This window comes from Paramisgurnus dabryanus, chromosome 6, assembly GCF_030506205.2.
Source record: "Paramisgurnus dabryanus chromosome 6, PD_genome_1.1, whole genome shotgun sequence".
NCBI classification, from domain to species: domain Eukaryota; kingdom Metazoa; phylum Chordata; class Actinopteri; order Cypriniformes; family Cobitidae; genus Paramisgurnus; species Paramisgurnus dabryanus.
In genome coordinates, this window is record NC_133342.1 from 43,744,226 (window position 1) to 43,816,314 (window position 72,089).

At 38.9% G+C, this 72,089-nt stretch overlaps 1 protein-coding gene and 1 pseudogene across 1 annotated transcript; one reads left to right on the forward strand and one right to left on the reverse strand.

Annotated features, from left to right (window-relative positions):
* The first annotated feature begins 3,551 nt into the window (after nt 1-3,551).
* LOC141282366 (secretory phospholipase A2 receptor-like) lies at nt 3,552-44,841 on the forward strand (annotated as a pseudogene).
* Nucleotides 44,842-61,087: 16,246 nt separating this feature from the next.
* On the reverse strand, nt 61,088-62,548 carry LOC141282367 (uncharacterized). The gene is made up of 2 exons (XM_073815122.1): nt 62,457-62,548; nt 61,088-62,033 (listed from the first exon to the last, which is right to left on the reverse strand). The coding sequence occupies exons 1-2, from the start codon at nt 62,546-62,548 to the stop codon at nt 61,460-61,462; spliced, it is 666 nt and encodes a 221-aa protein (XP_073671223.1). The 3' UTR covers nt 61,088-61,459.
* Nucleotides 62,549-72,089: the final 9,541 nt, after the last annotated feature.

Below are 72,089 nucleotides of genomic sequence, written 5' to 3' on the forward strand. Positions count from 1 at the left end.
CGCGGAGCAAATACGTCACGTGTTACATCTTGGGAAGGTTGTAGGTAACGGAGGGAAAGGAATAACCGAGAGCTCATCAGATGTTTCCTAACAATAAACATTGTTCACCAGTCCCGCGGCTCGAGTCCGAGTCGAGTCTGAAGTCTTTGAGGACGAATCTCAAGTCGAGTCTGAAGTCACTGTGTGTGCGACTTAAGTCCCCATCTCTGCTTTCTGCCTCCACCTAAAGTCTGCCTAAAAAAAGTCAACATTTTTACTTACAGTAAAAGGGTCTATAGCATTGCTATAGAACCATAAGTGGTGCTAAAACATAACTATACAACCACTTATAGTTCAACATAGCATATTATGGTCCTACATAGTTCTAGTTCTACATAGGTGATGTTTAGTACTAAAAATGGTTTTCCTATTATTACGCGCAGTGAACCACTTTTACTGCTATTTAGCACCATTTTTTTAGACTTGGTTTTATATCTATATTCTCACACACATACCACCATTACTTATTATTCGTGCCCCTTCTCTAATCTATTTAGTCCCCCAAATTCAAAACGGGAAGTTAATGTGTGGGGCCATATCAAAACCAAAGGCTGCATTCAGCCCCGACAAACAGAAATAGTGGTCCGTTAAACACCCTGTTCTGATGATACAAGAGTTGCAAATATGGCAGATAAGAGGGCAATTTTTGTGTTGTTTTTGGAGCTTGATGAAATCGGATAAATACATTAGGGATGGGACGGTAAGAAAATTTAATATCATGATTATAGTGACCAAAGTTATCATGGTTATCAATATTATCATGGTTTTGTTAAAATGAGATGGAAATGTTCAAAAAGAAAACATAAAAAAGTTCTATTTTTGAAAATAGAAAACAATTTAATATTTTATGTCCCTGAAATCATTTCTGTGGTAAAAAATAAATAAATGTGTCTAATAAGTTTACCGCCAATTAATAGAAATACATTATCCCTTAAATGCTGTCTTATGCAAAAAACTATGTCGCATGTGCGCGCCTGCGTCAAACTGATTCTGGCTGGACAGGATTTACTGCAAGTTTTCAAAATCGCAGTTATCAAACATTGTTGGAATGATCATTACATTTTAAGCGACAATACAAATCGCCAGGACTTTTTTTTATCGTGAAATCGGTAATCGTCCCATCCCTAAAATACATATAATACTGCCAAATATGTTGCCTGATGTTTCATGTTCCTGTTTGGTCCCCTGTCCTATGTATCCTGTTTTGATGGTTCTTTTGTTGCATGTGTTACTTTCTGACTGGTTTATTGTCTTCCTATGTATCCTGTTTTGATGGTTCTTTTGTTGCATGTGTTACTTTCTGACTGGTTTATTGTCTGATCTCTCTCTCTCTCTCTCTCTCTCTCTCTCTCTCTCTCTCTCTCTCTCTCTCTCTCTCTCTCTCTCTATATATATATATATATATATATATATATATACACAGTCTTGTTCAAAATAATGGCAGTACAATGTGACTAACCAGAATAATCAAGGTTTTTAGTATATTTTTTTATTGCTACGTGGCAAACAAGTTACCAGTAGGTACAGTAGATTCTCAGAAAACAAATGAGACCCAGCATTCATGATATGCACGCTCTTAAGGCTGTGCAATTGGGCAAGTAGTTGAATTAGTTGAAAGGGGTGTGTTCAAAAAATAGCAGTGTGGCATTCAATAACTGAGGTCATCAATTTTGTGAAGAAACAGGTGTGAATCAGGTGGCCCCTATTTAAGGATGAAGCCAACACTTGTTGAACATGCATTTGAAAGCTGAGGAAAATGGGTCGTTCAAGACATTGTTCAGAAGAACAGCGTACTTTGATTAAAAAGTTGATTGGAGAGGGGAAAACCTATAAAGAGGTGCAAAAAAGATAGGCTGTTCAGCTAAAATGATCTCCAATGCCTTAAAATGGAGAGCAAAACCAGAGAGACGTGGAAGAAAACGGAAGACAACCATCAAAATGGATAGAAGAATAACCAGAATGGCAAAGGCTCAGCCAATGATCACCTCCAGGATGATTAAAGACAGTCTGGAGTTACCTGTAAGTACTGTGACAGTTAGAAGACGTCTGTGTGAAGCTAATCTATTTTCAAGAATCCCCGCAAAGTCCCTCTGTTAAAAAAAAGGCATGTGCAGAAGAGGTTACAATTTGCCAAAGAACACATCAACTGGCCTAAAGAGAAATGGAGGAACATTTTGTGGACTGATGAGAGTAAAATTGTTCTTTTTGGGTCCAAGGGCCACAGGCAGTTTGTGAGACGACCCCCAAACTCTGAATTCAAGCCACAGTACACAGTGAAGACAGTGAAGCATGGAGCATGATATGAGCATGTTTCTCCTACTATGGTGTTGGGCCTATTTATCGCATACCAGGGATCATGGATCAGTTTGCATATGTTAAAATACTTGAAGAGGTCATGTTGCCCTATGCTGAAGAGGACATGCCCTTGAAATGGTTGTTTCAACAAGACAATGACCCAAAACACACTAGTAAACGGGCAGAGTCTTGGTTCCAAACCAACAAAATTAATGTTATGGAGTGGCCAGCCCAATATCCAGACCTTAATCCAATTGAGAACTTGTGGGGTGATATCAAAAATGCTGTTTCTGAAGCAAAACCAAGAAATGTGAATGAATTGTGGAATGTTGTTAAAGAATCATGGAGTGGAATAACATCTGAGAGGTGCCACAAGTTGGTTGACTCCATGCCACACAGATGTCAAGCAGTTTTAAAAAACTGTGGTCATACAACTAAATATTAGTTTAGTGATTCACAGGATTGCTAAATCCCAGAAAAAAAAATGTTTGTACAAAATAGTTTTGAGTTTGTACAGTCAAAGGTAGACACTGCTATTTTTTTGAACACACCCCTTTCGACTAATACCCCAATTGCACAGCCTTAAGAGGGTGCATATCATGAATGCTGGGTCTTGTTTGTTTTCTGAGAATCTACTGAACCTACTGGTAACTTGTTTGCCACGTAGCAATAAAAAATATACTAAAAACCTTGATTATTCTGGTTAGTCACATTGTTCTGCTATTATTTTGAACAATACTTTATATATATATATATATATATATATATACACCACAGTGTATTTTCATTGTCTCTTGTCGGTTATTAAATGTTGATGTGTTGTATGGTATGTTTCATGTCATGCCATACCTTGTATTTTAGTTTATGTTTTTGATGTATTTTAAAGTTTTAGTCTGCCCACAGATCCTGTCCACTTATCTTGTTTGGACAACATTGTTACAATTACTTCTTAAAACTGTACTACAGTAAATGGGTGATTTCTTTGTTGATCTTCAGATCAGTGTGCAGTGATGGTGAAACATCATAGTGGAGCTGTGACAGCAGTTATGAACATGAGTTTGTTTGTGCTTCTTCTGCTGTCAGGTTGGTGTCATCATTTCAATCTGTTTTCACAAGTATATGTGTGCACAAGCGTTTATTTAAACATGTTTATTTTAACAGGACTTCTGTGCAGTGCTTCTGGTCTTTGTCGAAGTTATGAGTACGTAAACATAAGTATGACATGGACAGATGCTCAGAGTTACTGTAGAGAGAGATACACTGATCTGGTTACTGTAGACTCGATAGAAGATGTGAACATTATTGTAAATACAGTGAATGATGGGTACAGTGGATCAGTGTGGATTGGACTGCAGAGGGCGACACAGAGTCACTGGGGTTGGTCTTTGGGAAATGATACTGTTACACAGGACAGTGGCTGGAGTCCAGGACAGTCGGATGATTTTGCATGTGCCTATTTTGCTCATGGATTTTTGTACACTGAATTATGCTCAACAGAATTGTACTTTGTGTGCTATGATGGTGAGTATTTAGATTACTAACTGTGTAAAATGTAGTTTTGCTGAAATGAAGAGTTAAGACATGATTCTGGTTTTGCATCTTTCAATAGAAAGTACTGGATATATCTGGATACAGACTACTAAAACCTGGAGAGATGCTCAGAGCTATTGCAGACAGCATTATACTGATCTGGCCACCATCAGCAGTGATGAGGAGCAGAGTCGACTATATACAATTGTTGGATATGGGCCATGGGTCTGGATCGGTCTGTTCTTGGACTCTTGGCAGTGGTCTGACCAGTGGAACCTCTTCTTCAGATACTGGGCAACAGGGTACACATCACAGACTACAGGATCTGGTGACTGTGTTGCCATGTCAATAACTGACTCTGGGAAATGGGTTCAGTATAGCTGTACCCAACAGCAGCATTTTATATGCTATGGAGGTACATTTATTTAACAAATAAAATGTCTTTCTACTAAACTGGTATACTGAATTCATGAATTTTTGATATAAATTAATGCATTTTGTTATTCCATCTGCCTTTAGGTGTTAAAAAACAGATTGTCAGGTTAAACTTGTCCTGTGATGGAAAATGCAGTTTGACTGATACTTCACTACAGACGGCCATTCTGAATGAGGTTTGTCTCTTTCTTAAGTAATATGATCAGGTTCTCTTAGATATCACAAATGCAAACCAATCAGTTCAAAACAGACAATATCCATAAAGAGTATTAGAACTTATATTCAGGCTGCTTTTCATGAATATGATTTTAATATATTATAATATAATACAATACAATACAATTTAATATTAATATAATCTTAATTAATATAATAAAGCAGTTAATAATTTTCCACAAAAGAACATGTAAACACCCCTATAGTAGAGGGTTGGGACCTGTTCTTCGTACGTTGCTTATAACATATGAGATCAAATGACACATCCAAGATTATATCACCATGCTAATCATGATCTGGATAATTTGTTTTTAAGATATCTGCTGTTGATGATTGGTATGGCAGGATTGAATTATCTGATATGAAAAGAGTGACTATGTTGATCAGTAATGCTGTGATTGAGTGGTTGTTACAATAGCCAAATAACACGCCCAAGTTTTCAACCCCTGCAGAACAAGAACTGCAAGAACTTTATTCATAAAATTGCTCTACATGATGTAAAGAACATTCTGTGAAAATATAACATTTGATATATTTAATATTGACTGAGAAAGATCGTCAAAGATTTAAAATCAATGTTTGAAATCAAACTTTGATACTCCTAAAGTGCTTTAAATCTCTTTTAAAAATAATAAAATGTTTTCTGTTTATAACGGCAACAACAACAATCCTGGCAGAAGTTATGTCTCTTGGGTTTAAAATAAACTGATTGATTGTACAGAATAAGATCATCTCTGGAACAGCTGCTCTTCCTTAAAATCACAGCCAATGCAACATTTTTATTACAGATAAATGAACAGTTGAGATGGTGTTTTGCTGTTTTGTGCAGTTGTAAATAATATACCAACACTTTTAGCAGTTTCCAAGCATTTGGTAAATTAAGCACGTGAAGTGAATTTTTAATGTTAAATAAAAAAATCGCTAAAAGATTCATCACTAGGATTCTGTCATGAACGAGAGAGGGGCAAAAATAAATAAGTCATCCAGGTACACAAAGACAAAGTGGTTAAGCATGTCACCTAAAACAGCATTAACAAGGCCCCTGAAAACTGTGGGAGCATTTGTGAGTCCAAACGGCAAGACCAAATATTCAAAGTGCCTCATGGGAGTGTTAAAATATAAAATTATGTATTTTATTTGGATGAATTTGTCTGTCTTTTATCAGACTTACCAATTGTTACAATTTGTGCTGGTCAATTATAAACAATAGGTAAAATTAAACCGACTGGAGGCTACCCTAATAGATGTAATCTCGCTCCAAACTTTTGGGTATAACCTGAGAACCCTGCTTACTTATGGAAATGACCAACACAATCTCATGGCGATAATTATCAATTTTACAAGGTAGCTAATTTGTATTAATTTGTATAATCCTGTATGTTTAGTATGATCAAGGGTTGGGGACATGTTTTAGTGACTCTCTCCCTGTGATTTCTGAAACTATTTCATAATGGTAATTTAAATGTCCTTTGTTGTGATTATGCTGTTACAGAGGTGTTCAACACATTTTAAAAATATTGAAAAAAACAAATGTATCACTTAACAAAAATGATAAAAATATCTATTTAAAATAGCTTTTAATAAAGTTTTTGGTTATGGCTGACAAAAATATTTATCTGCCAATGCAAAAATTTCATTAGTTTACAGCAAATGTCAGTTTACAGATGATTGCACAGATTTAACTTCCATTATTGTTATGCATTTAAATTTTTTAAATTAACCTACCATAAATAAAAAAATAAATATCATTACTATTTTTAATCATCATTTTAAGACTATATTTAATGTGTAACTTAATTGTGTCCTAATAGTTTCCTTTGATTTGTTTTATGGCTGGTCTTCAGATGCATATAAAGCTAAAGCGCGTCGGACTGAAGAACGCACAGATAAGCTGGAAAATGGATGAAGATGGAGAGGTGTTTCATCTGAACCAACCGACAGTGAAGTCAAGTACTCCATGTGATATGAGCCAAGAATCCACTTAAATATACCATGTTTATTATCATTATTATCGTTATATTCTCAGAAATTTAGTCACCAGGAACGGTGAAATATTCCTTCCATTTTCAGGGCATTCTCAGCCATCTGTGCAATATACAGCACTCTGTTAAATTGATTATTCATTTAAAGGCAGAGTGCACAATTTTTGAAAGCCAATGTTAATATTTGAAATCACCTAAACAAACACGCCCCTACCCCAATAAAATCTAGACCTTCTTTTCATAGACCCGCCCCACACATACGCAACCCCGGCAAGGATGTCGGTTAGTAGACACGCCCTTTACTGCTAATTGGCTAAAAGTGTGTTTTGGTAGTTGGCCCGACTCCCTTTTCCATATCGTTTTTCAAACATGTGCACTCCGCCTTTAAACTAATAATGTACATATTTACATGGTAAAATCAGCATACAATTATTTATAATTAATTCTTGTAAAATAGCATGGACTAGCCATTGTAAAAAATAACATTTAGAGTAGCAATTTTACAAAAGCTGTTTGTTCATTGAAAACAAGTGACTTGCCTCTAAATCTCTCTGTATGTCTTCTGAAATAATAATGATCAGAGGTGTATAATACTTAAGTATTTTAGTTACATTTTCCAAGCATCTGTGCTTTATTAGAGTGTTTGTCTTGAGAAAAAATTTACTTTTCGTTACTAAAAAATGTTCACTACATTCTAAAGCATAGAATCATACTGTGTATTCATTATATATTGCATATAAAAATTGATTTAATGCATAATAACATAAAAATTGTGTACTTTTCCTTTCTTGAGTAAAAGTACAAAAATAATTTTTACTTAAGTAAAAGTAAAAAAAATACTAGATGTTTAATGTGCTTAAATATTAAACTTTACATTCTGAAATGTTTTGTGTTTAAAAAGTATGAAAGTATTGTGTTATTTCATATGAGCTCTGTCAAAATAATCATTATCATATATATACATATCAAAGGCAAACACAAACACCAAAGAACTCTTGAAATTCCACACATTGACTGGCAATAGAAAATAAAAGTCCTCTGTGGAAGGGAAACACAACCCTGTTAGTGTCTGGCACAAAGCCTAAGAGACTGTGTGTGTAGCATGTAATGTGAGACCGTTATTTAAAAATTAAGTTACCAAATGTACAGTCCAGTAAGTGCACCACTTAAATGCATACCTGTCAACATTTGGATTAGAAATTCTCGGAGATCTTTTTTTTGGGGGGGGGGGTGCAAAAAGTGACAGTCTGCATTTGTTTTTATAGCACTAAAATTATATTGTGTAAACATCTGTAAACTCTCGTTACGTATCACCATTCATTGCTAAATTGAGATATTGCCAGCTATTAAAAGTTTGCCTCCAGTTGCCAACTCTCTTTTAAAATAATGTTACAATGATCTAGCAAAACCAGAAACAACAGTTAAGTCTTACTTGTGAAAGGTAATTCACCAGGACTCATTTTGAGATGTGTGAAGGTTTGTACACCTCCAAACTGCACACGACGGAGCCACAGAGGCATTTACCTCTAGTTGCTAGGAAATTAATAGAAAAGTTGCCACCACTAATATGGCAGTGCCGTTAAACCACAGTCCAGCCAGCAAACACGCAGTCTAGTTATTCAACTTCCCTCGTCTACCTGTGCATATATCCACAGCGCAACCGAGTTGTAGGTTGCCAGGTTGAGGTAAAAAATGGGTTTAAATTGTATGATATGTCTATTGTGTGAGTAGGATGCGTTTCATACAATATCTGGCAACTGGACAACCTTGGAATAATATATTGATGTGATTATTCATTAAACAAGGTAAGGTAGTTTAAATTATGGGAGTTTTTGGGGAGAAATTACAAAACGGGAGGGGGGCAATAGATACAGCAGACTCCTGGGAATAATGGGAGTGTTGACAGGTATGCTTAAAGGGGGGTTTAATAGTATTTTATATGTTCAATGGCAGCCATAAAGTAATAATAAAACCCAAAGAAGACCAGCTGCATACTATAATCGTAAAGGAAGGCACTCTATAGTGTTGCAGGCGGTTGTGGATCACAACCTTTGGTAAGTAGTAGCAAGAAAAAGTTGTTATTGCTTACACTTGTGCTATGCATTAGATTTGAGTAGACTAACATAGCTATGTTTATAGTGTTATAACAGGAAGATCGGTCTGGCGTTTTTCCGTTGAGGAGCTACTATGCGAGTACCAAAACTGGCAGACGAATCAAATTGTGAGGGCGGGCTTTATACAATGATGGACAGATGATCAACACAACCACGTCACCAAAGAGTGCGTGTGTTCAATCTGTTTACAATGAAATGGCTGCCGCTGTAGCATTCAGATGTGTGGAATCTGACATTGAGTCTGTTCTAAAAGATATCGACAGAGCATTGAATTAAAAAGAGGAACAGAGAAACGCGATCAAGGCATTTGTTTATGTTGTTGCCGTCCTTCCTACGGGATTCGGCAAAAGTTGGTCGCACTTATGGAGGACAAAGTTAAAGAAGCAACTGAAATGGGTATCACCGCGATGCAACTCGGCGTGCACGACGAGATGGATATAATTAGTGGTCGTTGCCAGCTTCTTTTTGGAAGCCCGGAAGCGTGACTGCTGAATAAGTGGCGGGACATGCTAGGCTCCGATATTTTTCAAGCCAACTGTTAGGGATGACACAAGACTGGAATCCCAGCGCAGAGGTTTTTATTCAAAAGGTATGTATAAGAGAATGACACAAATGTAATCAGATGCAATATGTATAGTAGAAAACACTAGGTGGATCAGAATATGTATATTAGAGAACTCTCTGTGTCCGTGTGTGAAGAAGAGGAGGAGAGATGACACTAGCGAGGCGGGCCCCAGCGATCTCCTCTAGTAGCTCACTATGTGGGAAACACAGCCGGGCTGTCAGACATCCACAGAACTCAGTAAATACTGAGATGAAGTCCTGGCGGGCACGGAGAGAGAATCCTGGCGGGGCACAGAGAGAGAGAGAAGCGGTCAGAGTCTTCAGCAGAATTACGCGCTGGACAGCGCACTGCGGCAGTCAGAGTCTTCAGCAGAATTACGCGCTGGATAGCGCACTGCGGCTGGACAGCGCAAGGTGTTGAATAGCACTCGGAGAGTTCACTGACTGAGAGTACACAAACACTTGACTGTTGCCACACCAGTCGGGAGAGATTGACAGCGGGGCGGGGAATCTAAAGGGGCAAAGGCAGCAGAGAGCATGGTGAATAATCCAAAATATTAAACTAGACACGACAAGAACTAGACAGAGCTAGTGGCATGAACACACTAAGACGAACTTGCAAAGAACAAAGGAAACGAGGGGAATTTAAATCAAACCGGATTGGGCAATAATAAGGATCAGGTGTGGGACGCCGGTGAGAAGAGTCAGAGGTAATGAGATCACCAGGTGGAAGGCGCGCACGTGTGGAGCTGTCAAAACAAAAACACAACACAAGTGAAACAAAGACAAAGCAGCCAATAAAACCGAAATCATGACACCAACGTAATGGGTAGCTATCGTCGTGGATGAAGTTCACCTAACGTACAAATGGTAAGAGATAGTCTTACTGTATGACTTGGTAAATACTTAATGTTGTAATATAAATTAGATGTTGTAAACATAGTAGGTGTTGATGTACCTTCGCTAACTCAGACTTAGTATAATTACAATGATGTTAGTATCTTTGTAGCAAAATTACTAGCAGTTCGGTTAGGCTGCAAAAGACGACATTTCAACATACGTCACACACTCCGTTACTCGGATTGGTCATAGGTCTATCCGATTGAGTGGAGAGGCATTTTTCGGTTGAGACACGCCTCATAATTTTAGCTCAATGGAGCGGTATCAGACTCAAATTCTGACTAGAATTGAGTATGACAACGTCAGGCTAGCGTTTAGCACAAACTGGGCTAAAATATTATATGAGCTACATGTATGTACATGTTTGTATTTATGAGTGAAAAATGTTTATGCGTGTTTTAAAAAAAAGTGAAAATAATCCTGCTTACTCATTCACATAAAACAATATATTGACTTAGAAATCGTAAGACACTTTTTGTTTAGAGGGGCCGTTTGCAAGAAGGATTGATTGACAGCTAGCAAACAAAGGCTGCATAATGAGCTGCATAATGAGGCAGGAGGGAACTACAGTAAAGAATGTGAGGACAAATAAATGTATACATGTTTGTTTGAGGTTTATTAAGAAGTTAACAATATAATCAAAATAGAAATAAAGGTCATTAGGACATTTTCAGTTTATTTGGGAACACACCCTATTCAAAAACTTAACTTGTATAAGAAACTGATAAACAACAGAGCTGTAAACTTCTTGTGGCTCATGTTACCATATAACTTTATGTCCAAAAAGTGTGAATATGTTTTTCCACTTCAGAGTTTTGTACTGATGAGAGGGATGCAGACCTGTCCCTGCTGAAAAAAACAGCATACCAGCAAGACCAGCATATGTTGTGTTTTGGTGTTGGTTTGCTAGTGAACACCAGCTAAACCAGCATCAAACCAGTATCAGCACCAGCATTAGCACCAGCTAAACCAGCAACAAACCAGCATTAGCACCAGCTAAACCAGCATTAGCACCAGCATCCCATGCTGGTCATACCAGCATATGTTGTGTTTTGGTGCTGGTATGCTGTGACCACCGGCTAAACCAGCATAGACCAGCCTAATTCCCATGCTGGTCCCTGCTGGTTTGATGCTGTTTTTTTCAGCAGGGGTAAGAGAGTTATAAACAGCTGTTAGCATAAATTGTCCACAGAAATACCCTTACATACATAACTGATGGGTAAATATCACAGCACTACATTCAGATAAACTATCATGTACATAAAAATTTTTTGCAGTGATTAGTTTTATAAAAAGTTATTTTCAGATGCCCATCCCCTTATTGTCTAGCTTGTGTTTTAAATGCGTTTCTGTAAGCATGTATGAACTTTACACATCGCATATGGCGTCCATGTGCATGAGCGTGTAAACAACGTGGAGCTCATAAAAACGGTGTCACGTGTAAAGCGCAATGTATGGAATTGCCTTGCATGTAAACAATATGGAATCATGTTACAGCAGATCCCGCAGAGCAGCATTACTCAAAGTTGCCATGAAGGATACGAAAGTGAATAACTGTGTTTAACACTGTACAGCATGTAACAATGAAATCCGCCATTACGTGAGATCACGCGTCCTCGTTTGTAAACTATGCGAAAGTTTTTCAATCCGAAGCATATTACATGATAGCAAATAAAAATGGTATAAATTAACTGTTACTTACTTCAAGTATATATCCTCCTCCAGTCCTCCATTGTTGTTCTTCTTAGGTAACGTTAAAGATAAACACTTCTCTTCCTCAATGTCCAGACATAAATGAAGATCTTCGTCATGTGTGTGTATAAAGTTTTTAATCCAAACATGCGGTAACGTCTTTAACAAACCGAAGAAGTGAAGTTTGATCAGATTTAATGTTTAAGCTGCTCTTCATGACCATGTCAACAGCGTGTACCGCCTGTGGGCGTGACCGCATTAAAGAGAATGAAGTCAGGCAGGAAAAACGGTACTCTCTTTACTTCAATGCAGATTATATAAACAGGAAATATTTGTTTTCGATTATAATTAGCTTGTTTAAAAGTAGACATTTCAGGCTTTCTTTGGATATGTGTATCATGTTTGTGTGACGAGTATTCGTGTAGTTTTAACTGATTTTTGTAACGTGTTTTGAGAGACAGCTGACGGAGACAGAAATGTCTGAATGTGCACCCTGTTTATTTTCTTTATTTGACAAAAACACAAAGATCTCTTGTTATTGTGAATGTACACTAATTTAAGAGGACCCTTCAAAGTTTCAAATGATGTAAAACACGTAAGTTTATGATTATTAATGATGGAGTTTTTTAAAGTTGATTCTGCTATGATAAGGAGAAAACACGTCAAAACACGTCGCCGCATTTTTAGACCCCTGGGGGTTAATATGTAATCAATAGGGTAATGAGAAAGCATATTTTACGTGTTGAAAGTGAGGCGATGGGGTGGGGGACGGATGCTGCAAAAAACTAATGGAAAAGAACTCTTCATGCTGATTGGTTGAATTAAATGCCACATGACTATGATCCTCCCGAACTTAAATTAATAAACTTCTTTTAAAAACTAATACATTTTACTCAACTAAGTTCATGAGGAGCATTGTCATTTAATCCAACCAATCATCATGCAGCATCCCTCCTCCAAGCCATCACCTCACTCTCTGCTTGTACATTTATCCCAGTTACAAAGGGGGAGTACCATATGTTTCCTTGGACACCATTCCAAATATGCTTTATAATCATATTACCCTATTGATTACATGTAAATGTGTGAATTAGTTTGTAAAACACATGAGATTTAGAGCAAGCAGTGGAGCAGTCTTGGCATGACCATCATTTTAAAATAAACACTACATTATTTTGCAGAAATCTATAGTGGTGGATGGAGTGACAATACCTGCTCATGTTATTGGAGATGCTGCCTACACACTTAATTAAGAAGTGCTTAATGAAAGGCTTCATAAGTCTCAAAAACCTGACACATGAACAGCAGTGGTGGCTGGTGACTTCTTTTTCGAGGTAGCATGATGCAAAGCTTTGGTTTGTCATTTCAAAATATGCATTTTCGGCACGTCATGTGAACCATGTGCATCATGCGTCTTATCAAAATAAGTGCCTGCTGCACACGCATCTAAAGGGTTTATGATAAAAGTGACGCTCACGTTTGTCAGATACTCGCTTAATCTCATGTGTAATTAGAGTTTAGTGTCAAGTTAGTGTCTAGAGTATTTTGGGGACGTGAGTGTCTCTTTTATAAATATAAAAGATAAATATCTCATAAACCCTTTCGATGCGTGTGCAGCAGGCACTTATTTTGACAAGATGCATGATGCACATGGTTCACAACAAACACATATTTTGACATGATGAGCAACACGCATGACAATCCGAACACATATTTTGAATTCGCACCACTCAGAAGAGAAGTCACCAGCCGTCACTGATGAACAGTCTAGTTTAAGATAAGCTTGAATGGCGGTTCAAAATGCCTTTGGACGCCTGAAAGGCCGTTGGGGATGTTTACTAAAGTGCAATGATGTGAACATAAATTTCATGCCTGCCATTGTTGTAGCTTGTTGCATCTTATACAATATTTGTGAACTCAGGAAAACAATGTTTTTGCCTGAATGGAACACTGACCAAATAGATTTTTTGCTGAGGCAACTGACCGAGATCACAACACAGTAATTGATGATGCACAAGCAATTCATAGGGCATTGGCAAACCTTATGTTGTCAGTTTGCATAAGGTTTGCCACTGGCAATTATGTCCAAGAAACAATCCTCAAAATGTTAGAAGATTGGGATATTGCGCCAGAGCATGTAGTTATTGTCCTAAGATATGGTGGAGCAAACATGGTAAAAGGGATGACTCTAGCTGAACTACCTCATGTAAGCTGCACTGCTTACACCCTTTAGCTTATTATCAATGATGACATATCTAGTTAGAGAGCTGTCCTGGACATTATTAGTTTTTAAAAAACTGTGCAACTTACTTTGGGCACTCTGTACTGGCCAAACAGAGGCTAAAGACCATTCAGGAGGAGCTGGGCATCCCAGTGCACACCATCATCCAAGCAGTTAAAACTCAGTGGAACTCAACACTCAAATGCTGCAGAGAATGTATGAACAGAGGCGGACACTAAATATCTATGCTGGTGAACACGGCCATATCTCCTGCTTATCTGCTACACAGTGGGACATTGTGCATTGTGTAACCTGATTGACACGCTGACTCCTTTAGAAGAAATCACAATGGAAATTAGCCATCCTGACCAGTGGCAGAGGATGCTCCAAAACATTTTAGACGTGCCCATAAAATTGCAATTTAATTCCAATTGAAATCAAAAGGGGAAAAACACAACTTAAATACGCTAGCGTCTGGTATTGCTCCCTCATCACAGTATGTAACCTGTTTTCATAATAGTGAACTACATATATGCAGATGTCATCTATCAGTTAATGTACTCACCTTTCATGTTTGTTTGTTGCTTCATGCCTTGGCCACCGAAAATTCATAAAGCTGCCGTCGGCAACTCTGGAGGATTGAGTAGTTTCCAAATGTTTACAATTTCATGTCCCTCCCCCACTACCATCGAGCAACCTCCCTTCTCGAGCTTGTCCTCTTCAGCGCGTGTGCACAATTATTATTGTGAATGCATACTTAGCAAGAATACTTAGATTACTTACATAACACTCCGAAATACAATAAATGGTTGATAAAGCACAATTACCTGTAGAGAAGAAATGTGGCAAGCTCTGCATCCAGCTTGAACCCTTTAAAATCTTGTAGATTCCTCCACCTTTCAAATGCTGGTCCAATATTTATCCTAGTTTTATTACGGTCGCTTTATATCTTTGTTTCCTTCTTTTCATTGGTTGTTTTCCTAGCTCTGGTTGTTAACCGAGGAATCTGAAGTTTATTAGTGAAAGTTCTCTTCGCCATTACGCTGCGTATAATCCAACACGCTTGCAAAATTAAGAAAATAAACATGATGCGCGTTTTGTTCTCTCTCCCTCAGTGAAGTCCTTTCTCAAACACGTCAGAAAAATAAACTGTAACTTAACGAATACTTGTCATAGAAACAAAAGATAAACCTCTACATAATGCTTGGAATGTCAGCTTTTAAATGATGTAAGTGAGATCGAAAACATATATTGTCATTCGGTGTAAACTGTATGAAAAGTAGGAGAAGTACCGTCTCTCTCTTGTTACCTGATTATCTGTAATGAGATGAGATCGCCACACCCCCGTGCCATTGAAGTGAATGAGCAGAAACATCCATATGCATGACTCGTGCCTCCTGCAATCAATGGATACGCAATTCACAATCCAGTCTCTCCATTCCTTGTTGTTTCATCCGAATGCACCAAACACTACATCTAAATCCTTATTTACTTGCGTATGTGTGTCAGTATCTCCAGACGCAAGTGTTTTCTTTGTTCTTCCGTGATGGGAACACACATACACAAACACACGAGTCAGGAAACTCGACGGGCTTTTTGGTATTCTTATAAAATATGCGAATTGCAAACAATACAATCCTTATTTAGTTGCGTCTAAGCGCATATCTCTGCACAGCAAGGATCACTCGCATGTGCACACATACTGCTTTCATGATCAACACGTGAGGTAATGGCGGCAGCTGTAAACAAACATTGATACGTTTTTACACGCTTGTTGTGTTTCTACGATAATGATTAAAAAACACAAATAAGAGTCCAGACAACGATAGGCAGTTTTTATTTTGAGCTGTTTACTGCACAAAAGTAAAACTCTCGCTGGCCAACCAAACACTACCCTGTGTTCATTTTTACGATGGCCAAAACAGTACCTTTACTATGATTACTATGGTTTTTAAAGGTATACTTGTGAAATTAATAGAAAATATTTCTATATATAAACACATTATATATATAATTTTTTGTTATAAATTCCCAAGTTAACCTTATGGTTTTACTACAGAGAAAGTTACATTTCTGTTGAACATCCCCACAAGGCAAATTATGTGGCTCATTATTCAACTCTTTTGTTCTACAGCTGTCAATCACTGATTATTCAGAAGCTTTCCCGCATCATTTTGAAGAAAAAACTCTAGACTACTAGATCATATTTTGAAAAGTCTTGGGAAAACATGTTTAGAATGAGTTTTGTGGACTTGTATCAGTGACTTAAAAATGTAGCTTTTTCAAAAACCACGCATAAACATTTTTCTCTCAAAAATACAAACATGTACATACATGTTGATAAAATTGTAGCCCAGTTTGTGCTGAACGCAGTGTTATGAGAATTTTGCCATTTATATGTTTTTAAGCAACTGAAAAAGCACAAATGTCAGTGCATGTCAAAACTTCCCCAGGGCCCTAAAAACGAAGGTTATGCAGATAACCACGGTTCTATGAGTTTCGGATGACCGCCAGAGGCGGTGCTTACAGCACATGGATGTCCATCACACGAACGTGCAGGTCGAGTATTAGTAACAACAAAGTCACCTGTGACATGGTTGACGTCATCGATGTGCCCCGGCACAAAAGAGAAGTCAACCCAGGAAGTGACCTCTTGGCTATCTTCTCGTGTTCACTCCGAATGACAGCCAAGCTCTGGCGGTCATCCGAAACTCATAGAACCGTGGTTATCTGCATAACCTTCGTTCTATTTCGTTTCTTCTGACCGCCAGAGGCGGTGCTTACAGCACATGGATGACTAGTACCTACAAAGTCATGAGGAGTGCTTACCCATCTAGAGATGCTGTGACGGGCTCGGGAGTATTACTGTTGTCAGGGGGTTATGAGGGACCACATTGACCCTGTAGAACCTTGTAAAAGTGCAGCTTGATGTCCAGGAGGCTGCTCTGCATATGTCAGAAAGGGGCACGCCTCTCAGTGATGCCCATGAAGTTGCTACACTCCTTGTGGAGTGTGCTCGGACTGGCTGAGGGTTTGGGGAGCCACTCTGCCTGTAGGCATGCTGGATAGCCTCCACTATCCACCTAGACAATCTCTGCTTGGAGAGTGCCTGACCTCTCTTTGGCCCTGTGTGGCAGATAAACAGGGCGTCACACTGGCGGAATCCCTCCGTTCTCTCGATGTATATCCTGAGGGCGCGCACCGGGCATAAAAACTCTGCCCTCAGGTCTGACCCCTCTTCCTGGGCTGACTTGAAAGCTGGCAGGCTAAGTGGCTGGTTGGTAAATGTAGAAGAGAGGGTCTTTGGAAGGAAGGAGGGGTTTGGCCATAGCGTGACTCCGCCATCTCCGGAATGCCACTGCAGGCAGTCATTGCTGACTGAGAGTGCATGCAGTTCCCCGACTCGCTTAGCTGACGTTATGGCTAGGAGAAAGGCTGTCTTCAAGGCGAGCCAGTTTATGTCTGTCGTCCTTAATGGTTTAAATGGTGCTCTGCAGAGAGCCTGCAGCACCATAGGGAGATCCCACTGGGGTACCTGGCTTCGTCGGGGGGGTCTCAATCGGAGAGTGCCCCTCAGAAAACGGGTCACCAAGACATGTGATCCTACTGTGCTCCCTTCGACTCTGCTATGCTGCGCTGAGATGGCAGCTGTGTACACCTTGATTGTGGAAGATGCAAGTCCCTTGTCAAAAAGTGTCTGAAGGAACTGCAGGATGGTTGGTAAAGGGCAGCATGTTGGCTCCTGTCCCTGTGTTCGGCACCATTCAGAAAAATGTTTCCACCTGTTTGCGTAGAGGGCATTGGTGGAGGGTGCCCGAGAGCTGTTAATGGTGCTGACCACAGCTGGTTCACAGAGGCCTAGCAAAGGGTCTGGCCCTTCAGTGGCCAAACCCATAGCTGCAGTCGAGCTGGATCCGGGTGCCAGATCTGGCCACCCATTTGTGACAGCAAGTCCTTCCTCACTGGAAGGCACCAGGGTTCTCTGTGCAGTAGCCGCAGCAACATTGGAAACCAAACTCTCCCTGGCCACCGAGGAGCGATCATTAAAGTCTCGTGGTGTTCCACTATAATCCTGTGCAGGGTGGGCAGGATTAATGGTAGAGGGGGAAATGCATAAAGCCTTCGTCTCGGCCATGCATGTGCCAGTGCGTCCTGGCCTAGAGGGCTTGGTTCGGAGAGGCTGAACCAGAGGGGGCAGTGTGTTGAGTCCTGACTGGCGAAGAGGTCCACCTCTGCCCTGCCATAATGCTCCCAGATGGTCTGTACTACCGCTGGGTGGAGTCTCCATTCCCCTGGGTCGGGGTTCTGGCGGGACAGGAGATCTGCGGCTCTGTTGGAAATGCCTGGTAAATACATAGCCCGCAGACTGGCAAGGTGTTGATTGGCCCACGGCAAGAGCTGCTGGGCTATGTTCAAGCACTGCAGGGATCTGGTGCCTCCCTGGTGGTTGATGTAGTACACCACTGTTGTATTGTCTGTCCTCACCAGTACGTGTCTGCCTGCCACTTCCGGGAGAAAGTGTTGTAGGCCAAAAAATACTGCCTGTAGTTCCAACACATTTATGTGCTGTTGCTGCTGTAGCGGACTCCAGCAGCCTCTGACTGTCCTGCACTGCCAAACTGCACCCCATCCTTCTTGGGAAGCATCTGTGGTAATGACCTCCCTCCTGGAAGGGATAGAGCCTAAGGGAACCCCCTGCATCAGGTACTCCCTCATCCCCCATGGCCGGAGGAGCTGTCGGCAGCTGTGCGTGGCCCTCACTAGTCTGTGTACATGCCGTGCAGGATGAAGGTGGCGGTTGTTCAGCCACCTTTGAAATGGGCGTAGTGTTAAAAGCCCCAGTGGGACCAGAGATGAGGCAGCAGTGAGCATGCCCATTAACTGCTGGAATGTTCTTAGCGTCAGTAACCTGCCCCTTCTGAAGCGGCCAGCCAGCTGGCGGATATTGTGAACCCTTCTCTGGGAAGGGGTTGCTCTCATTGTCCGCGAATCTAACTGTATGCCCAAGAACACTGTCTCTTGGCTGGGTACCAAAGAGCTCTTCTGGTGGTTGACCTTGAGCCCCAGCTCTGAGACATGCGCAACCACTGCGGCAGCCTCCATGCGGGCCTGAGCCTCCGACTGTGAGCAGATCAGCCAATCGTCGAGGTAGGGTAGAATCCGCATGCCCCGTGCCTGTAATGGCCCCAACGCTGCTGCTATACACCTGGTGAACACACGCGGTGCTAGCGCTATGCCAAATGGTAGGACGCAAAACTGGTATGCCTGTCCTTCGAAGGAAAACCGGAGAAACTGCCTGTGATGTGGTACAATCGGAACATGGAAATAAGCATCCTTTAGATCGATGGTTGTAAACCAGTCTCCCTCCTGAATGCTCTGGAGAACATCTACAGTGCGCAACATATGAAATTTTAGGACCTTGAGGTGGGTATTGAGAGGTCTTAGGTCTAGAATCGGTCGAAGACCGCCATCTTTCTTGGGAATTACGAAGTATGTTGAATAGAACCCACCGTCCTGTGTCTGCCTGTCGATTAATGTAATGGCCCCTTTTTCTAAGAGAGCGTTGATCTCTTGTCTTAGGGCTAGGGCCTTCCCTGGGTGGCTCACGATGGTGTCTTTGACCCCTCGGAATCTTGGCGGTCGTCGTTGAAATTGGATGCTGTAGCCCCTTGACAGAGTTGCCAACACCCAGGGGTCTGGTGTTATCGCTTTCCAGCGTTCGAGCTGCTGGCTGGAAAAACGTCCGACCGCCGGCGTTATGTTGTCACCGTCTGCCCGTCCGCCCTCTCTGGTCTCTAGAGGGGCGACGAGTCTCGGCTCTGTTATCCTGTGCAGAGCCGCGAGTCCTGGAAGTGGTAGGGCGACGAAACCCATCTGTGCGTCGTGACTCCTGACGGGTAACTGGCCACGATGCGAGTGCGGGCGGTGGCCCCCTCGAGGTTGGAGCCCTGTGTCTTAGCTGGCTCCCCCGGCGGAGACTGGCAAACTGTTGTCTTGCCTGTACTACCTGTGTGCTTCTATCCAGGGCCTGTTGTGCGGCCTGACCAAACAACTCCCCTGGGAGAACAGGGAGGGAGCGAAGGACTCTTCTGTCGGGCTCTGCCAGCGGGGACTGGGCTAGCCATATCTGGCGGCGGGCTAGGGTTAAATATGACATCAGTCTACCGAGTTCTCTGGTCATATAGGCGAGGGCCTGGAGTGACGTATCACACAGTTCCTGAGACGATGTCTGGTCCGTCCCTTGCAACGTCTCGGTAAGGGCCAGCATCAGGTGTGACATTGAATTCCCAATGCGTCCCATACGCGCTGCCGTGTCATAGCTTCTTACAATTAAGTCATCCGTGACCCGGCACTGTGCACGGGGGCAACGGGCGTCAGGTCTTAAAGCTTCATTGGGTGATAGCACTAGTGCTGCTACTGGTGGTTCTATGTTCGGCATGTTCTGAAGACCATATGTGGGTGCGTCCTGCATGGCTGCCAGTACTCTGCAGTCCCTGGGGAGATGGGAAAGCCGTCTAGGGTCCGCCCAACATCTCTGCAGCTCTTCAATATACGGGGCTGAGGGTGGCATTACCCATGTGGAGGGCTGTGTGGACCCTCTAAAAAAAGCATTTGGCTTGGGTACAGCTGCTGGTGCTGTATCCAGACCCAAACGGGCTAATGCGGCCTTTAAGACTGGCTGAACTGACGCTCGACCAGCCTCTGATGCCGCCGTTGTACTCTGACTTGTGACCTGGGAGCCAGTCTGAGAGTCATGTGAATGAGATGTGTGTGGCTCAGGTTCACCAAGCTCAAAACTCTCTGAGGCTCTGATGGATAGTTCGTCCTGCGCTTTGCCTGTTGATGATGATGATAGCGATGGCAGATCAGCTTGCCTATCTGGTGGGGTTTCAGCGAGAACGCTGCTGCCCTGTACGCTCGGTGAGGGTGGCTGCAAATTAGTGAGTAGAGCCTTAATTTGCTCAAACTCCGCGGCCATCTTATCTACCTTTAGAGCTAGGCCACCTTTCTGCTTCTTCCCTTTAGGGGCTGTGTGTGTGGCCCCGCCTTGGCGCTTGGTGGGTCTCCCGGCTAGTGCAGCCTCCTGCCCCCCTTTGCCATGGGAAGTACCGTGTTGCTGGTCCACCTGGGCTAGCCTGGCTGTCCGTACGGCTACACTTAGGCAAACACAGTTCATGCAGGCCTGTTCCGTTAACCCCTGCCTCAAATGTTCAATACCCAGGCAAGAGGGACATTCTGTGTGGCCGTCCTCTGGTTCGAGGGGGGCCTTACATCCCGCACAAGACGAATACATATGCAGCATATTGATTGCTGCTACACTTAGTCAGCTAGGCGGGACAACACCAGGCTGGTTAATTATACAATACAGTAGCCACCGGCGAGTACACCCTGGCTTTAAGTAGACTGCTGTACTGCTGCTTAAGTTAAAAAATAAAATAAAAATAATAAATAAATTAAACAAGACACTTAATAACAATGTGTAAACTATGTCAATAGATTATCTGTCAGAAATTTAGCGTTGTCTTATTTCATTGCGAAGATACGCTCTGATTTTAAACGTATACATAACAACTGAAATGGCGTGTTTGCCCGTAACTGAAAAAAACAACTGTTCACGGCGAGAACACCGTTTGGCGACACACGTTGACAGCAGCCAAATGTACAACTAAATCTTAGCTAATGACTTACCTTAGATGAACCGGAGCTGACCGTGGAAAATAGTCACCCGCGAGTCCGCGGCGAGAAACGCCGCCACGCTGGCCTCAATATTCCCTCTGAGCGAGGCCACTCAGCGCCGGTTAAAAGAATTATGGCTAGACTAACGCAGTCTCTAGGAGGGTAAACAAATTGGTTACAGCTCCAACCTCTACGGGTAGCGAAACTTCAGCGTCTTAGTCCAACTTCGATCCTGCTTCAAACGCGAGAAGATGCAAGAGGTCACTTCCTGGGTTGACTTCTCTTTTGTGCCGGGGCACATCGATGACGTCAACCATGTCACAGGTGACTTTGTTGTTACTAATACTCGACCTGCACGTTCGTGTGATGGACATCCATGTGCTGTAAGCACCGCCTCTGGCGGTCAGAAGAAACGAAATAGAACCCCTTAGACCCCAGAGGGTTAAACAGTCTAATTTATGTTGTTCTATTGGAGCATAGTGTTGATTTCAGTGAATATGGTAAAAAATATGATCAAAATAGTTGCCGACCGCAGCTTTAATGAACTTGAAAAGGCGCCAAAACGCAGAGGTAAAAAAGGGGAGGAGCTGAAGCTTGCCACTTGGCTGAATGAGGGGCTTGAAAATATGGGACAGAACCGAAGCCCAAGCTTGAGACCTTGACACCGGGTCTGTATCATAGCTAGAAATTTCACTTCAATGCACTTGACCTGATCATTAATGCATCTTAAATAAAAAACCTGTTTGCATTTAAGATGTTTTTGCACATTGTATGACATCACTAGACACTGTTTTGTGTATTGAAATAGTTATAGTCAAATGATAACTAATGCTTGTTTTCTTGTTTTGTAAGCACACTCAAAAAACTGCTTATTGCCTGAACATGATTCAATCATGGACAGTGGTCCATGTGATTGGCCCACGTTTTCTCAACATGATATTAACATGTAGTCTCTACTCAATTACTTTGTTGATAGAACATGACTGAATTAAGTTTACTTAACATTAATAAAAAATACTTTATACGTTTAGACACAACATAGACTGAATCATGTAAACCCAACCAATGTTTAACTCACTCTTTGATAACTTTTATCTAAATTTTTCAAACATTGCACACTCAAATCAGAATCAGATTCTCAAAAGTCAGAATCAAAAAACATATCATAGGATTACTCAATATAATGCCTGCAGATCAAGCAACATTCAAAAATATATTTAGTCAATTTACTCAGAAACAGAGGACCTATGAAAATGTGACCTAATGATGACCCAAGGGATTAATTGTATGGGCCATTTGCGTAAACAATAATACAGATGATTACATTAGGGCACAGTTGCAATGTAACACATCAGACTTAATATACACAAAATCTTTCAATATGAAAACTAATGACTTCTAGTCATCACTTTGAACCTGACATGTTATTTGTTGTGTGTCCAGGTGACTCAGCCTCAAATAATTTACAGTACCTCAGGGGTGTCTATATGCTAGTGGTTTAGTTTTCAATTATAAGAAAATATGAAGGATTTTGTGAAGAATAAGTTAAATGGTGCAGTGGTATAGAAAAACTCCTAAAGACTGTTTAACAAACACAATGTGTAATGCACTTCTTTATATGAAGTGTGTAGCCACAGTAAATTTGTCACATGTGTCAATGAATATCATGTTTAGATAATGCCAGCCAAACCGTGGTCTTTTTCACACACTGAAAAAAAATCTAATGAAAACCCACTCACAGACTTTCCAACACTCATTGACTAGAAAAAAAATCTAATGGGGAAAAGAAACATAACCCTGGTAGTGTCTGGTACAGGCCACAGCCTGTAATGTGTAACAGTCAACACCGGTGATGAAAACTCTGTTATGAATTAAATTGTATTACATTATATAATTTGTGTAATACAAATTTCACATTAAATGCATAACGCGACATAGACATGATGCATTTAGACTCTGAAATTAAAAGAAGATATTCTGTACATAACTTAAAAAATAAAGCATACTATGTTCAGGCAAACATATGAAAGGAATGAGCGAATACAGGTGGAAAAATGATGCTGATACCTGCAAGGACTTCAGATGACGTCAGCTCTGAAATCTAAATTTATTTTTCATTGTGTTTTGTGCATATTCTACATTATGACTTCTTTAAAGCTGCTTTGGAACAGTGTAAACTATGAAAAGTGCTATACAAATTATACATACAAATGAATGCTCTTTTGACTAGACTACACAATTTCCATAAAGTCCTAAAGTGACCTGCGACGTGCTGCAATGTGCAAATAAATTTCAATAGAAATGAGCCATGACCAACAAAACACAGATTTACACCCAAATCATAATAATGGTGAAAAATAATGCCTTATAAAGTAACACGATGACCTCTGACAAAATGCTGGATGACACACATCTAAAAGTGACAAACACAGGATCAGCATTTATGAAAGCAATAAACAATGAATATTACTGAAAATGACTGAAAATAATACAAACATGCTGCACTGTAAAAATATCCATCTATGTCAGGGGTGTCCAGACTCCAGATCTACTTTTTAAATGATAAGATCTACCTGCTAAAAAACACAGTTAATTATTTTTTATAACACTTAAAATGCATGTTAGGACTATAACTCTACATTGAATTTAGGGCTGTTACCATTACTCTATTCTTTTTGAGGAGTTTCGCTTTCGGATTGAATATGGTTTCGTTTCACGTGATAATCTCAATTGCGTGCTCGCATTTGTCCTTCGGGATTCCCTACACACATCAGGATTTATGATTGTAAATATTCAACAAGATTTACGATTCATGATTGGCGTGGCTCAGACGTTCTTTCGAGCAGGTTTGGACACACTTAACACACCTCACACGAAGGGACAATCTGATCAAATAATCTGTAGAACCATTGCGATACTCGGGACATAGCTAGGATTGTCGGAAGGAGGGTAATCAGGCCAAAATCAGCCCGATTATCTTTTGGTTGTGTACCCAGCCTAAGCAACCCAGTCTCACCCCATGTCGTCAATATTTGATGACACTTGACCATTCGTCAATATGTGACGCGGAGGGTATACCTTTCGCGTAATTTTTTGACGAACTGGGGACTTCAATACTATTACGTCCGTTGCATTCTCTTCTCCTATTTTCTTACCAATTTCGCGTCGGTTTAGGGTTAGATTTACATAATGACATCCCAACCCAAACCTAACTCTAACCCCAACGCCAGGTGACAACTGTTTCTAACCCCAACGCCAGGTGACAACTGTTTAATTTCGCGTACACTGTTTAATTTCGCGTACACTGTTTAATTTTGCGTAATCTAACCCTAAACCGACGCGAAAATGGTAAGAAAATAGGAGAAGAGAATGCAACGGACGTAATAGTATTGAAGTCCCCAGTTCGTCAAAAAATGACGCGAAAGGTATACCCTCCGCGTCACATATTGACGAATGGTCAAGTGTCGTCAAATATTGACGACATGGGGTGAGACTGTGTTAGCCTAAGTAACCGATAACATACTCCTTTGTCCCCTGTACTATTCAGCTGTTAAATAGCCATGTGGATACTTTTAAGGAAACATAATGTTTTATGTTTTATATCTATGTATATGTATGTTTTTATTGTAGTGTATGGGTCTGTTGTGTGTTTTTGACATCCGCTGTATCCAAATTGCCCGTAAGGGATTCTAATAAAGCTTGACCTTGACCTCACTTGATAGGAACATTAAACAAATTTGCCAAAGCATCTTATTAACAAATACATACAAGCAGTAGGGGATGCTTTAGTCTTGTCTAAACAGATTTGTGACACGTCACGGAAACCAGTGACGCAAGTCGTCAGCACAAGTTTCGAGAAAATGAGAAACAAAGGTTTTTTTTCAAAATTTGCGATTTTCATTTTATTGCAGAATCTGTTAGTTGAGATCACGAAGAAGCCTCTCCATGTTTGAGATAGCGGTTTTTGTATATTTAAAAGCGTACATTTTGCGGTTGAAATAGGCTTGTTTTTCCGGAGATTCTAGCGTGCAGCGGGGGGGCGTCATTGTCTGTGTGTATATTGTCTGTGTGTAGCTTGTGTTTTCGCCTCCGCCCCCAAAGGGAACAGTGTGACTACTAAATAAGGATAGTCCAAAAATGAAAATAATGTAATTAATGACCCTTATGTCGTTCTAAACTCGCAAGACCTCCGTTCATCTTCGGAACACAGTTTAAGATGTTTTAATGTTAGATTTAGTCCGAGAGCTTTCTGTCCCTTTCAGTGAATATCTATGTACGGTTTCCATGTTCAGAAAGGTAATAAAAACATCATCAAAGTAGTCCATGTGACATCATTGGGTCAGTAAGAATGTGTTGAAGCATCGAAAATACAGTTTGGTCCAAAAATAGCAAGAATTACGACTTTTTCAGCATTGTCTTCTCTTCCGGCTCGAGCGTGAAGTCACGTGACTATAGTGACGCGGCTGCCCTGTTCCTCAGACACGTTTGCAACGTTTTTTTTTTTCAAACTTATAGCGTGCATCTCCATCAGACTGTAAACAAAGCTCGGGCGCACAAAACAAAAGAAAAATAAAAGAAGCTGGGGCTGAAAAAATAACAGTCAGCTGCATCGTACGTCAGCCGCGTCACTGACTTTATGCGGCGCCGCAGTCGGATGACATCAAAGTACCCTGAGAGCTCTTCAAGAAATCTTACGGAGTAGTTTAATTTCGACTCGCTCTCGCGGTACTTTGACATCATATCTCTGTCAATTCTTGCAGCGCAGCATGAAGTCAAACACATATAAGTAACACAGAGATTGTTGAACTCTTTATATAATTGGCTACATGTTTTTTCTATCAATATTTTCCATGAAGTCATTGGTTGATGGAGGAACGAGCGATCGATTGGTAACATCTTTAAAGGACGCCACATTTTTGACGGCGCTGTTTGGATTATCTATTATACTACCTCCCTATTTTAAATACAAACTTTGAAGGCTGGTTCATGTGTTTAACGGAACGTAAATTACCGGAGTGTAATCTCATATACCCTTACATGTTACGATGTAAATAGTCCTCAGATTGTATATTATATTCTATTACCAGATGGTCATGCGAAATCCGATGTAAACAATAGACTATATATCTATATTTCACGGATTATACGCATTTGTGGACAAAAATATATTCAAATGGCCACAACTTCTCCAAATCTTATCAGATTTCCATGTGTTACACATCGTTGGAAAGCTTAGAAACTGCACTTTCAGAATCTGTGAATAACTTAAAATGCCCCAGGTCCAACTTGTGTCACTAATTTACGTGACTGGTCACATTTGACTACACAGCAAAAGGTCTGGTCCATATTGCATGTTTTTCTCACCAAGATCCGCCCATCAAAAAATAGAGACCAACTATAGTGCGAACATCCACAGTTCCTTTCATTTGTAAAATTATTTTGGCAGAAGTTGCAAGTCACTGCATGAAAATACAAAGGATTTACAGTACAAGTACACAACCAGATTTAAGGTAAGAAATATAAACTTCACATCCAGTTTATTATTAATTTGTAATCATGAATGAATGTTAAATGACAGAACTGGCAGAATATAAACACACAACACACACACAAAGACTTTCACATATTAAAAACAGACAGGCCCATGTTTTTATAGGATGTACAAAGTATAAGTATAAAATGTATATGTAGTATATTTTTGTTGTTGAAAATATTTAAATTTAAACTTCTAAAACATGAAAACAAAGTTTATTCAATGCATTCTGAATATTAATGCGTTAAAAAAGTATATTTATAAATATATTAAAATATACAAAAAATTACTCAAAAATACATAACTGAAAAATACATTTTGTAAACATAGGCCTATATATATTTAAAATGATATTTGAAGATATATTTTTGGTTGTATGTGTTTTAGTATGGCATTGCTATGCTTTTTAATTTTGTTTTCCAATTGTATTTGATAATAAAGGCTTCATCATCATTTGCTGTTATGAATATTTTTTATTTTAATGAATGGAAGCTGTGACGGTGAATGTCATAATGTGGTCTGAGTTGTCCCCTCCTAATAAACAACAAAAAAATACACGAGGTGGAACATGCTGTTCTTTAAGATACAAATATGACCAACTCTTTTTTGTTTTTCACAACTATTTCTTACATTTTGAACTATTTAATATTCCAATATCTGATCAAACTATTGGCCCAACTGCATCCAAAGAGGTCTGACCTAAGACCCAAATATCTACTGACCCCAGAACTGCACATAACTAAGAAAAAAATCTGATAATGGATTTATATTTTTTATTAAAATTTGTAAATAGTCCACCTAAAAAGATTTCCATTATTAACTAAACATTGTGTCAACATAAATCTCTATGCTGTTACTTTTCAGAGGAAAAAATTAAATAAGAAGCTCACACATTTTAGTGTAGTGAATGGTCATAGTGACTGTGTTTAACCAAATAAGTGTGCAGGTTTTTCAAGTGTGATCTGGCCAAAATCTATTTGATACTCTAATGCACACCAATGTACAATTAAAGCAATTCTAGTTACTTAAGTTATTTAATTGACTGCTGTGTTAATCTCTTGAGAGTATAACGTAATTATCCATCCACCCACCAAACCCATATATATGATGAACCAGGGCCATGATGCAGCGGTGTCCTCTCCCCTTTTTCAACTCTTATTGATAAATCAACACAGGTTTAATTCTATTCAGTTTCACAGTTGCAAAGCATATTAGCAGTTACATTGTTGCAAAAAGGTTTACAGAAATGTACACTCTAAGAAAGGATTTGTTATTTTTGTTAATAATTATGCTATTTAACACATTATTTGACATTTTGTGTGATTTTGTGTTCAAATAAATAAAATGGACAAGACATGACAATAATAACACAGAGATGTGTTGTTTTAACACAACTGTTTTAAGAGTGTAGACGGTCTAGAAAAATATGCATCTACCAATAATGCAATACCTTGTACTGTTTTTTTTTTATTGTCCTATTTAAAATTATGAGGACAATTCAACCCTATAATATATAATAAAGAGAAATGTTTTTAACAAAAATAAACACTGAATATGATGCATTTTAGATTTTAGACCTACACATCTGTACAAAAAATATAAGGCAATGCTATGTCATACAGCAAATGCCTTTACAGATGCACTAACTTACCTCATGTAACATTAACATTTAGGACAAATTAAAATGAAGTGATAAACTTAATTCCAACCACACAAAGCAGTGTTTCTCTGCCCAGTGAACGATGCTTTATTTGCAACCCTGGCTTTTATAAATGCAGTTTTGTCCTCAGACGACCCTTAACAAATCAATTTAAAAGCTAAACATAGAAAGTGTTTTGGCAATAACTAAACGTACATTTACCAACTATCAGTGTTGGGGAAGTTACTTTAAAAAAGTAGTGTTTGCTCGTTACTCGTTACTTTTTAAAAAAGTAATTCATTACTTTACTTAGTTACCGGCTTTGGAAAGTAACTTTTTATGTTACTCGTTACTTTTACGTTACTTTTATGTTGCCTGTATTTGGAAAATATTTTGGAAACACACACAAACACACGAACACATACACACAATACCCTGTTACTCAGGCATTTGATCTTGACATTGTTAAAATCTTGTCTTTTTTACATGTTTTAACACTGTACATTTAACTTAAAATATTTAATTGTGTACAAGAAAACAGCTCTTATTAATGAATTATTAGTAGCATGTTGTAGTGTCTCGGGAGATTGTGCTCATTGTTAAATAGCTTTGTGGCTATACTGCACTGGAGTGGCAGTTTAAAATATAAACCCAGAATTCAGCGAACGTCAAGAACAAAAAAAAACAATAAGGCCAAGACGCGGGATTTAAATTACGTTACACGGACCATGTATAAATTTCAATGTTTCTGGACAGAAATACCAACTTTGTCTGGTATTAATAAGCTGCACATTGGAGTGCTGGCTGCTCCCCGCGGTGCTGAAGACGCGTGATGGCACATATACAGTACACAGATATCTACGTGCAATCTATTGGAAAGTGGAGGAGTCATTAGTTGGGTTAGTAAAATAACGAAATTACAGCTTTTAAATAGAAGAAAAAAAGTTTTTTTGTAAAGAGATATATTTTTTAAGTTTAAAAGTGCAGAACTCTTCTCAAGGGGAAGAAAGCTATACTTTTCCTCTTACATGCAACTTATCGGAAAGCCCAGATGAGTTAGTTGGGTTAGTAAAATAATGAAATTATAGATTTAAGTACAAAATAGTATTTATATAAAGAGAAATATTGAAATAAAAAGTGCAGAAGTCTTCTTAAGTGGAAGTAATAAAGTAAAATAACGAATAATAATTATATAGTAACGAATAATAGTTTCCAATAGGTTGCACGTAAATATCCGTGCTGCCACCAGTACTCCGTCCGAGCGCGTCTTCAGCACCGCGGCCAGCACTCCAATGCGCAGCTTATTAATACCAAACAAAGTGAACAAGTTGGTATTTCTGTGCGGAAACATTGAAATTTAAACATGGTCTGTGTAACATTATGTAAATTCCGCGTCTCTGTCTGATTGTTGTGTCCGTTTTCTTGTTCTTGACGTTCGCTGAATTCTGGGTTTATATTTTAAACTGCCGCTTCAGTGCAGTATAGCCACAGAGCTATTTAACAAGCACGATCTTCCGAGATACTATGCTAAGATACAATTAATACAAAACGAAATTCACTTCAAACGGAGTGGGTAGACATGATTTTGACCACTTTATTAAGTTTGTTTTCGTAGAAACCTTTCTCTAAAGTGAATTTCGTTTTGTATTAATTGTATCTTAATTTCAATCAATGTTTTATCAACCAATTGCTTGAATTTAATAAATAAGAAATAAATAAAAGAAAACGATTTAGTTTTATATTTATGTTTAGAAAAAATATTTCATTTAAACATAAATATGAAGCTGAATCGTTTTCTTTAATTTATTTCTTATTTATTAAAATCAGGCAATTGGTTGATAAAACATTGATTAAAATTAAGATGCCTCCATCCCTCAAAAGTTAGGGTCAGCTGCTTCTTGCTTGCCATGATTTCTTTGCAGACTGATACAAGCCTCTGTCGTGTGTGGACGTTGTGACTATTGCACAAGCGCAGATGGCAGTGTCGCTGTCAAATCTAACCAAAAGTAACGTTGCGCTGAATTGGAAAATGAACTACGTTACGTTACCAAATTTTCAGTAGTAACGCGTTACACTACTTTTTTCTCAAAAAAGTAGTTACGTTACTGTAACGCGTTACTTTGTAACGCGTTACACACAACACTGCCAACTATAATGTTATTTCTCGACAAAAATGAAATGAAAATTTAGCGAAAGTAAAAATAAAACTTCCATTTATACAAAAACTGTCCTTCTTTGGCCGTGTCGGACACCATTTAATTTCTGAAGTTCGCAGACGACGACGCCCCCCCCCCACGATGATGCACATAATTGTGGGACATCACAGATGCAAATAGAATTCAGACATGCCTTGTTGCCTTCGTGCCTTGGAAAGCTGCCTCAGAAGGCAGAAATTTAGAGTTTTCGGACGCAGCCATAATATACCAGCATATCAGTCGGCAAGTCTCAGAAACCTAATAAGGATTTGTCCCTATGACTAAAAACTCAGAATGGGTGTGGAAGTCACTTAAACTAGAGACAAAATCCCCAAATTGACAACACTGGTCCCATGTGTTATGTGTGGAAGCACATGGTTATTGTTTGTTTTTAACAGGGCTGCGTTCAGCCCAGACAAAACGTTGCACAACATTTATTAAACAGAGACGGTGATGCATTGAACAATCTGTTATGATGACGCAAGAGTTGCAACTACAGTAGCTGAGTAGGCCATGCTTTGTGTTCTTTTTAAAATGTTTCTGCAGCCTGATGAAATCGAAAAAATACGTGTTTAATACTGTAAAATATGCTCAATGTTACAGTCACTGCCCTTGCTGTCCAGAATTAAAGAAAGCATTCCAACTTAAACCCATTGTGCGAGCTGTCTCTTTTGTGCTGCGTGGTTTATTTACATGTTTATGCTGATTGGACTGCAGTTCTGACACACCCACTAAACAAGAAAAAACGTAACTCAAACCCTGTTGCACATTGGTGCAAACTGTTTCAATGAAACATGTTGTTCAAGGCCCAGGCCATGTGCTCTTCTGTCTCGTCCTCATTTTCTCCTCAATAAGTATCCTTTTAGTAGTTAATTGCCCACTCCTGTTGCCCTTTGTTTCCTTATTTAATGTCTTTGTGTTTGCTGACCTGTGCTCGTTCATCTGTTCATACTAAGTTTTGTTACCTTGTTTTGTGTCTAGATCATTGTCAAATCTTGTTCTGTATAGTTTATCTTAATAAACAGGGTTTATCAGGGTTTTTTATTATAGAGGTTAAGTTTTCCATTATGAGATATTATGACGGATTTTGTGTGCTTTTATGCAATCAGTTGAATGCTGCAGATATGATTAAAAACTCAGTGTTACAAATAAATAAATAAATAGTGGTGCAGCAGTGTGGTACAGAAAAAAGATTGTCAAATAAAAAAAATGTGTAATGCACTTCTTTATATGAAGTGTGTAGCCAGAGTAAACTGTCACATGTAAACAAGTATATGTGTGTACTTGCATATATTTAAACTTGTTTATTTTAACAGGACTTCTGTGCAGCGCTTCTGGTTTGCAGCAAGAGTATCAGTACATAAACATAAGTATGACATGGACAGAAGCTCAGAGTTACTGTAGATAGAGATACACTGATCTGGCAACTGTAGACTCGATGGATGATGTGAACATGATGCTGAAAAAGTGAATGGTGGGTACAGTGGATCAGTCTGGATTGGACTGCAGAATACGACACAGAGCCATTGGGTTTGGTCAAATAGAGAAAATAACAGCTCATACAGTCCATGGGCCAAAGGAGAACGTAATGAAGAAGAAGATTGTGGCTTATTCCTCAATAATACTTGGAACGATTGTTCATGTGAAGTCAAATTTCACTTTATCTGCTATGATAGTAAGTAGTCAGTTTATTTGCTGTGTTAATATTCAGTTTAAGAAGAGAGGAGACCTGATTCTTATTCTTTCAATAGTAACTAGTGGATACATCAGAATATAGGTATGAAAATCTAGATACATGCTCAGAGTTACTGCAGACAGTATTACACTGATCTGGCCACCTTCCATAACTCTGAAGAGCAGAACAAGCTTCATGCAGCTGTTGGAGATCAGTGGGCATTAGTCTGGATCGGTCTGTTCAAGGACTCTTGGCAGTGGTGTGATCAATGGAATCTCGCCTTTAGAAACTGGCCACCAGGACAACAATTTCAGAGTTATGGTGACTCTGCTGCCATGTCAACAACTGATTCTGGGAAATGGGTTCGATACAGCTGTGACCAACAGTACCATTTCATCTGCTACAGAGGTGAGCAGAAATGCTTAGCAGCACAAGCATCATGGGTTAAACTCACAGTGAACACAGATCCTTTAAATCATGTTTAACTTAAATGCTTTGCCCAAATGCTTTTAATAAATGTTTCTGTCAAATGAATACAGTAAGTCTTATAAACTGATATCATATTCATAAATAAACTTTCCTTTGTATTTTTTTGTAGAGGCAAAGTTAATTAAAAGACAAACTATCAGACTGAAGTTGTCCAGTGATGGAAAATACTATTTGACTGATCCTTTACTGGAGACTGCCATTATGAACGACGTTTGTCTCTATGTAAATACTGTCATCAGATTCCTGTTAATGTGTTGAATACCCATGCAAATGATCATTTAAAGTTACTGCCATTCGTGAAACCATACAGGAAGCACTCAATAGTTTTATATATCTATGAAATCTAAAATCAACATGCTGTAACAACCTCACTAATAATGATGTGGGTTAATAATTTAAAGGCAACCTGACCAAAGTTTATGATGAATCGCCGATAGAAATGAGCGAAACCCAGGAACCGTTGCACCTCCTTACTTAGGAAAGTTGGGGACTGGTCGCTCGGCAACCGCTTTGATCTTTGCGGGATCAGGCGAATCTCCCCGGCAGCAATGACGAAAGCCAGGAATGAAACTGACTCCCTATGAAACTCGCACTTCTCCACCTTAACGAATAACTGATTCTCTAAGAGGCGTCGTAAAACTCTGCGAACATGCTGTGTACTTCCATAGAGGAGGAAAAGATGAGAATGTCATCCAGGTACACAAAGACAAACTTGTTCATCATGTCTCTCAACACGTCATTAACCAGAGCCTGGAAGAAAGACGGCGCATTTGTTAATGCGAACGGTAAAACGGGGTATTCAAAATGACCAGAGGGTGTATTGAACGCTGTCTTCCACTCATCACCATCTCTAATGCGCACCAGATAATAAGCATTACGCAGGTCTAATTTGGTGAAGAAACGCGCTCCCTGCAGAATAGGCCTGGGGCGGTAACCGGATTACCGCCATACCGCGGTCACGTGACCCATGCCGCGGGTCTGAGCTCCTCACCGTCATAACCGCAAAAAAAAAAAAAAAAAACTTGAAACATTGGCCTGCACCTGTGTGTTATGTGCTGATGTTATACACGCAGCTTGTTAACAACCGCAACTTGTTAACTGAACATTAACTGATATGATTTTAATATTAAATTGTCATTGAGTAGAAATACAGGTGACGTTGTCTGTCACTCGTTTAAAGTAGAGTTGCTGTTCAAACGTGCTGAGAATCCTCCTTTTACGGAAGTAAAGATAACAACCATGCATTAGGAAAATTAATAATTGCTTTATTTAGGCTATAGTATATTTTCTATAGACGTGTAAAACCATATTTTGGCGGATTGTTTTTTACTTTCATTGTTTTTACTAGTTTGCCTGCCCATTTAGTCTTAATAATTAATGGAACCTAAACGAACTTGACTTGCTGTTCTCGAAGGCAGCTCGAATCTTGGTCGGGCTCGAGACCCAATTCCAAGTAAAAGAACAGAAGAAAAATGCAGTGAAGGAGGAGAGATGCCAGAAGAATTGCGGCTGGGCGCAGATCGTTTACCATGATTAATGATGATTGACAAGTTTAGGTTCCTTTCAAATTTACGTTAAAAGTGTAGCCATTAAAATATTATTAGCCTAATAGTTTATTTTGATCATGGTGCTACGATCGATGGATAATTCTGAAGTTGTTTTAAAGAAGAATAAAATAATTACTTCTCAGTCATTTGCGCTGTCACACATTTGAACGTCTCCGCATATGTACATCATTGCAACGTACATTTGCAAATGATTCATAAAGTCATACCTCCGCAATTCTTTAATCGATTGTGTTTTAAAAGTACTGTATGCTCAAACTCTAATGACAGCAATGTGATCGCTGATGCGCTGGTAGAGAGAGAGAGGCGGAGAAAAAGAGAGAGAGCGCGGCTCTGTTCAAATGTGGAAATGATTGATGTTATTTGAAGTCGGCTCTTACAATACAAAATACCCGATTAAGCTATTACGTGGCTATTATACACATTTTTTCGGGACGTTCTTGTGACCCGGTGGCAACTTGTCCACGACCCAGTACTGGGTCGCGACCCGGTGGTTGGGGACCTCTGATCTAGCCTACAACAGTGGCAATTTCTAAAGCAGGACACATTTCAAAAAGTTTTGCTTTTGCGTCTTCTTTCTCTGTTTGTGGAAAAAGACAGATGTTTATGGTAAGGGTCGAGGATAGAAGCGGTCTGTCCAAGCACGCGCAACAGAGGCGGACTGCCCAGGCGCGCGCGAGACAGACAGACCGCGTCATCTTGCACACACACACACGCGTCTCCGTGCAGCTTCCCAGCTATACTCAAGCACAGACACATATGCAGTACAAGTGATTTCTCATACAAATGTTTATTTTACCAGACCATCAGGGCAGCAATAATTTGCGTCCTTACAGGCTATTCACAAATTAAGGATAGAAAAGTGGCGAAATGTCTGTAGGCACGTGTGGACACGCACAATGCGTTAACATTTTTTTTAACTGATAATACTAATTGTTCAAGTTGTTGAATGTTGAAATTGAAGAAATGTGGAAGGAAATAAAATTCACTTTACATGTTCCTTAAGTAATTTGCACGTGTTTTGTATTAAAGATAAATAAATCATGCATGTTATTTAACTCATTGTCTTGCCAATAAACCGCAAAACCGCGGGAATTTGTTGATTACCGACCGCGGTAAAAAAAAATCCAAACCGGCCCAGCCCTACTGCAGAAGTTCAATGGCCGTAGACATTAAAGGTAGGGGGTATTTATTATTAACAGTAATGTAATTTAAGCCTCTATAATCAAAGCCGTCCTTCTTTTTTGTGTGTGTTGCGTTTTAATCTGAGTGCTGGAAACATGACATCTACTTGTTTACTCGCGACTGTTATACTCGAGTCTGGAGATAAGTTATCTCCAGACGGGAGTGTGTGTGCTTCATCAAACAGTGACGCAATTGACGTCAAACCGCACACACAAACACACGATGCCTCATATTTGACGCGCTTTGTGGTATCATTATAAAAGATGCGATTGAAAACATCACATCTACTTGTTTACTCGCGCCTAAAGTTGTGTGTGTGTGTGCTTTGTCAGTTTGACGGGATCGATGTCCAAACGCACACACAAACACACGATGCCTCATATTTGATGCGATTTGTGGTATTCTTATAAAAGATACGATTGTAAACATTACATCTACTTGTTTACTCTCACTTTTAAAAAAGTTATCTCCAGACGCTAATGTTTTCTTTGTGCTTTTGTCAGACGAGATCAATGGCCAAATGCACACACAAACACACAATGCCTCATATTTGACGCACTTTGTATTAAGACGCATCTAAACACATCTAAAACCTTGTTTATTCGCGTATATCTCTGCACAGTAAGTTTATTTAACGCAGGATCACGCATGAGAAGGCATTTCTTTTGTGTTGCTTTCATACATGTTAATCATATAAAATAGTAGCCCAGTTTGTGCTGAATGCAGTGTTATAAGACTTTTGCCATTATTGTTTTTTTAAGCAACTGAAAAAACCCAAATGTCAGTGCATGCAAAAACTTTTCCAGGGCCCTTAAAACCCCTTAGACCCCAGAGGGTTAACTAATTTGTAGACATAAAAACTCCATCATTTCACCAGAATGCTAAAAACACGATTTAAAATAACTTTCAGTATAGTTAAGCATGATGGCACATGTTAGGGATCCCAGGTTTTCTCTTTAATTACCACCTTTTCGCAACTTATACCAAAGACTGAAATAAGTGCAGTTATGATAGCAAAATATGTGGAAGAGCATTGATAGACTATGAATTTACTGTATTAGAGTTGGTAGCATTTAAAGGGGAATTGAACCCTAGACATTCTAGCCTGTTATCACTTGTAATTTATTTCTATTTTGCTTTTTACTTGAGAAAATAAAGAAATTTGCACGATTTTAATTAATTAGCTTGATAGTGTGTTGAAGCGGAATTTTCGTAACAGTCTTTGATTGATTCATTTAATCAGAATGCACTGCGCGAAACTAAGTCATTAGCTCCACCCACTAACCACTGATCGATGCAGCCTTCAGACTTGTTCGACTTCATGCAAAACCCAATATGATTTCGCGAATCGCTCTCGCCGTACTTTGACGTCATCCGGCTGTCGTTTCTTGCGGCGCTGCATGAAGTTGAACAAGCCTAATAGCTTCTTTTACCGCTCAACCTGCTCTCAAATCAATTCAAGTCAACTTGAAGTTAGCCAGAAGACGAACCCTACCAAAGAGTAATGCTTTTACCGTCTCTGGGGGAGAATTCACCAAAACTCTGGATAAAAGATGACTAGAACCTGTGTAGTATGAGGACGTAAGGACAAAAAATTTAGGCCACCGGGAGTTTTTATTGTTTACCTCAACACAACCCTCAGTTGAGACACCACTAACAGATTACTAAAAAATTTGAATATTCAGCCAGCACTGAAGGACTTCGTCAGGAGGACTTCGAGTACTGTTTTTCAGCCCAGTTTTCCTGCGGACCCAGGTAATGTAAATGGTCAAAATATCTAAAACATCATTTGGCTTAGTGTTGCTTGTTTTGTGTAACTACGGTAAACATACTACGTAGAAAGTTATTGTTGTTGTTATTATTATGAACACGAGCAGAGCAAGCTAAAGTTTGCTAATCCTGTACAGCTGTCAATCAAAGAACAATATAATTTACTGTCAATCATCTTACATTTACATTTACATTTAGTCATTTAGCAGACGCTTTTGTCCAAAGCGACTTACAAGTGAGGTAAACAATAGAAGCAATTATGGCAACATAAGAACAGCAATACATAAGTGCACTGGAAATAGTCTCATCAAGTCCAACACAATATACATAGCCAAAGGGTATGTTAGTATTGTTTTTTTTTTGTTTTTTTGTTTTTTTAGATAAAGAGGAAGGTAAATAGAGAAAGAGATAAAGAGAAGGTAACTAAGTAAAGATAGTAAATCTGTAATTAGGAAGTTAGGTAATGATGGAAGAGATGGGTTTTTAGCCGAGTCTTAAAGACAGCTACAGTGTCAGCTGATCGTGTCACGACCGGCAGATCATTCCACAGTTGTGGGACAGTTCCTGAGAAGGTACGCGTTAGTGTTTTCTTCCCTTTTTGAGACGGTACCACAAGTCTTCGCTCGGTGGCAGAGCGCAGTGATCAAGAGGGTACATAAGGCTCTATAAGCAAGCGAAGGTAAGGGGGTGCTGACCCAGTGATGGTTTTAAAGGCCAGGAGCAGAGCCTTAAATTTGATGCGGGCTGCTATAGGAAGCCAGTGTAACTTGACAAAGAGAGGAGTGACGTGCGCCCTCTTTGGCTCATTGAAGACCACTCTTGCCGCTGCGTTCTGAATCATCTGTAGGGGTTTGGTCGTGCAGGCTGGAAGTCTTGCCAGTAGCGCATTGCAGTAGTCCAGCCTGGACAGGACAAGAGCTTGGACCAGGACCTGCGTAGCATGCTCATCTAGGAAAGGTCTAATTTTCCTAATATTGTAGAGGATGAATCTACAAGAGCGAGCGGTGCTGGCAACATGCTCCGTGAAGCTAAGCCGATCATCAATGACCACTCCCAGGTTTTTGGCCGTCTTGGAAGGCGTGATGGTCGAGGAACCTAGCTGAATGGAAAAGTTGTGCTGAATCTTTGGTTCAGATGATATGACAAGCAGTTCTGTCTTCGCAAGGTTAAGCTGGAGATGGTGATCCTTCATCCAGAGTGAGATGTCCCTCAGGCATGCCGAGATGCGGGCAGAAACCGTAGGATTATCAGGGTGGAACGACAAGTGGAGTTGAGTGTCGTCTGCATAGCAGTGGTAGGAAAAGCCATGTTTCCGAATGACAGAGCCCAGGGAAGTCATGTATATCGAAAAGAGCAGCGGTCCAAGCACAGAGCCTTGAGGGACCCCGGTATCAAGACGTTGGGGTTCGGAGACGTCACCTCTCCAGGATACCCGATATGATCTATCAGAGAGGTACGACTTGAACCGTAGAAGCGCTGTGTCAGTGACACCCATAGACATGAGAGTCGACAGGAGGATGCGGTGATTGACCGTGTCAAAAGCTGCAGATAGATCCAGTAAGATCAGCACAGTTGATTTGGAGGCTGCCCTTGCCTGCCTTAGGGCCTCAATGACTGAGAGCAGCGCAGTCTCAGTGGAGTGACCACTTTTGAATCCAGACTGATTGCTATCCAGGAGGTTATTTTGTGTGAAGAAAGTGGAGAGCTGGTTGAACACAATGCGTTCAAGAGTCTTGGAAATGAAGGGAAGAAGAGAAACGGGTCTGTAGTTCTCTAGCATAGCAGGATTGATAGTGGGTTTCTTCAGCAACGGGGTTATCCGGGCCTCTTTAAATGCTACAGGGAAGGTGCTAGTGGAAAGGGATGAATTGATAATGTGAGTGAGAGCAGGGATAACAGACGGAGAGATGGCCTGGAGGAGATGGGTGGGTATGGGATCTAGCGGGCAGGTAGTCGGATGATTAGAAGCCAAGACCTTGGAAACATCTGCTTCGGATAGGAGAGAGAAGGAGGGAAGGGAGCATGTCTCAGGGATTTGAGAATGCGCAAGAAGCGGCGGCTCGGAGAACTGACTGCTAATAGTTTTCGTTTTCTTCTTTTGCCTTAAGACCCGCCCCCATTCAGAAGTTCAAAAAAGTAGTAGTTATTACTGTAGCGGTGAAAAGCTTTAACTTTAAAGGTAATGATTCAGTCAAGTTGTTTAAACATGCATAAATCTTGTTAAGGTTATGTGAGTTTGTTATGATTCATCTATGTAAAGTAGGGATGGGCATTTTCCAGTTATTTACTATTCGAATATTTAAGCTCATAAAGAACGAATATTCGAAAATTCGTTTATTTAAATTATGTTAATTAAGACAGGCGTGTTTTGTATTTTTCATTTTGTCATAATTTCACAGAAGGCTTATAATTAGGAAATATCCACAACAAGCTAAACTTATATTCTGTGTGTATGTATGTGTGTGTGTGTGTGTGTGTGTGTGTGTGTGTGTGTGCGCGTGCGTGCGTGTGTATGTATTTTTAAGTTGAAAACATTGTTAAAAAAAAAAAATATATATATATATATATATATATATATATATATATATATATATATATATATATATATATATTTTAAATTCTTCTTAAAAAATATCCTACAGAAAAAAAGACGTTAAAACCCCATGCGGAGCGAAGTCTGAGTCAAATCCTTAGTTTCAAGTCGGTCGTTAGTATGAATTCATTACTGTTTGATCTTACATACATTATATTGTACCAAATATTATACACTAACCCCAAATCTAAGCGAAGTTTGAGGACTTGACAAAGTAGGCTATCTCATTTAAACAGACTCAAAACACCGAAAAAGAGCCCGGAGCAAAGAAAAAACACATCTACATAACCGACTGCTCAGTCGCCATAAATATATTCTCAGTTTAGTTTGACGTATTTGTGAATAAAGAAAAACATATTTATCCTACCTGCTTCGAGTGAAAGCCCGTTCTTCTGACTAGATACAATAATGCCGGTGCAGCGGAGAAAACTCTTCCTCGTGATGATGGTTATCCGATAAAAACAACAGACGGATTGAACAAGATTGAATATCTGTAATTAACATTATTTTACAAATAAAGTAAGCTGGCTCGATACCTTATTGTTGACTGTGCAAAGTTACTAACGTTAGCTTAATTTAACAACATTTCACAAAGACGGAGCTTTGCTTTTAAACGGCCATGTGCAGTTATCCGGTTCATTTTCGAAGGAGCACCGCATATAATAAATGTTCTCAGTTTCATTTCGTTCTCCGTGTCTGTCTCGTTATTAACAAAATAAAGTAGACTTTATAACAGAAAGCTTACAAATCTCTCATAATGTGTTAATGCGGGCGGCGGAAAAGCACGTTTAATAACACGTGAGCCCTCACTGAGCCAGTGGCCAAACACGGCGCGCCGCGGACAAACCCGGAGATAAATGGAAAAACTTACATTCGTCTGCAATCTGCATTGCCAAACAATCAGAAATACATACAAATTAATTTTCAAGTATATTTTACATTTAAGTCTGTAAAAGACAGTATAGATGAAGTGAAAAAGCATTAAATAAGTTGTAACCCTTTGGTGGCACATTAAAAACAAACAAACATTCGAATAGCATTTTTTAAATTCGAATTATTATTGCCGATCGAATATTCGAATATCCTTGCCCATCCCTAATGTAAAGTATAAGTATAAGTAAAGTCTACATGTGAATTAAATCTTAAGAGAACTTGTTTCAATCATAGCACACTATTGAAGCACATGCATCTAACAAGTTACTACTATTATATATTATAAGTGTATGTGATGTGTCACAAGTGTATTGTGTCATGATTATTAAAGTTTAGATTTTTTCTTGCTGGCCTTCAGATGAATAAAAAGCTGAAAAGCCTTGGACTAGAGAACGCACGGATAAACTGTTTAAAGGATGAAGATGGAGAGTTGTTCATCTTTTAAAAAGCGTTATATATAAGATATAGTTTATTGTATTTATTGTTACATTATTCTCAGTTTAATTATGAGTTTTCTTGGCAGGAACAATATTCACACATCTGTGCAACATACAACACTCTTTATACACTGATGATTAATTTAAAACTAAACATAATGTAGATTTATATTTTAGAATTAATAAAATTAGGATTTTAAAAATAGGTAAAACTAGTTACATTGTATTAAATAAAACATGTAACATGAATGCAAACACTGTATATTTATATTTAGAATAGCAATTTTAGCGGTTTTTTTTTCTTATTTTAAAGTTATTTGTTACTTGTAAACACTTTTCTTGCTTATGGAAATAAGTTTCTCTCTCTATATATATATATTATTCAATATATATATAGAAACTATATATCTCTCTATATAGTTTCTATATATATATATTGAATCCTCTTGTTACACTAAACAAATCAGATTTATACATATGGCCAACCGTCAAGTCATTCCAAATGGGTGGTATATTGCATTTTGTCAATATTTCTGTATTTTTTTCTAGTGGGATCATTGCCATAGCCAGGGTTTGAAAATTAGTAATGTCCAGGCATGTTAAGAGTTAACAAATGCTATCCATGGAGAAAAAAGTGCACTGTAATACATGCTAAGTACACTTGGTAAATTTGTGCAAAAACTCCTATAATACCCAGCCATTTCCAAAAATCTCATCAATTCAACTACGTCAATATCATGTTTAAAAGGTTGGTACAAGAGTGTGCATCTGAAAAAAGAACAGAAAGTTCAGTTGTCAGAGAATCAAATCAGAACGTTGCTCAAGAGATAAATGTTTTAGTAATCCTTCTAGATATGCCATGGTTTCAAAGTTTTTTAGATGAGGTTGTTACCAACATTTCATCTTTCATCAACAAACTAGGTGGTGGCTCCTCTGGTAGCACAAAACTGCCAGTGGGCCACATAAACTAAAAACTGTCCAAAACTGATTAGGGCTTAGCCCCAAACTCTCCTGGATAACATCACATGCAGCCAACAACATCCATGTCAAGCCTTCCTTTCAATAACTTTAATGCACTTGACTTGTTGTGTCTGATGAACGACCTGATTTTGCAGAGTTCGACGCGTTCCTGGGTCAACAAGGGAGGGGCTTTGAAAAAAAACTTTCAACCAATCAGTGCAGTCACGCGAGATCGTTCAATTTCAACCTATGCGTCACTTCGCAAAGTTTGCATCTATTTTGTGGATTTGTGCAGGTAAGTGTACATCTTTAAACTAAAGCCATGTATTTTATTTGTCCTTTCTCAGTTTATCATGTACTGACTCACGTTTGAACATGGATGATTAACTGACGCAATTTGCTAGACTGTTTATATATATATATATATATATATATATATATATATATATATATATATATATATATATATATATATATATATCATCCAAATTAACCCTTTCCTAACGCGCTAAACCGCACGTTTATTATGCAAATTGGTAACAGAATGATCGCTAAACCGCACGTTTATTGTGCAAATTGGTAACTGAAGGAACGCTAAACCGCACATTTATTATGCAAATTATTTTCAATGTCCGTTGACGCTGTTCCTCCGTATACTTTCTTTTTCGCGTAAACATCAACAGTCACAGATTTTACTGACAGAGAAGACGGCTGATGACTTGACGAAAGGTTAGCATTACACACACACGTTCTCTCACTCTCTATATGATGCGGTATGCCAGCGCACATGTTTTGTAGTAACTTTGTGTAACAGTTACTGTGTATTCTCTCATATTTCTGAATTTGCATCCAATTGTCTGCGCTTTACGCCACAATAAAACTCACATTTAAATAAAAAAGGGCTCATAACAAGACATTGATGAGAAGAGCAACAGCAGTAAGATTTCAATGTAAATGTATGGTGATTTATACCTCAGCTGTAAACATACACGTACATTTCGTAATTTCCTGTTATTTTGTGGGTTTCTTTCAAATATAAAAGCGCTTAAGCATTTACTTGCGTTCTAGGCGAAAAAAACGAGTCAGTGGCAAGTCAGTTCCTGAATACCACGACACAAACTTTAAAAAGTCAAATTCACCTCTCAGAGGCACAGAACTGTTCCTGAAACTGACGTTCTCCCCAAACTGAAATTAAACAGTGTTCCGAGTTTTTTTCGTCTGTGTCATGTTGATATCAGAAAGCAAGGTAACATGCACATGACGACGAGAGAGGTGCTGTGCAATCGAGTTACCCCTCCCACTTCTGAATGTTTTACTGAGATTTCTTATCCCGTCCGAATTGACCATCAATATTACAGACGTCCTGTGGTAAAATTACATTACGCCATGTACAACTGTAAAACTTTCCGAATAGGGCTATAGTCTGCTCATTTTATGTCTGACAACAGAACTGATAATATGTAAATAATAGCAATCAGTTGTGTTAAAATGCAGTATAACGTGACACATCAAAGAGTAGAAGTGAAACATATTTCAGGTGCCAACACTCGATCAAACGCAAACACGTGATGACGTCACATATATGCTAATTAGCGTGTGACGTCATAACCGCCACAAGTCTCTCAAAATCATGTGGGAAACACTGCGTAATCATATCTTTATTACATATTAACAGTTAAAAAAAACCGTGGTTACTGTAGTAAAACCATGGAAACCACAAAATAACCATGGTTTTGACAAGCATGGTTTTCATAAACCATATTTAAACCGTGCGTTAGGTTGATAGTAATCAATACACCAAAAAAAAAGGTTACTACACTTTTACCACAATAAAACCATTGTTAATTTTCATAAAGGATACTTTTTACATACTTTGCGGATAGATTTGGACCAAGCATTGGTAATTTCAATAAAAAAGAAATGTCTTGTGTTGATCCAGGGTCGTCATATGCCCGTGTTGATCCTGGGTCTTCATATGCCCATGATGATCCTGGGTCGTCATATGCCCGTGATGTTCCAGGGTCGTCATATGCCAGTGATGATCCAGGGTCGTCATATGCACGTGACGATCCAGGGTCATCATATGCACGTGGCAATCCAGGGTCATCATATGCACGTGATGACCAGGGGCAGCACGCGATGATCCAGGGTCATCATATGCCCCGTGATGATCCAGGTTCATCATATGCCTGTGACGATTAAGGGTCATCATATGCATGTGTTGATCCAGGGATATCTCTCCTTAGTTAATGTAATATAATGCATACAATCTTTGATCACTGGCTTTAAACAACAACTATTGTTCACTGTATTTTCTTATTTGCTCATATTATTTTTCTTTATTCATAAGAACTCTCAGAATCGAGAAGAATCACCATCAGAAGTGATCATTCATGGAGAAAGAAAAAGGGTACAATGTCTTTATTCAAACCAGAAACTGCACTAATGGTAATGTTTGTATGAAAGGGTGTGCATTTGTATGTATGTATATATATATATATATATCTGTGTGTGTGTGTGTGTGTGTGTGTGTGTGTTTAGGTCCTTTGGTGTGCCCTCATTAACAGAAGAGTCATTGGCGACATTAAATGATGGGATGTGGCTGAATGACATTGTTTTGGACATTCAGTTGAGGTATTTTTCCTGATTTACAAGCATCAAATATTCTTATCAAATAGTCTCATCAATCATTTATCTAATTTTACATATTTCCAGAATCTGTTCATGATGAATTACGCCCACATAGAAGGCGAAAATCTTTGATCTACCCAGTGCATTTTTACAGTAAGCTAAAAAACAGGTCAGAGTTAGTCATATGAGATTAAATGTATTTACATTGCCAGTTTCTCTCTATGTGACCCTGGTACACAAAACCAGTCATTTGTAGCACATGTATATTTGTAGCAATAGCCATTACATTTGTCAAAATTATCACATTTCTCTTTATGCCTTAAAATCATTAGGATATTATGTAAAGATCGTGTTCCATCTAGATATTTTGTAAATTTCCTACTGTAAATATATAAAAACTTTATTTTTGTAAGTGGATGCAGTTGCTTAGGACTTCTTTAGACAACTTTAAATTCCTAATGAAATCCATACTAACAATTCTTATTTTTAAATGGAGTATAGCAGTGTTCATTATAAAAAAGTTGAGCCATGTGGGTCATTATTTAAAACATTTTGTAAAGTAATTAATATATTAGCAGCTGATTTCGGCTTCTTTCTGTTATCTTTTTATTTGCTCATGTAAAGCTGATTGGAAACAATACACATTGTAAAAAGCACTAAAATGAATTATTTTCTGATTATTTAAACATTACATACAATAGCAGAACTATTCAATTAATAATCTTGCACATCAATGGATTAACCAGTACTATTTGAATTAATATAATAAGTGTAACTAATTGGATTGCTTTCATAGCTTCATTGTGTATGTTGTTGTAAAGCCTGCATGTTTTCATGAAACTACAACATGAATATCATATTATGGCAGAGTTTCCGCAAGGTCTTAAAAAGACAAATAAAATGCACATCGGCCTGTAGCCTACAATTTTATCATTGTAATAATGATAAAAGTAAGTAAGGTAAGATTCTCGTGTTGAATGGAGCCCCGAATCCGATCATGATGACATGCAGACAAAATGATGGCCACGAATTTTGAAGTTATCTTTTATGCTACACTATGGACACAAACAATAATTATTTTTCTTAGTCTTAAGTATGGCCATAAATTAAGAATTAGTTCCCAATATTCAACAGTTCGTTCCTGGAACGAATTATTATAATATTTTGTAATAACTTATTACAATTATCATTATTTCAAATTATGAATTAGCCTAAAACATGTGGATGTTGTGGAAATACATTGTTAATTTGAATACGGAGCTCCGTATCAGTGGGTCTAGGGATGGGTACCGAAACCCGGTTCTAAACTTGCCCCGGGGCTAAATTATTTAAGACCGTAGTATCAGTAAGATCTGACGCTATCGGTTCTGCTTTCGGTCCTGGAGAAAAAGATAAAAATAAATGTTCTATGTATTCTTGAATAATTATGTTTTCATAATTACACATTTTGTGCACATTTTGTCTCACCAAACATTTCTAATTTGAGATAATATTAAGATGTTTGTCTGTGAGATCTGCGAGATCTCTCATGCGCGCCGCGGAGGCTGTCTGTCACACACACACAACGACGAGCGCGGCGCATGCATACAGCACGAAAACTCCCGCTTAATAACAAGACTGACAATGGCGGATAGAGCAAAATGTTCAAAAGTGCGGTTATACTTTACTAGAGTTGATGCAGACAACGCTCGTTGTCATACAGGTAAGTTCAACAAGATGTTTGCATGTAAGGGCGGAAACACAAGCAATCTGTCAAAGCATCTTTTAAAAGTGCATTACGTGCAGACAGAAACTGTGTCCCAATTCAAGGGCTGCGACCTTCTAAGCATACGACCTTAAAAGGTGAGCACTCGGTCTGTCAAGGTGGCAGCCTGAGAAGTCCGCGAAGAGAACTGAAATGAGACGGTCTAATCCTCGGAGGACCCATAATTTGCGTCACCTGCTGCACGCGCCCACCGCGGCTGTCAGGCATGTACTGTATGCTAACATCATGTTGAATCAACGTTGTTCACGTCATTTAAAATAAATGTACAATATCCCTAATTGATTACCTTACGTTGAAATTCTGTTGACTTCTTTTGGGAGAAATGACGTTATGCATTCAACATATTTTCTACTTGTTTTAAAATCCCAAATAAAGAAAAATCAGTATGTAAACATTTATTTGGCTAAATGCACAGCACTTCAAGTTAGTTTACAAAATAGCCTACAGATAAATATCCTATTTAAAGTATTTTTTCTGCAGCTTTCACGCTGGTGCATTAACAAATATATGTATATTATTTAGAAATTATATCCAAAAATGTATTTGTAATAATGAAATGCAGACACATAATTAACTTAATCATGTGAACATAGGTTCATGATCAAATGTTAACATTGGCCAAAGTACCGATAAGAATACTGTTAAAGTACCGGACCGTTAAGCAGTATCAGTAAGAGTAGTAATACCGTTAAAACCTTAACGATACCCATCCCTAAGTGGGTCTAAGCTAACAAACAACTGTACGTAAATACAGAACAACAAGTTAGGAGCCCTCATAACATGGTAGAACGTTTTATTAATTTGTTCCCTCATTTAAGTTAAATCGTGGCCACGTTTTATTAATTTGTTCCCTCGATTAAGCTAAATCGTAGTCACGTTCTATTAATTAGTGCCCAGAATTTCATTTTAACCATCGGGACATTAACACAATGCTAACAGATCTATTAAAAGATCCATAATTTCATTAAAATTATCGGAATAGTGACACTTATAGCAGCTTAATGCATTAATACATTGCTATTAATGATAAAATTCATACACCTCATGGGTCGTGCATATATACAATTTTATTAACTCCTTCCCAGAATTTCATAAAAACATTGGAACATAACGTGAGCTTACGCATTGATACAGTGCTATATAAGGATCAAATTCATACATCTTGGGTCTTAAACAGTTTTATTAATTCCTGCCCCGGAATAATAAAAAATCATTGGGACATTAATGTGATGCTTAACGCATCAATACAGTGCTATTTAAAGATCAAGTTTACTATATACCTTATTAATGAGTCATACTTCATATACAGTTTTATTAATTCCTGCCCAGAATTAAAAAACATATTGGGACATTAACATGATGCAGTAAAAAATTTAACTAAATAATTCAGTGGCTTAAATATCACTAAAATAAACTATTAAAATAAGTTAATAAAATCTCTTTATGTCACTTGGGTGATTTTTTAGTTGGACAAACCAAAATAAATGACTAAAAAGTAAACAGAAATTTTGTGACTGCTAATTTTTAATAGAGTCGGCATTTCCTTAATATCGAAGCGTAGCAAAGCGGATAAATCGCAGTTATGTTTCAGAACAACATTCTTACAGCTTAATTAGTTTTTATCCATTTAAATGTATTAAATAAAAGTGATTAAATTAAATGTATTAATTTATTAATAAGGCTATTATTAAAACAAAACAAAGCAACATGCATAGATGCAACCAGCCAAATTACTGTCCGATAAAAAAATTACTATTTCAAAGTGTGCTTGTTTTTTACTGATGTAGGTAACACAATTTAACAATGTATTTTTTTTTTCATTTGATTGGTTCACCCGCCTGAATTTAATTAAAATATTATATTTCTTCACATCATCCGCCCAGAAAAAAAAAAATATTCGAGGGCAGCCCTAATGCATATTTGCGGTTCGAGCAAGCTGATTCTTTAGGAAACCGCTCCGCTTACATGCTCTGCACAACATTAGGCTAATAAAGTAATGATTACAAAAACACAAATGCTTGATCAAAGCCCGACCTGGGCCTCGGGCAAAGAATCTAAACTCTACCGTTTTCCTACACTTATAAAATGCAATTCAATGTGGAAGTAATACAATTATTCAGAATACTACTCAGATTAATAAATTTAAAAAAAATTGGGAATGTATTCTGTAACGAAATATGTTTTGAAAGTATCCTTCCTAACACTGTTGATAGATACATTATAGAACAACTTATTCCAATTCTATTGCCACAAGTATGTTGCATGTTTGATTCTTATGCCTTATGCAGTTCTTGCCTCCAATTTTTTTAAGGCCATTTAAGCCTGTTAACAAGCAAATTAACATCTTGTTCATGTACTGTACTATTTTAGTCTATCTTGTGTGTTGCTTAAGAAAAAAAATTAAAATGGGTATCGGAACAGCAGTTGGGTTAAAAGAATCCATAATTTGGGTCATTTTAACCTAGAAATGTGTCCTGTCCAAAAGATACCCAGCCCTGGGTTAAAAACAACCCAATATTTATTTATTTATTTTTTAATATCTGATACCATTTTTATTTAAATGATCGGTGCATCACTAGTATTAATCTCGAAAAAAAATTACCCTTGACTGGTTTTGTGGCCCAGGGACAGATATGTTTTTAGATGCTCTGCATGCCATTAAAAATCTATGTACTGTCATAAGTAGCCTGTACTCTGAATTGCATTTTTAAAAAATTACATTATAACCACGAATATGCTCTTTACAATGTCATCTGTGCAATTATAGTGGATACACAGATGTCATCAGATGGACAATTCAATTCAATTCAATTTTATTTATATAGCGCTTTTCACAATTTGGTAATTGTATCAAAGCAGCTTTACATAATAGATGTAGTGAAAAGCACAGAAAATCGACAGATAGCATAACATAATACACGATAGCACAAGCAGCTAAATTTGCTGCGGCTATAAATCAACATTATAAGCAAACGTATTACTAATGTAACGTATAGAAGTTAAGCCCAAAAAGGCTGCCTCCCCGGTTTGAAAAACCCCCTAGGAGGAAAAAACCCTTGGGAGATATATATATATACACATTGAAACGGAAGGAGATTAAGCGGGTTCTGCCTGTGGTCTTTGGTCAGGCATCAGCTGGACATCACGTTGAAGAACAGCCAGTAGATCAGAGGTGTGCCAACTTTCACATTTACCGGAGCTGGATCTGTTTGTCTTATTGTCCTCGGGATTGAGGACGAGACAGGGAGAGAGAAACAAAATCTTATTAGCGTAGGGGCCGTTCACATAAAAAGCAAGTGTCACACAGTAATGTGGTTTTAGTCAGCTCGGTTCCGGGCAGGCTAACTATCGCTGGTTAAGTGTATTACATATAGTTGATGATTTTAGAAACAGAAACAGAACTCGTTTGACTAAGGCCAGAGGCCCCACTGCCGTCGTTAATACTAACGTACAGTGGTAAGCTGTTCTGTATGACATACTATTTTTAAGGCCATGGGAAAAGGCCAAAATTGCAAACCGACCATATTTGGCAATTAAGACTCAATCGACAACCAATGCAAAGTTTCAGCATATTACTAAAGAGTATTAATGACATTTACCATGTTTTGGAATGTTGACGAAAAAAAGGTTTTAGTTTATTCATTAATTTATTTATTTATTAGGTTGTACAAGCTAGCTATTGGGAGATAAGTGTATTACATATAGTTGATGATTTTAGAAACAGAACTCGTTTGAGTAAGGCCAGTGGCCCCACTGCCGTTGTTAATACTAACGTACAGTGGCAAACGGTTCTGTATGACATACTATTTTTAAGGCCATGGGAAAAAGGCCAAAATTGCAAACCGACCATATTTGGCAATTAAGACTCAATCGACAACCAATGCAAAGTTTCAGCATATTACTAAAGAGTATTAATGACATTTACCATGCTTTGGAGTGTTGACGAAAAAAAGGTTTTAATATATTCATTAATTTATATATTTATTAAGTTGTACAAGCTAGCTATTGGGAGATAAGTACTATTGCTAAAACAAACTATGTGAATGCCTTGTTAAAGAGAAAAGTTTTAAGTCTAGATTTAAAGTTATCTACTGTCTCTGATTTTCGGACGTCGGTTGGTAAATCATTCCATAGCTTAGGGGCTAAGTAGGAAAAGGATCTGCCACCTTTAGACACTTTTGATATTTTAGGGATAATTAAGAGGCCAGAATTTTGTGACCGCAATGCACGTGATGGATTGTATTCTGATAATAATTCTCTAAGATATGAGGGTGCTAGGCCATTTAAGGCTTTGTAGGTGATTAGTGATATTTTAAATTGTATACGATATTTAACTGGTAGCCAATGTAAAGATGCCAGAATTGGGCTTATGCGGTCATACTTCTTAGATCGAGTAAGAACTCTTGCAGAAGCGTTTTGAACTAACTGAAGCTTGTTTACCTGATTTGCATGGCATCCTCCGAGTAACGAGTTACAATAGTCTATTCTAGAGGTCATAAAAGCGTGGATAAGCTTCTCTGCATCTGATGCAGACAACATATGGCGTATTTTTGAGATATTTCTAAGGTGGAAGAATGCTGTGCTGCAGACATTGGAGATATTTTTTTAGTTTAAAGCTTTATTAATCCCCGAGGGGTAATTAGTTTAAGCTTACGTACATAGTGCCCCACACAAACACTTACACATATACTAAACATCTAATAAAAAAATAAAAAATAGAAACACCAAAAAAAAGAAAAAAAAAGAAAAAGAAAAATACAAATCACTTACATTTGTTATATAACCTTATTGCTTCAGGTACAAAAGTAAATTTATATCGATTTGTGGAGCATTTAATTGCTCTTAAACGCCGCTGTGAGGGCATCCACTCAAAGTCTTGATTCAACGGATGGGTACAATCTCCTAATATTTTATGTGCCATCCTCAGCACTTGCTGTTCATAATAGGAGGCAAGGCTTCTTAGGGGAACACCAATAATTTTCGAACATACCTTTACAATGCCCTCCAACTGATTTCGTTTTTTTAAGGACAGTGATGTAAACCAACAAATAAAAGAAAATGACAAAATACTTTCAACAAATGAATTATAAAATGACATAAGAACTGTTTTTTGTACATTAAAAGAATTTAGCTTTCTCAGCCCAAACAATCTTTGATGCGATTTTTTGAGAATTAACTCAGAATTCTGATCAAACTTTAACTTGTTGTCAAAGATCGTGCCCAGGTACTTATATTTTTCTACCACCTCCACATGTGTGCCATTAATTACTATCGGTTGAAGTGATAGTGTTCTCCTGCCAAAATTAACAATCATCTCTTTAGTTTTTAAGACATTCAAATCCAGTTTCATATTTCCACACCAAGAGATGAAATTGTTCAAAACTAAACCATACTCCTGATCAGAATGTGTAAGCAAGGATAGTAACACAGTGTCATCTGCGTATTTTATAAGAAAACTGTTATCTTGCAGACTCTGACAGTCATTTGTATATAGTATGAACAAGATAGGAGATAGCACACACCCTTGTGGGGTACCTGTGGAGATATTTACAATATCTGACAACACCTCATTGATCCTAACCCTTTGTTGTCTATCTGATAAAAAATTTGTGATCCATAAAACCAATCCCTGATCAAGATTAAATTGACTAATAAGTTTTTTCCCTAACACAACAGGTTGCACAAGATTAAAAGCGGATGAAAAATCCACAAATAAAAGCCGGGCAAAAGATCCACTATTTTCCAAGTGACGACTCAAAGTATTTAACAAGAACAGTTTAGCATCATCTACGCCTCTTCCAGCGCGATATGCAAACTGCAAAGTATCTAAAAGTGGTCCTGCGACCGTCATTATGTAATTCTTGATTTCTTTCTCTAAAACCTTCATAACTAAAGAGGTCAAGGCGATAGGACGATAATCGTTCAAGGAAGTTGGTTTAACTTTTTTAGGTATTGGTACGATAATCGAACTTTTCCACAACTCCGGTACCAACCCTTGATCTATGGATGATTGAAAAAGTGACTGAAAGACTTCACTGAGCTGATCGGCGCAGTGTCTCAGTGTTCTACCACATATGCCATCAGGCCCTGAGGCCTTGTTAAGTGGAGTGGCCTTCAGCTGTCTGTTTATGTTATATGAGTTGATTTTAAAATTATTAGAAGTACTTAAGGTCTCCTTAAAACTAATTCTCTCATCATCAGCGGCAGAGGATGTATCCATACGAGAAAAAAAGTCATTAAATTCTTTAGCTAAAATCAAGTCAGTGTCTGTGTTTCCAATTGATGTATGTCGCTTTGGTAATGTATTCACTGCAGCCATATTCTTAATCCCTTTCCAGGCAGCTTTCAGATTACCTTGCATAAACACATCTTCAACCTTATTTTTATAGTTACTTTTAGCAATTTTAATTGCTCTTTTCACTTCTCTATTAATCTGTTTTTTGTCCTCACTGGTCCCTACAAAAAATATTCTCTTTTTCTCATTCAGTATACATTTTAACTCCTTCGTAATCCACGGTTTATTATTAGGATACAATGTGATCTTTTTGGTGGGTATCACAGAGTCAACACAGAAAGTAATATATTTAGAAATGGTGACCACCTGGTCATTCAAATCAGAAGATGTATTCAAAAACATATTCCAATCGGTGCAGTCAAAACAACCCTTCAAGACTTCAATATTAGAGGGTGTCCATTCTTTCACATATCGTGTATCTTTCTTAGCTTGCTTTACAATAGGAGTGTATACAGAAGTCAACAAAACTATGTTGTGATCGGCTGAACCAAGAGGAGGTAGAGACAGGGATCGATATGCTTCCGGTATTGTTCCATAACATCTGTCCAGGATTTTATCACCACGAGTAGCACAAGTCACATATTGGTGATAGCCTTTTAGTTGTCTGTCCATAATACAATTATTAAAATCCCCTAAAACAAATTTTGGTGCATCCGGAGAAAGGTTATTCAGTTTATCCAAAGTGTTTTTAATAGTGTCAAAAGCCACTTCATAGTTGGCATGTGGGTGTATGTATACCACAATAAGAAACAGCTGAGGAAATTCACGAGGGAGGTAGAAAGGACGTATAGATATTGCCATTAGTTCGATGTCTGAATTACAGATCGTAAGGCGCACCATTGCTGTTTTACACCAGCTTTCCTTAATGTAAACACAAACACCCCCTCCTCGACTTTTTCCTGTTGTATATTTGTCTCTATCAAGTCGAAAGGGTCTTCCAAAGCCTTCAATGTGTAAAGTACTGTTGCCCACGGAGTCATCTAACCAAGTTTCAGTAAATACCATCATGTGACTATTTCTGTATTCGTGCATAAGACCCACATGCGCTTGTAGTTCATCAAGTTTATGACGAAGCGAGCGTACATTGCCTAAAAGTATTACCGGCAGTGCGATGAATCTTTGAGCTCTCTTTAATCTGCGTCGAACTCCACTACGCTTCCCGCGTTTCCTCCTAGGTTTCCTTTTCAATTGATGTGAGCTCGCTGATGACAGGAGAATTTCCTCAGGAATCTCCCAGTCAGGATCAACAAAGTCGTCGTTAAACCGCAGTCCCAGCAGAAACTCCCTGGTCATCACTGGCACGCTTTCCGCTAAAACTCCACCATTCTCCATTATAATCGCGTTTCCCCAGTTCATCAGCAGCAACATAAGGAACACCAGCTTCCACAGACTAATCATTTTAAAAGTTTTAAAAATGCAGCATAACACAAACAAACAAACAAACAGACGAGGCACGCACGCAGCTCAGCCAGTCGCCGCATGAACAGCGCCCGGAAGTTTATATGGCTGTCGAAGGATAAATTTCTGTCGAACATCACACCTAAATTCTTAACCGTGGAGGTTGGCACCACAGTGCAGCCATCTATGGGCAACTTGTAGTCTGCAGACCTGCCAACCTGTACACATTTTGCGTAGCAGGTACTCATTTTGACCTCAAAGTACGGTGGTACGATTTGTCACTCTAAACTACGCAAAAACCTGATGACGCCCTTTGCCGCGCGAAGTACTCAAAAGAAGCAACAGAAAAAAGAAAAATATGTCCAATCATAGCACTGGGCTCATCCACCACATAGAAAGTGGGGATGATTGACAAGTCGTATTGCCAATCAGTAACAAGAGTCTGCTATCGATGGCATCACAAAATCCAGCGTGATCTCCTTCCTCCACCCGCAGTTTCTGACCATCTTTTTCAACGGAGTCAAGACGTCTGACCCACTAAGGTAAACTGGTCAGTGTGGATGTGCAAATAATGCATTAGCTTAATCCTTTGAAGTCGAAGGTCGCGCGGGCTCTGTTTCATAACGTGCACTTGACCGCAAGATGTGCTAACATTACTTTTGATTTGTAAATGAGCATCATTTATAATTGAGCGCTTACGAAAAAGTAAAATGATTTTACCATGGGGAGAGCATCCAGTTTTAGTCAAATATAAACGGAAAGTTCACTCTCAGTGAAGGGAATCCACCTGACATCCGAGTGAAGCGGATTAAATGCGTTCTGAAATAACGCGCTCTTGATAATTGTCAATAAAATAAAACGTCATATACAAACCAACCACATCAAATAAAGTTTTATAAATGGAGAATGTCTCGAGCGCCCACGTGATAGGTGCCTATGCTGTACTGTACTGCACTGTAAACAAAGCTACAATAAATGACAGACAGAAATACAGATAAAAACACTACTGTCACAGTTATGGTTGAATTTAAAGCAGTGTTAACTCAAAAATACTGTCTTAAAGGGATAGTTAACTTAAAACATGTAATTCAGTCATAGTTTACATAACAGAACAGACCATCCAAACATTTATGAGTTTCTTTATTGTGTGATACACAAGTTATTTTAAAGAGTGTTGATAACCACAGTGTCTGGTCCACACTTCATTGTATTTTTTGCTAGTCAGGGAAAAACAACAAAAAAAAATTCTCAATTTTTTTGTGTGTGTTTCACTCAAGAAAGAAATTATGAAGGTTAGACACAATATGAGGTTGAGTAAATGATAACAGAATGTCATTTGTGGGTTAACCATCTCCCACTATTTAACAGTAATATCACTTTTAACAGTGTTTGTGCAGACATGCTGAACTTTGGAGAATACAGTATTTACCATTAATAATGTTATTAATCACCATGTAAGGCAAATTTAGTTTAACATGATTTTATTCACATTTATAATTATTTTTAAAGCAGATTATGGCAGGATGGGGAAAAAAGTGCAATGTGCAGCATGTTACCTTGAAAGTTCCCAAGAGGTGTGTGTGCGTCCATGTGCGCGTGCATGTGTTAAATTATATGTTAAAAACCCGTGTTCTGTCCTTTCGGCCGATGCTACTGTACTCAAAAAAATTTTCCAAGGTTGGCAGGTCTGAGTCTGTCATATTATATTTGTAGCGATTCGGTTCGATAACAAGTATCTCTGTCTTATTGGAGTTTAGCATAAGAAAGTTATGTGCCATCCAGTCACTTATATTGCTGATGCAGTCTGATAGCTTAGAAAAATTGTGTGTTTCGCTAGGATGTGAGGAGATGTAAAGCTGTGTGTCATCTGCGTAGCAGTGAAACTGTATGTTATGATTCCTGATAATGTCTCCTAGAGGTAACTTATATAACGAGAATAGGATAGGACCTAAAACTGATCCCTGCGGTACGCCGTATTTAACCAGGGAGTGATGTGACTCCTCCTCATTTACATAAACAAAGTGATAGCGATTGGTTAGATACGATCTGAACCAGGCTAGCGCTTGACCACTGATGCCAACATAGTTTTCTACCCTTTTAAGTAAGATTGTGTGATCTATTGTGTCAAAGGCTGCACTAAGGTCTAATAATATAAGGAGTGATATTTCTCCACGATCGGATGTTAGGAGAAGGTCATTTGTTACTCTAAGCAGCGCTGTCTCTGTGCTATTGTGGGGCCTGAATCCTGATTGGAACTTTTCATAGGTACTATTATTTGCTAAGAATGTACGTAGCTGGCTTGCCACTACTTTTTCTAATATTTTGGAAAGAAAAGGGAGATTTGAGATTGGTCTAAAGTTATTTAGATCTCCCTGGTCAAGGTTTGGTTTTTTAATGAGCGGTCTAATAACTGCTAGTTTAAAAGCTGTTGGTACGTAGCCTAATTCTAGTGATGAGTTAAATACATTTAGTACTGGGTTAGACACTACAGGGAATACCTCTTTGAGTAATTTTGTGGGAACAGGGTCCAATATACAGGATGATGATTTGGATGACGCTACTAATTTAGATAGCTCTTCTATTGTAGTAGGTTTAAATGACTCAAGAGGTTTGTATGGTAAGCTAGCGTTAAATATATTACTGGGTAGAGTGGTGGCTGCTTGGGTACCTACAATGTTTTCCCTAATAATCATAATTTTCTTAGTAAAGAAGTTCATGAAGTCGTTACTATTGTGTGGGAGTTTATTAGTGGGTTCTATTTGTTCTTTATTTCTAGTCAGTTTCGCAACTGTGCTAAAGAGGAAGCGAGGGTTATTATGATTTTCTTTATTAAGATTGCTGAGATACGTAGATCTGGCAATTTTATTGCCTGTCTGTAGTGTTTAACACTCTCTTTCCATGCTGCACGCCATACCTCTAACTTTGTGCTTCTATAGTTTCTTTCCATTTTTCTAGCAGCCTTTTTAAGGGGTGCGGTATCAGTGTTTCCTCTAGGATTTTTTTCAGCTGTGGCGGCAGGGGGCGCCCATGATGATTATACATGTAAAAAAAATGTTTAATGTAGAATATAGGCTACAGTAAACTAACATGTATTTTTTTATAATTTTTTTTTATAATTTTCACGCTGTCATTTACTTTTCCTTATATTTATAGCATATTGCTTTTCTATGTTTGATCTAAACTGTATTTTCTTAAAAAAACGTTACACAGCTACAAACGTAGTTCGATTCATTGTAGTTTTAATGTAGTTTGCATTGCAAGTTCGTCCTCGTGTTTAGCGTACAGAGCTGTTACAAAGTCATGCAGTCCTGTTTGATAATCCGCACCGCTGTGAATGACAGAACAACTGACCAGTTATCCGACATCAGCAGCAATTTTATTTCACACCCGTACCATTCGACATAAACTGTGACCCCGAGCCGGTCACACCGCAAATCGCGCAGTTAAATATAAACCTTTACCGGTCTTCAGACAGATCTTAAACACAAATAAGCACGGGAAATTTAAAAACGAGTCGAATTTTGGTCTTGGATGTTAGACCCGCATTTTACTCTTGTCTATTGAGTCCCGACCTGCATCTACAACACAAATGACACGCGAATAGCCTATTACACCCGTTAGATCAAATATTATGCAGTTCACCCGCGGGTACCCCGACCCTGCTGTTTCGTCTGAAAACAGATAAAACAGTCTCACCGTCTGCCTCAAGTTTCTATTACCAACGTTCTTCTCTTCCACGGGAATAATGTAAGTTTCCTTACAAACAGGTTCGACTATTAATGTCTTGCAGTCGCATATAAGTAGTATTCAGTATTTAGCCTTTTGTTTTTGGACAAATATCTTATCATTTAATGTGAACATTTGTGAGTGTCGATCTAAAGCACAGACAATTGACTGACAGCTGAGCGGTCAGCAGTGCGCTGCGCTTATAGCCTATACTGAATAACTAATGGCCAGATAAGTTGATAATATGAGTACAGTGATTCCAAATGAATGTCCAAAAAACTCGTAATATGTTAAATCAAAAGTTTAATAAATGTCTTTTCTCGCAGCCCTGCGCTGTGTTGGTGTAGATATGCGCCGGTGAACATCATATGCGTGATGACCTTGCAGCTTAAATTACCCTAAATTTATAGTCATAAAGATAAAAGTAAAACAACATTCGAAACTTCAAATGATGTATTTTTATTTGTGTAAACTCACAATAAGGAGAAAACCTTGTGCTTATTTATAATCATTAAAAACATGACGTGCTTTCTGCTGGTTTGGTTTTAGAGCGCGTCACAAAAAAGAACAGAAACTCAAATACTTTTTTATTCGTTTAGTCAATTTAATAATTATTTAAGTGCAACATATTTCGTATAGGCTTATTTATTTTATTATTATTTCTCAAAACAGAAACGTAGCTTAATAATCCTCTGTTGATTTAAATCTATTTGTGCATGAAACTAAACCCATGGAGGAAATTATGATATTTTAGGAGATTTATTTATAAATGAGTGAACAACGCAAATCCAGAAAGGAATTTATTTCTAGACAGCCAGTCTCGCAGAGCGGACATTTCGGTAGCTTTTTTGCGAGCTGCAGCTGTGGGTTTTGTCTAGAAGGGATACAGCAAATGCCGAAAAGTTAAGGATTAGATTTGGAGGTAGGATTATTAGGATGAAAACAGCGGTTCTGGCTAAATTAGATACAAATACATCCTACAATCGTGTGAAATTTTGTGTTTAGAGTTGGGTTTGGTTAAAGGATTAGGATAAAACAGTGCTCATCCAACGAGATTTCGTTTGCTGTATCCCTTCTATCCACAACCGCAGGCGTGGCGGGGATGTTTTAGGAGTGGCGGGCCGCCACGGTTGAATGTATATAGCGGAAACACTGGGTATGATGGTCGTACCATGGAGCTGGGGTTTTTTCTTTGATTCTCTTTTTTCGAATTGGAGCTACGACATCCAATGTGTTAGAACAAATACTGTTCAGGTTTTCTATTACAATATCTAGATCTTCAGGATTATCTGCTACATGTTTCATTTGGGACAGATCTGGAAGAGTGCTAATAAAGTTATCTTTAGTGGTAGAAATTATTGTTCTGGCTAGTCGGTAGCATATTGTGGATCGAGTGATCCTATCTAGAAGTACCGTGTATGAGACAAGGCAATGGTCTGAAACTGCATCGCTCTGAGGTGATATCTCGATTTCATTAATATTGAGCCCGAGTGACAGAATTAAGTCTAATGTGTGCCTACGAGTATGCGTGGGCCCTGTCACGTTTTGTATAATATCGAGAGAATTTAGAATATCTATAAATGCTAATCCTAATGTATCTGTTGGGTTATCAACGTGTATATTAAAGTCACCAATAGGCTTGTTGCGATAGTCGGTGAAACGGTGATTACCGGTGCTTCAGCCTCTCACCGGTTAGATCACTTGCCCACCGCGACACCGTCTTTTTGATATTTTCTTGTAATTAAATCATTTAGTTTCGTTAGAGAGAGCAAACACTTACAACTGTATGTGTCTGCTGTCTGAATCTAGCGGAGCTGAACGCGCGTCATCACAGAACAGCGGCTGCGGGTGTCAGATTTCATTAATTCCTGTCAGACTGCGCCGAGCAGACGATGGCAGAAGCCGCGTGCTTACTCGTTTTTGTTATAAGATGCATATATGATGTTTAATGTAGGCGAGATCGTTTTGTTGTTGTGTTTTTCATTAAGAATAATAATAAACCCATAATTCAAGCAGCGCTTTATGGAGGAATAGCCGGTTGCTCTGCTTGGGACTGGCGGGTTTCTGTCAGAAGTACCTGCGCACATTGACTCAAGCACTTAAACCAGCAGTTGCACTCGCATTTACACGCAAATTCATACGCGATTTAACGCAGCGTACGCAAGCACTGGATTTAAACAACAGTTGCATCTAATTCAAAAGTGAAAGTAAAATGCGCACTTCTGTCCATTTATAAGCCCCTCCCACCCGGTGAAACCGGTAACACCGGGTTTGTCACGCGCTGATTAACCGGTGGGAAAATTCTGTCACCGCAACAACCCTAGTCACCAACGATAAGAGCTTTATCTACAGTGACTACGAGGTCAGACAGGAAATTTGATATTTCTTTAAGAAAATCTGCATGATGGCCCGGAGGTCTATAGATTGTAGCAAGGACAAAAGAGAGCTGTTTATGGTTACGATCAGTTATTTCCATATTTAATAGCATTATTTCAAATGAATTCAATTTTAGTTCAGATTTTTGGTTAACTTTAAAAATTTTGTTGTATATTGTAGCTACACCACCCCCTCTCCTCGTTAATCGAGGTTGGTTCATGTTTATAATAGTAGTCTTGTGGGGTGGATTCGTTTAAACTAATGTAATCGTCTGCTTTAAGCCAGGTTTCTGTTAAAGAGAGTGCATCTAAGTTTTGGTCAGTAATTATTTCATTGACAATGGGTTCCTTATTGGTAAGCGATCTAATGTTAAGAAGGCCGAATTTTAACATTCGAGGTTCATCTGTAAACGTATTGTTTTCTAATTTTATGTTAGTAAGATTTGTACGAGACGAGGTAAACTGTGCTCTGTATTCGTTTGTTCGAGGAACGCACACAGTTGAAATGTGTTGATACTCTGGTAAGATAGACTCTAAGTTCTGCGATATATGTGATCTTGACATGTCAGAGCAGCTAACAGATGGACGGGTAGGCCGATCTATCTGTTTCCTGACCTGGGCCCTGGGTAGTCAGACTGTATTAGAATTAAGAGTATTGGTCAGATTTCTAGAGAGTATAGCATTTCCTTCCGATGACGGATGAAGGCCATCTCTCTTTAGCAGGTCAGGTCTCCCCCTGAAGTGCTTCCAATTGTCTATAAACCCTACGTTATGCTGAGGGCACCATTTTGACATCCAGTGGTGAAGAGACACTAATCTGCTATAAATTTCATCACCCCGGTAGGCGGGGAGGGGACCAGAGCATATTACATTATCTGACATTGTTTTTGCAATTTCACACACCTCTTTAATAGTATCTTTGGTGATCTCCGACTGGCAGAGTCTGGTGTCATTTGCGCCGGCATGAATAACAATTTTTGAAAACTTACGCTTAGCATTAGCCAGCACTTTAAGTTTGGATCTAATGTCTGACGATCTGGCTCCCGGTATACAGTCAACTATGGTGGCTGGTGCCTCAATGTTCACGTTCTTAAGTATCGAGTCTCCAATAACAAGGGCACCTTTAACAGATGTCTCAGCCGGTGTATTGCTTAGGATGTCGAATCTGTTAGAAATTACTAGGGGGGACTTCGATGGACTTCGCCTGATAGTCACCCAGTTAGTCGGCCGTGTTAACTCAGTTGCCGGAACCGAGCTATGTGTACTACGCGTTACCGTAGGCGCACCCGAAACAGTGTTTGAAATATTTACATTAGCGGTTTTACTGTCCTCAACGAGCGTTCGGATGTGCGCTTCTAGTTCTGCAACCTTCTCCGTTAGCCTTACTACTTCAATACATTTAACACATGTAAACCCCTCTGTGCTGACGGAAGAAGCTAAACTGTACGTGTGGCAAGTAGTGCAGGTTACAATGACAAGCGGAGTCTTGCCGTTTTCATGCTGGGCGATAGCGTCTCCGTTCGCCCGAACGCGGTCCGTGAAGCTGCATCGAGATGGGTGCTCGCTCGTTGCATGCCTCGGTCGTCTCCGGGTGCCTGGAGCCATGGTGATGTGGGGCACGCTGTACCGCATGGTGCGAATGCCGGGCAACAACTCCTCCACAGCTTCCCGCTCTGGTGAGGAAAGGTCCGAAAAACATACATCGGATGTGTCCGCCATTAGATCGAAAAGGAAGGCAGATTTACAATAAACAGACAGTGAGCAAGTGCTAGCGGGCTATATGCTAACACTAGGTGTTTATTAGTGATAGATCGTTTTACTTATTAATACTGTTCAATAATCGTCACGGTAAAGTATTCCTAAGATAAATTTGTACGTTATATTATATAGATAGGAACGAGATAGTAAGAAAATAGGATTTAGATGATGAACTCGACGGAGCTCCAATGCACGGAACAGCGTTTCCCCGTTTGTTTATGCTAGCGGGCTATATGCTAATACTGGGTGTTTACCAGCGATAAATCGTTTCAGTTATTGATACTGTTGAATAATCGTCACGGTAAGGTATTCCTAAGATGAACTAGTGAGTTATATTATATAGATAGGAACAAGATAGTAGAAAAATAGGATTTAGATGATGATCTCGACAGAGCTCCGACAACAGTGTTGCCACTCTCTTGCGTCTCTCTCTCTTGCGTCTCTCTCCCAAAGCATGAAGACATTTTTAGTAAGGACTATCTTTTGATAGTTGAAAATGCCTTTGGGTGAGAACTTTTATTTTTACTTACTCATTAACATATTTTATTATTTACTGTTTTTACTTATGTTTTTACTCCCTTTTCAGAAAAACAGTAGGTAAATTGCTCTGGAATTTTTACTGAGGTCGTCAGAGAAAAACACAGACATGGCCCATCCGGACGGGATTAAAAACACAGAGGACCTCTGAGAAACACGATTTTCTCAGAGGTCCCACTGTAAAACTAATCCCGTCCGAATAGGGCTTGAGACAGATATGCTGTCAACAACTATTATGTACTATACACACAATAGTAATGGTTTTACATGCTGTATTGAGTAAATATTTTATGGAATTTTATTCACAACTTTCATAACTCTTATCATCCTGTCTTTCACATTACGGTTATGTGACTTTGTCACTCACTACTGAGTTTGTTTATGTTAACCTCTTGAAAAGCACCCCCATTCTGGCCCGAAACCATGAAAATACCTACTTTCACTAAAAGGGCTGTTTTTACTAAACCATTTATAGTATAAGCATAACTGTGGTATCATTAGATAGAAGACACTTTGAGCTTTGTTTTCCATGTTTCAAAATTATTTTAAGATAAAAATTTAAAAAGTTAGAGAGGCTGAAGTACATTGTAATAAATTTTTTCATAACATTTTTTTTAACACTAAAAATCTTAATGATAAATATATGTGTGAAACCTAGAAATGCAATGAGGACAAAGCCACAAGTCTAAAGAAGTTATATTTCACGTTTGAAGTCAATAGACCCAAAAATGAGGTTCTTGCAAGAGTTTTTGTAAGACTAGTGCCTTTTCTAAGTGCCAGTCAGCCACAAAATAAAAGTCTTTTGTTAACATGCATACACGTTCATTCTTTTTATTGTTTATCCTTATATAAGCGTATAAAATGGCGTATCCACACCAGGAAATAAAGCTTCACACAAAGATCGTTGAATTCGTGTTCTAATTGGCTACACGTTCTGTCTATCAATATTTCCCATGAAGTCATTAGAGGACCGCGCGAGTCAGATGACGTCACGATATTTGACAGCGCTGTTTGGATATTATGTATTATACTCCCGCCTACTTGTACAATCATGTTTGAGCGCTGGTTTTGAACGTGAGTGTGATCTCATATACAAGTGTTACGATGTAAATAGTCCTCAGATTGTATATTATAATCTATTACAAGACGTGCATCTGAAATCTGATGTAAACAATGGAAAATATATCCATATTTCACGGATTATACGGATTTGTGGACAAAAATGGTCATTGGATGTACTTTGTTGGAGAGTTTTTATGGGTTATTCACACATCTGAAACAGACTGGATTCGATTCGCGTTCCTTATACCAGTACAAAGGTAAGGAGTCAGTTTATATTATGCATGTTGTTATCTGGACTTCTGTAATAAAATACTATATTTATGATGCTAGAGCAATTTAATCTCAAACCCTTTATGCTAAACCCTTTAACCTTTTAAACGATGTATAGTAGTGTTATTATTATTGTTGTTTGTACACAGTAGGCTATATATATATTGTTAGCAGCATTAAAAAAAACTGACGTATTTCCGTCCGCGAGCTAGTGCGCGTCGAGAGGTTAAAATACAACAGTCACTAAACTAGAATGACCATTTTACATGTAGAAATAGAAAATGCAAAAGTGGAGAGGTCTCTTTTTCCCATGGCTGTACTATTCTTTGCATCTTTTTGTTGCTTTGATCGTTATTGCAGATCTTCTTCTTTTTCTTCTTATTCCTCTTCGCTCCGAGCGGAGCATAGGGCTTCTACGGTCTGCCTCCAGACAATGCGGTCTAGGCTCTTCCTCTTGGCTTCTTTCCAGGTGATCTTGATTTTCAGTAGTTTGTCTCCGGTTGTTCTTTGCCATGAGTCTTTGGGCCTTCTTCTGCGTCTCGCACCTTGGGGGTTCCAATCAAGTGCATGTCTTGCAATGTTTGACTCTGGTTTTCTCAATGTATGTCCAATCCATTTCCATTTTCTTCTTTTGATGCTTGTTTCCAGTTCTTCCTGTTCTGTTTTTCTCCACAGTTCTTTATTGGTAATTTTCTTTGGCCACCAGATGCCACATAGATGTCTTAGCTTCTTGTTGATGAATGGTTGTAGTTTTGCCAAAACACCCTTGTTTATTTTCCATGTTTCGCATCCATACAGAAGGATGGTTTTAACACTGGAATTAAAAATCCGTATCTTTGTTTTCAGGGAAATGGCTCTAGATCTCCAGACTTTATTTAGGGTGGAAAATGTTTGTTGTGCATTTCTCTTCTTGGCTTTTACATCATTTTCTGTTTCTCCGGATTTTGAAACTATGCTACCAAGGTTTCCGAAACTGGTCTACTCTCTCAATGGTCTCTTCTCCACATTTGATCACATCAGTATTTGCAGGTGTCTTAACTCTCATTTCCTTGGTTTTGTCCATATTTATTTTAAGACCTACTCTCTCTGCATTTCTCTTCAAGGTGTTTACTTTCAGTCTCATATGTGCTACTTTGTGGCTTAGTAAGCACAGGTCATCTGCAAATTCTATGTCCTCCAGCTGTCTGGTTAGTGTCCACTGGATTCCAGTCTTCTCTCTTCTGTAGGACTTGCATGTGACCCAGTCCAACAGGACGAGAAACAGCAAAGGGCTTAAAAGGCAGCCTTGTTTTACTCCAGTCTTGACCTCAAATCCTTGTGTTGTTATTCCATCATGTATGACACTGGCTTCAAAACCATCATACATCACTTTGATCATCCTGACAATTTTGTCTGGCACTCCATAGTGTCTCAGTAGTCTCCATAATGTGGCCTGGTCCACTGAGTCAAAGGCTTTTTCAAAGTCCACAAAGGTTATGTAGAGTCCAGAATTCTATTCAAAAGATTGCTCTATTATTATTCTCTATGTTGCTATTTGGTCGCAACATGATCTTCCGGCTCGAAAGCCTGCTTGCTCGTCTCTTATCTTGAGGTCTATTGTTTGTTTCATCCTTTCTAGGATTGCTCTTGTCATGACTTTGCTTGTAATTGACAGTAGCATAATTCCTCTCCAGTTCTTGCAGTGGCTGATATCTCCCTTTTTAGGAAGTTTCACCAGCAATCCTTTATTCCACTCTTTGGGGATTGATTCTGTATCCCAAATATTGAGTAGTAGTGAGTGCAGGGCATTTATTGTCACTTCACTTCCAGCTTTCAATGCTTCAGGTGGTATATTATCAGCTCCAGCTGATATATCGGAACTCCTCATGACTCTGGTGTCTTGGAGATTTCTTCTCCATCTCCTACTGATCGCGACATGGTCTATTTGGTTCTCAGTTTTACCATCTGGAGACCTCCATGTTGTTTTGTGTATGTCTCTGTGTGGGAAAAGAGTTCCTCCAATGACAAGTCCATTAGTAGCACAGAAATCTACAAACATTTCTCCATTTTCATTTTGTTCTCCAGTTCCTTCGTTTCCCATCACATCATTGTTTGTTGACCTTTCGCCCACTTTGGCATTAAGGTCACCTATCAGCATGATAATGTCTCTTTTACTGATTTGTTCATAACTTGCTGTAGTGCATCATAGAAATCTTCCTTGGTTTCCAAATTGGCCTGTTCAGTTGGCGCATAGACTTGGATGATGGTAAGGTTTTGACACCTTGAAAGGAATCTGGCGACTAGTATCCTTTCAGATACAGGTTCCCATTCCAGTATGCTTCCAAATGCCTTCTTTGAAAGGATGAGACCAACCCCTTTTTCATGAAGGGCATCTTCATCTGAGTTTCCTGAGAAAAGTATGATTTCTCCATTTTGTGTTTTTACTTCTCCTGCGCCATTCCATCTTGTTTCACTCACTCCAAGTATATCGAGCTTTAATCTATCCATTTCCCTCAGTGCTTGGGCAAGCTTCCCCATCTGGTATAGGGTTCTTACATTCCATGTTGCAATCTTTGTGAAGGTTCTCCGATTCAACAACATCGGTCTTGTTTTGGACTTCATAAATTGAATCTTCTCCCTTCCATTGTATTTGTTTAATGTCCCACCTTCCATTCCAAAAGGAACGCCCGGTGTGTCTGAGGCTTTCGTACTAGTTTCTGTAACAGTATTTTTTTTTCTGGGGATGGGTCGTTGGCCCTTCGCCCAACCCCCATCCTGGAGGGCCAGGGATATGTTTACACATGCCTTGTGCTAGGAGAGTTATCTTCACAGATTTTAGCAGTCTCTCCAACCGCTCACAGTGACCTCTAACTGGTCTGCTTGCTGCTTGCCGTTGACCACACAAATTTGGTTCTTCCGCCCACCAGCTTGGAAACCTCAACGTTAGTCCCTAAGGATTCCTTTGCTGAGGATAACCATCCGACATTCCTGCTGCCGATGCCTTCGCCTTAACTCCGTTAGCCTACCATTTTTCAGGGTTCCTGCGAGACCTTCTTGGCTACCGTGACGGTTCCGGGATTCATGAGAATCCCACCATGCATCGCTCACACAGGCAGTCCCCTACTTTGGCGTTTCCCGGGGTGCACCATCGAGGCTGTGGAGTAGGACTTTGTACCCCGTTATTGCAAATACAACTGTATTTTTTTATTTGCAATTCGGGATACGACAGTCACAGGAGTTCACATAATAACACCAAATCATACAGAATAACAGATAATTTCACTTTAAAACATTCAACCTATAGCTTTCTGAACAACTCCAGTATGATTGGTAACTCACATCAAGAACTAGTTGAATATACTTTTTATTCTATATGTCCATTTTAAAATGTTTGTAATCGAATAAATTACTGTCCTCCTTACTGTGTATGGTACATGTAATTTTTTATATCGTCTATAAAAGTGTTTAATTTTTTTTTTCAGAAATAACTGGAGACTCATGATTGTGTGCTTCCCTGGAAATGAAGAAGGGGAATATATCAAAACTGGGCGAAAAATGGTAGAAAAGAGGTAGATGTTTATGTTGCATATGAGTAATTAAATTGTATTTTTAAGTTTTACTTTACTTTTAAGAAAAAGTAGATGCTGTTGTCCCTACATTTATATTATTAATCCAGGAATTCTTTAATCAGTTGTGTTTTACTTTTAGGCCTTGCATTTTAATGCTAGACTCGAAGCCTGCGCAAGTGAGTGATTGCATGGAGGTTTTCCAAAATATACGAAGGTTGGTTCTGTTGTATATTGGCCCAAATGTGATTGCAGCATGTACTGTAATAGCATTTGACTCATACAAAGTCATAAATTTGTAAAAAAACAAAACAAAGAAAGAGTAAAGCTAATTTGGGGATGAACTACATTTTATTGTATAATAGTAAACATACAGAAGTTTAGTAAAATCAGGACAAGATTTGCTTTAACATAAAGTTTAAAAAATGTGCCTGTCATATTGGTTGTGGATTTGTTAATGGTTTTTGTTTCAGTTACTTAACAGAAATGTGGAAAAACAAACAAAAAAAGCCCCGGACATTTTCTGCGGCTTCTATGCCAGCCCTGAAAGTACGGGTACCTGAACAGCAGGGAAACTGCTCTGAATGCAGCATATTTTTATTACTCTGTGCAGAGCACTTTCTGAATGTAAGTTCTAAACGTTTGTACTTTTAGAACTATATATAAGTTTAAATAATTTTAATCAGAAATTTGTTTCATTCCTTTCCTGTAGGATCCTCCCAAAGAACTAATCAATGAGCTTGACTGTACATCCTGGTTTATGCTGACAGATGCATTTTCAAGGCGTGCACAAATCAGGGACAAAATGCAAAGATGTTTAGAAGGTGTTTTGTTTTATGCAACATTGCATAATCCTAATATATTTGTTAAACTTAATACTAGGTTTTTATTAGATTAAAATTAATTTAGATGGCAAAATTCAGATACCACTGATCATTGTCATACAAATTTAAATATTGTTTTTGGTACACAAATATAACTTTGTTGTGTTAAAGTGGCAGGTTATATGAATTTACACTGTTGCATTAATTGTAAAGTGTAATACTAATGATTAACCTGATCAATCTGAGTTTTGCCTACAGCACGTGAAAGAGACGCAGAGGAAATCATAGCAGAAGAAAGAGAAGGTGAAAAACAGCCAAACATTTTTGAGAGAGGAAGAGAAGCAGAGGAAAATGAAGCAGGAGAAAGTGAAAAACAGCCAAACATTTTTGAGAGAGGGAGAGAAGCAGAGAAAAACAAAGCAGAAGAAAGTGAAAAAACGGGAAAACATTTTTGAGAGAGGGAGAGAAGCACAGGAAAACGAAGCAGAAGAAAGTGAAGAGGAATGGCAAGAGGAAAATATAACCAAGGAAAGTGAAATAGAATGTAGAGTGAAAGAAAATAGACATTCGACAAGAGAAGAGAACAAAACAGCTCAGGGAAAAAGCTACACCGTCCTGAGAAGGCTGTCAGTCCCAGGCACGAAAAGGAAATACACAGTCACTCAGGATGAAATAAAACGAAGAATCATTACAGAAAACATGTCAAATAACATGTTAAGAAGCCTGATTAGGGTTTGTACATCCAAGCTATTTGCTGTAACTAGAAATAAAAAAAATGTACAACATGGTAACAAATTGGTTTCATCCAAAGTTTCGTAAAGAGGATCTCCCAGAGGAGCTTAGACTTCAAAGACCAAAAAAAAGCTAAGACAAAAATGAGCATCTTCTCTGCCCTCAGTGAAGGGGAGGCCACAGATTTAGCCCAGGAGCTTGGAGCAACGCTTGGGCGACATGTCAACCTAGACATGGGTACAATTGTTCCAAGTGCAGAGGCAGAGGTTGCAAAGTAAGTTGCTTTCCACTACAACAGTTCTTATACCCGTTTCTTGCACCTTATTAATCTGTTCACTCATCTTTACAGGAATGCACTCTGCACCCTCCAGTCCTTGCTGAGGGAAAGACTGGTAGATGAATCCCCTTTTAGTCTCATCACACATACATTTGGACCACAAATTCTTGATGTTGTCATCTCACTTTAATCAGTCAGTTTAAGTAGCTCTCTCAATGTTAAATTGTAACAAACATAACTACAGCAGTAGTTAATAGATTAGTTTTTAGTTTAAAACAATAACAGTGTCAGGATCCGTCAAAATCATGTGTTTAATTATATCTAGTCTTTGTGTTCGGGGTCCTGGCAGTACCATGTTCTATGTGGGAAATGCGTGGTTTTAGTATTGAATTATTCTGACCACGCATTTCCCGGGTCTCGTCACTTTTTACCCGCTCCCTTACTTGTCATTGATTTCAGCTGTGTCTCTCATTAGTTCTCCCTTTTATTGTCCTTGTGTTTGCTGTTCTGTGCTTGTGCATCTTGTTGTATTCCTCGTCATGTTTCTGTATTTGGCATCTGTGAGTATTTATGAAGATCTAGTTTTGTCTGTTATATGTAGTGTAGAGTTTATTGTTGGTTTATGTTTAGTTTAGTGTTAGTTATTGTAACGTTCATCCAGTTTTGTTTTCCCCTGTTTCTTGTACAATAAATCATTCATTTTGAGTCACGTCCGCACTTGGGTTCATTTCTTGTTATATCCTCACATTACGCACGAGCCAACAAAGAACCCAGCGGATTTGAACACCCGTCTTGCACGGAGGGGTCTGAGTTATCGCCTGGAGTGTGAACCGGGTCCTATATGGTACGATCCACTCGTGTATGGACCCGGGATTAACTCAAGGCGGAACCCGACCAGAACCGCCGAGCCCCTTCCACTTTCTGCCATTCCTGAGGGACGGATTTTGGGAATGTTGGGGCTCGGCGACTCAGAACTGTTTCCTCCAGGTCCAGAGTGCTCCGCTCCACCTGTGTCCCTTTGAGGAAAGCGAGAGAGGAGGATCTCCTGGGAGTCTTTGTCTGGGGGTCCTCCTCAGAAGTGATTCCACCTCATCCTCTCTCTGCCCCACGGCCTCTGAGGAAGAAGAAGAAGAAGAGGAGGGGACCGATTGACCAGCTAGAGCCGTCGGCGCAGCCGTCGCAGTGCCCAGAGGCGTGTGCGCAGCCAGCGCAGCCCCAGCCGTGTGTGCAGCCAGCGCAGCCCCAGCCAGGTTTTGCACCTTCCTGCCATGCCCCTCCCAGGACTCACCCAAAGCCTCCCAGACCCCCACGGACTCCTTCTGCTTCTCCCAGGACTCCTTCCCCACCCCCCCACCCTGGACCACCACCTTTGAACTCTTTTGTTCCCCCACCCCCCCCTCCCTTGTTTGTTATTTTTGTTATCTTACCCCAACCCATTTTTAATTTTGACATGTCTGCCCTTAATGTTATTTGTTATGTTTTCTTGGTTGTTCTCTGTCTGTCAATTGGTTTTGTCTAGAGTTTAGTGTTCCCCCTGAGGAGCATCTGGTATCCACTTTTTAAGGGGGGGTACTGTCAGGATCCATCAAAATCATGTGTTTAATTTTATCTAGTCTTTGTGTTCGGGGTCCTGGCAGTACCATGTTTTATGTGGGAAATGCGTGGTTTTAGTATTGAATTATTCTGACCACGCATTTCCCGGGTCTAGTCACTTTTTACCCGCTCCCTTACTTGTCATTTCAGCTGTGTCCCTCATTAGTTCTCCCTATTTATTGTCCTTGTGTTTTCTGTTCTGTGCTCGTGCGTCTTGTTGTATTCCTCGTCGTGTTTCTGTATTTGGCATCTCTGAGTATTTATGAAATTCTAGTTTTGTCTGTTATATGTAGTGTAGAGTTTATTGTTGGTTTATGTGTAGTTTAGTGTTAGTTATTGTAACGTTCATCCAGTCTTGTTTTGCCCCCTCGTGGGTTTTGTTTTCCCCTGTTTCTTGTACAATAAATCATTCATTTTGTGTCACGTCCGCACTTGGGTTCATTTCTTGTTATATCTTCACAAACAGTTCACTGTTCCAAAACAAACTCTGATAGTTCCAGGGTAGTTTTAAATGGTGCTTGTTTACATAGCTTCATTTACATCTAGAGACCTTAAACTGATGGCCACTAGGATGACAATGTTACTTTTTTTTTTTTTTTTTTTTTTAATAAGAATTGTAAAAAAAAGAATAAAATAAGACTAAAACAGCAGTCACTCTAACT

Bases quoted from the DNA above. Each gene is read 5' to 3' on its own strand.
- LOC141282367 (XM_073815122.1), bottom strand. From the start codon at position 62,548: ATGGCGGACACATCCGATGTATGTTTTTCGGACCTTTCCTCACCAGAG. The intron at 62,034-62,456 runs GTACAGCGTGCC...GGTGACTATCAG, and splicing joins CCCGGCATTCGCACCATGCG to GCGAAGTCCATCGAAGTCCC.